Here is a 72,089-nt window from a genome sequence, read left to right on the forward strand (position 1 = left end):
TTTGTGTTTTCTTCCTTGCTTCCTTTTCAGTTTTCAATTCTTGAACTGTTTCCATTACCTGTTTGATCGTTCTTTCTTGGTTTCCCAGGGTATTATGTACGTATACTCATTTCTTCAAATTTTTGGTTATACTTCTCATCCATTTCTCTTTGATTTAATTGTAGTGGGGCGATCTGCTCTCGGTGTTGTGCGCACTCCCTGCAGCCTGCGTCTGCTGCCACGATGGTTCCCGATGGTCCCCACTGGCCTCAGAGGGCGTCCTCTGGCCACCCCTGTCTTCTGGGTTCTGGCCGCCCCCCGCCGTTCATACTGACTTCTGACATAGACATTCAATCCCAGGTTTTAGAAAATGTCTCTAGAGTTTCCCCTGAATCTTTGCGTAGGGGTATATGAGATTTTAGTTGTTGTTCTATGTTTTGAGTTAGTTTGAAGGGGGAAGTTAGAGGTATGACTCTAGTGTTGGGAAGCATGTTTAACCTGGCCTTAGGGCCAAACACTTGATTCTGGGAAGCTCAAATTTGTGGCCTGTGAACATGGAGCTCTTAACTAGGTCTTCACTCTGTTAGTTTGACACAAGTCCACAGTGATACTCTGGCTAGAACTGGGCTCCCACACTGGTTTCTGAGTTATTACTTTTGTATAGCTGCTCTTTAATTAGAATATGAGAATCTATTCCACTGACACAGACCGCATGGGTAGGTAGTACAAACCAATCCCTGGTTTGTTTCTTACTGACAATTCACAGCATATTCAGAGTCATTGGATGCTCATGTTGTTTGTGAATGAGCATGGCTGGAAAACTGATGTCCGTTTAGACTTATTGCTTCTTGGGAGCCCATCTTCAGCAAAGTCCCTTCTCTTCTCCTGTTGGATCACTTCTGTGTGTGGCTGATGTAAAAGCTGTTCCTGTTAACTAGATTGCGGTGATGCTGAGGGGCTTGAGGCACTGCATTATCCCATCTCAAGAGTGTCTTTCTTGCTTGTATGGATTGCAGTTTCTTCACTTAGAATAAGTTCATTGACAGCAGGGGTTTCATTCACTTTCCAGGTAGGATGCTTGGCAGGGCAGTTGTGGCACAAACACTAAGCTGCACATAAGCTCATCTCTCTGATATGACTTTGTGAAAGATCAGTATATCTCACTGTGATGCTCCGGGTCCCATGGAGGACACTCTTAACGGCAATTATAAGTTTGTCTGGCAATTCACCTTTTCTAGGGAAAGCAGTAGGAATTCTGTTAATTACTAGTATAAATGGAGAGACTTCTCCATTTGCATCCCCTTCAAGATTAAGGATTTGAAATAATCTGGGGAACTGACTGAGAGCAGCCATTAGCTTCTGATATGGCCTTGAAGTGTGTGTTAAAAAATTCAGAACTGGGAAGATGACAGTTGGCGAAGTATTGCTGCTTAAGCATGAGGACCTGGATTTAGTTCCTGACATGCACATAAAAACTGGATGCAATGGTCCATGCCTTTAATCCCAGCTGAGGAGATGAAAGCAGGAGAACCCACAGAGTTTGTTGGCTAGCCAGTCTCTGGCTGAACAGGTGAGCTACAGATTCAGTGAAAGGTATTATTTCAGAAACTAAAGTGAAGAGTGACCCAAGAAGACACTAGATTTTGTTCTCTTTTTTCATTTGCATACACATCTGTACACAACTGAGCAAAACAAAACAAAATAAAACAACTCAAGTCAATCACTCTTGCTTTAGACCTTTACAAGATGTTCTTTTTCTCTTTGTTTTTATTCTCTTTAAAAAAAATAAAAACAAATTAAAACAGATGAGTATTCCTACCTTTACAACTATATCTCTACAGATAAAATCCTAAAAGCAGATAATCTAATACCCCTTTAAATCTCAAATTTTGAAGAATGGAAACTGGCTTATGAAAATGAAGCCCATAATCTAAACCAACAGACTAGACAACCTGTTCTAAATATTGGGAGCAGCAAAGTCTGAGAGAAAGGAGTTGAGTTAGGATAGGAACAAACCATGTTCCAGTGAAGAGTTGCTATGGCAACCTCAATAGCTTTCCACAGTCAAGAGTTCGTTTGTTTGTTTGTTCGTTCGTTCCTCCCTTCCTTTCTTCTGTCTTTCCTTCTTTCTTTGCTTTCTTCTTTTTCCTTTTCTTTTAAAAATTTCAAAGAGATTAACCACATAATTTAGATAGTGTTATATAAGAGAGAGATTTTACCCCTTTTGTTGAAAATAACTTTTTCTCATATAATACGTTCCCCTCTATTCCCCTGGGACCTGGATTTAGTTCCTGACATGCACATAAAAACTGGATGCAATGGTCCATGCCTTTAATCCCAGCTGAGGAGATGAAAGCAGGAGAACCCACAGAGCTTGTTGGCTAGCCAGTCTCTGGCTGAACAGGTGAGCTACAGATTCAGTGAAAGGTATTATTTCAGAAACTAAAGTGAAGAGTGACCCTCCTCATTTCCCCTCCCATCTTGATTCTTACCCTTTCTGTTCTCGTCAGAAAACAAAAGTTTCCAATGGATAATAATAAAATGGAATAATGTATAATAAGATAAAGCCCAAGCTAACAATGGAATAGGACAAAACAAGCAAACATAAGTAAAAGAGCCTGAGAAAAGGCATAAGAAACAGATATAGATTCAGAGACCCACTTATTCATATACCTGGGAATCCCATAAAAACACTAAACTGGATATGCACAAGATCTGTAGGGTATAAAGAAAGAAAAATAGATAAATAAAATGAAATAAAATTAAAAAAAACCTATGAAACAAAGATAGGGAGGAGGAGCCTTGACATGACATCATGAGACTAAGGACCTCCAATTGAGCTCATTTTCTATTGTCCATCTACTGTTGGGCATGCTGCCTCCCATCAAGAGTAATTTGTTTCCCTAGTGAGACTCCCTTGGAGAAAACGAAATTTTTATTTTCAAATGGTTATCAGTTAGAGATTGCTTCTGGGTTAGGGATAGGAACACGTGTTCCCTGCTCCTTTCAGCTTTATGACCCCATCTGCTGTAGACCTGTGAGGACCTTGTATATCTGTCTCTGTGAATTCATAGTCACAGGCTTGTTGATTTAGGTATTCTTGTTTTCTTGGTGTTCCCCATCCCTTCTAGCTCTTATACTCTTCCTGCTTCCTCTTCTGGTTAGGAGGGGCATTCCCTGAGCTCCAGGCAAGGATTTTAATGGAGATATTCTGTTCATGGGTGAGTGTTCCAAGCTCTCTCACTCTCCACGTAATATCGGACTGTGGGACCTCTGTATTTGTTCCCATCTTCTCTGATGATGGCTGAGCAAGCTATTGAACTCTGACTATAGCATAATGTCATTAGACATCATTTTATTGTTTTTTTATTTGAAGAATAGTATTTGATTTTACCCTAGGTTCCTCGACTATCTAGTCTCAAGATCTTTGTCACCTAAGCAGTGCTGAGACATATAGCCTTATGGACTGAGCAATTTCTGGATTCTTGGACTTTCCATTCATGGCCAGTCATTGTTGGATTAGTTGGACCACTTCATATAAGTAAGTCTAGTAAATTCTATCTGTCTGTCTGTCTGTCTGTCTGTCTGTCTACTATCTTTCTATCATCATTCTATAAGTTCTATTACTCTGTGACAAACAGCTATAGCCTTGGCAATGGCCTGGGTTATTTAGGGGTTCCCATAGGATTCCTTTGGCCAACAGCTCAATTAGATGTAACCCAATCTCTGTACCAGAGCATTTATTTAGTGACAAGAGATGTCTAGTTGGGGCTCTGTTCTGTGGGATAATGTTCTTTTTTATTTTAAAATACACTCTTATTTTTATGATTTGATATTAGAGTAATTAAAAATAACATTTGTTTTGTGACCATATACATAGTTTTTAACTTTAGATTCTATTTTACTTCTTTTTTTTTATTGATTTTATTGAGCCATACAGTTTTCTCTATTCCCCTCCTTTCCTCTCCCCTCCCCTTCAACCCTCTCCTATGATCCCTATGCTCCAAATTTATTCAGGAGATCTTGTCTTTTTTTACTTCCCATGTAGATTAGATCCATACATGTCTCTCTTAGGGTCCACATTGTTGTTCAGATTCTCTGGGACTGTTTGTTGTAGACTGGTTTTCTTTGCTTTATGTCTAAACACCACTTATGAGTGAGTACAGATGATATTTGTCTTTCTGGGTCTGTGTTACCTCACTCAATGTCATGTTTTCTAGATCCATCCATTTGTCTGCAAATTTCAAGATGTCATTATTTTTTCTGCTGTGTAGTACTCCATTGTGTAAATGTACCATATTTTCCTTATCCATTCTTCGGTCGAGTGATATTTAGGTTGTTTCTAGATTCTAGCTATGACAAACAATGCTGCTATAAACATAGTTAAGCACATGTCCTTGTGATTTGATTGAGCATCCTTTGGGTATATGCCCAAAAGTAGTATTGCTGGGTCTTGAGGAAATTTGTTTCCTAATTTTCTGAGAAATCTCCATACTGATATCCAAAGAGTCTTTACCAATTTACCCCACATCCTCTCCAGCATAAGTTGTAATCAGTTGTTTTGATTTGGATTTCTCTGATGGCCAAGGATATTGAGCATTTTCTTAAGTGTTTTTCAGCCAGAAGATGTTCCTGTACACTGTAAAGATTTGTCACTCATATTGGTACCTGATATTTCCTTCAGTTTCTTTCTTCAGTGTCTTAAAGTTTTTATCATACAAGTCTCTTACTTGCTTAGTTAGAGTTACCTAAAGGTACCTTATATTATTTAAGACTATTATGAAAGGTTTTGCTTCCATGAATTTTTTCTTACTCTGTTTCTTTTAATTTTCATATAGAAGAGATATTGAATTCATTTTTGATTAATTAATTAAAATTAATTAATTCTTTTATTTTTATGAATTCATTTTGATTACTGTTACTTTGTAGAAAGTATTTATCAGCTGTAGGTGTTTCCAGGTGGAATTTTAAGGGACACTTTAGTATATTATTATATCAGATGCAAATAAAAATACTTTGGCTTCTTGCCAGATGGTGGTGGTGCACAATTTTAATCCCAGCACTCCAGAGGCAGAAGCAGTTGAATCTCCATGAGTTTGAGGCCAGCCTAGTCTATAAGAGCTAATTCTAGGACAGGTTCCAAAGCTTCACAGAGAAACCCTGTATCCAAACAAAACAAAACAAACAAACCAACAAAACCCACAAAAATACTTTGGCTTCCCCTTTCTTATTTGTATCCCCTTGATCTTCTTTAGTATTCTTATTGCTGTAACTAAGATTTTAAGTACTATATTGAATAAGTATGGAGGGAGTGGACAACCTTGTCTTGTTCCTAAGTTTAGAGGAATTGCTTTGAGTTTCTCTCCATTTAAGTTGATGTTGGCTATGGACTTGCTGTAAAATGCCTTTATTATGTTGCAATATGCCCCTTGTAGCCCTAGCCTCTCCAGGATTTTATCAAGTATGGCTGCTGGATTTTGTCACCAGCCTTTTCTGTATCTAAGAAGATGACCATGTTATTTTGTCTTGCAGTTTGTTTATATGGTAGATTGCATTAATTGATTTATGTATGTTGAACCATCCTTGCATCTCTCGGATAAAGCAACAAGTGATGGGAAGAAGTTTGGAGGGGAAGATCTATTTGATCCACTGAAGATGAAGATATGGAAGGAAGTGAGGCTACAGCTGGTAATCTGCTACAGATTTGGGAATGTGACTGTGGGAATGAATTTGGAGGAGAAAAAGGAAGCGATAAAGATCTACACTTAGCCTATCTGTTTCCCTGGCCATCGTCCAAGAATTATTTCTTCATCATTCATGACAACTTGTAGGACCTGAGGCTCTATAGAGCATCCCAAGCCGTAATTTAAGAATCCCATCTCTTTCTTTTTAATGCTTCTTTTTGATGTCTTGGGTTCCACAGAGGCAGGAAAGTGAGAGGTAGAAGGCAGTACAGGAACTTTCCTTGTATTTTTTTTCCCCAGTAGGGACAGATGTTAACATCGACTTAGATTAGTGTTCTCAACCTGTGGATTGTGACCCCTTTGGGTTCACATATCAGAGATCCTGGATATCAGATTTTACATTACAATTCATAACAGTAGCAAAATTACAATTAAGAGAGCTGAAAACAACAGACTTAGGTAGAGTTCATTGGCAGAATCAGCAACATGGCCCTACCTAACTGCAAAGAGGGTGGAAAGATGAGTTTCCTTCATAGAGTGAGAATGTGTCATGATATTTGGGACCAGTAATAATGTCCATAGAGTACAATCTGAATGGAAATGGACTTGCTATGAGGGAACACTATTTCAGCATTTTCCTATTGTTTTTTTCCTTCTCAGACCATGTTTGGCATCATTGGCTATCCACTCTACATCTCTTCCTACATGTCTGCCATTGGGCTCATTTTGAGAGTTTAAGTAGTTGTGTGTGTGTGTGTGTGTGTGTGTGTGTGTGTGTGTTGCGGGGGAGGGAGAAAAGTTGGTTCCATTCTTTTTCCTCTCCCAGTAAAGTCATTTCTTAGTTCTAAGACTCCTTAAAGTACTTATTTTGACAAGATCATGTGATACAAAAGCACAATTTTGAAAAGTCACCACAGATCCCTCTGGCTCATTTAGGAGCCATCTGGAAGAGGCCTTAGGGCCAAGGAATACATGCTGTTTCTCTAGCCTCTGGGAGCCATCCCTAGGGAGCAAATATACATACGTATTTAGGCTATAAATCATTTTGCTCACTGATGCTAAATTAACTTTTAAACCTTCTAAACTCCTGGCTGGATCCTGGGTTTCAGTATGCAGAGCCTTGAATTTGCTATTGATTACATGTAAATTGCTTTTGTTGTGCAATTTAAGGCACACATCAGTACAAGCACAGCACTGTCTCCAAAGGCTGGCCTATGACTACTTGAAGTGTGGGTGAAGATCAAATTTCCAAGTCCCATTTCAGACCCTCTTTGATCTTGGCTTAATAAATTGTATTGTGAGGATGCTGAACTCAGTATTTTTTGAAGGAAATACTACATTAACAAACAAAATCAGGGCAACTTGGTAGAATCAGATACCCCTTGTCCCTAAAATGATCCCTAAGAACTGCTGAAGAAGTCTAGAACCTTCTGAGAGCTGGTCTGAAATCTTTTAGGGGAGTGAGACTTAAATTTTTTCTTTTTTTGAAAAAAAATTGGTCTGTGGTCCTAAGTGAAGAGGGTTGTGGGGTGTGTCTTTCCTTTCTGCTGGTTCTTTGTGTCTACCTGTTATCCACTCTTTGTCGCTCTGTCATTTTCTGTGACCATGTTTCTATTTTACTCTGTGTCGCTGTCCCTTGCCTTCTCCCTTTTTTTCCTAGAACTGATGCATATTTCTTCTACCAGGTGAATCAGTGAAGATTTGAGAAGAGTATTAGAATCCCATTTGAAGATGCAAAAGTTGCTTTGATTGAAGATTTCTCTTCTATTTTATTTTTTACACTTTAATGGGATATTCTGGTTCATTTTGTGATTTTTGAAGTTAGATTCATTAACTTACAGGGTTTAATATTTCCTAACATCTCCCACCCAAGTTCTGGAAGGCACATGAGGGACTTATTTAAGAAAGTGGATGATATGTGGCATACATTGTGCATACAGGTTTCTGTTTTATTTTGACTATATTTAACTATGCAAACACCACTTGACTCATGATTATTTTGCTTTGGAAATATGAGGTATTTATTATGTTAGAATGATATGAGATCAGATATGACAGAACTCCTTCAGGAATAAGAAACCTTAATTAGGTTCAAAATTATCCTGGTTTATCCCAGGACTAGATCCTACAACATCTTAATTTATTACATTTAACTGTTTTATTTTTTAAAAGTTATTATGTTTAGCTTCAACCATAGTGAGAGCTACTGTGTGTCTCCCATGTTTCTTCATAATAGTTTTATTCCTAAATACAATACTGCATTGTTCCTAACAACAAGGACATTCAGAAAGTACAACCACATAATGCTCTAACACAAAACAGCAATAAAATTGAACCTAGTAAACCTTAAGATAAAACTAACATCAAATCCATCTTGGATTAAGATTTGACTGTCTTTTTCTAATGATACCAATATAAATTTTAAAAATTATTATTCATGTTTACTATGTGTATAAAATAATGAGTCTCATTGTGACCCCCAGTGTGAATTTCATGATTTTGAAGTTGAATATAGATGTAACCTGTATATAGTGTTATGTGAGATTGATGTATTCATTCAATATTGCTAAATAACAATGTTTATAGATATTGGAAAATAACTTACAGAGGGACAAATAAAGCATTGCTTAACTTGTAGCTAATAATACAATTCAGGGTACCTTTGGAAGAAGGCACAAAATTTAAAAATGATAGAGAAAACCACAGGGCAAGTGAACTGGGCACCATTATTAGAGATTGGAGAATCAGGAGGCTGTTTTAATAGTGTTTGAAATACGTGGAGCTGTCCGGTGGTCCATGGGTCTACAGCTCTGGAGTGTGATTAGGGCTCTGCCATACCCTCAGATTTGTCTTAGAGAGGAGAAAGAGGAAATCTTGAAGGGAATACTTTTTAAAGAGAAATGTGGGTGAGAATGATTTTTCTGCATGTATGAGAGAATACACCATGTGTGTGCAAGTGCTCTTGGAGGCCAGAGTGGGCATTAGATTTTCTGGAACTGGAGTTATTAATTATTGTGAACTGCTATATGAGTGCTGGGAACCAAACCCAATTCCTCTGCAAGAGCAGCAAGTGCTCATACCTGTTGACCTAACTCTCCAACCCTGGGAGAACATTTTTTTTAAAGAAGTGAATGAAAGAAATTGAGGACAGAAAACTATAAACAAAACAAACCAGAGAAATCTAACATGTCCTCTCAGAGTTATTTTTCTTATGGGTAGAGCTGGAGATCACTGAGTTAAGTTAAATAAGCCAGGCTCAGAAGGACAAATATTACCTCTGTCATATGGTCTTCCTCCCCTCCATAAGGAAAGGGCCCATAGCATGATGCATTTTAGTGGTGAGTAGCATTCCTCCCTCTCTGGGTGGCCTTATATGCTTCCACTGTCCGTAAATGTTCCATGTTGACTTTTAAGATCTTAAATTGCAGAGGAAAGAGAAAATCAAAAGGAAGCTTGAAAAAACAAAATGAGAGCAGAAGTGATGAAAATTGACGGAGAGAGACTGCTTGGTTTCTTCATTGTTTTTATACTTCCCAGTCTATAGCTTCAGAAGGGGAACTGTTTTGGAGAAGGGAAAGATTAAGGAAAAGGGGAATGCAAGGGAAAACACAGAATTTCACCCCATTTCTCTCATTTGTTGAGCCTGGATTTAGTGTGTGTGTGTGTGTGTGTGTGTGTGTGTGTGTGTGTGTGTGTGACATGAAATAAAAAGAGGATGGAGAAAAGAGGGAATAGTGAGAGTGAATTGGTAGGAATGTGAACAAAATACAAGAATACGTATGTATGAAAGTGCCATACAAATGTTGTTAAAAGTCAACAAGAAACTTAAGAAAGCTGCTTTTCTCTTCCGTTTTATCAAGGTATTTATTAACTAGAGGACTGAGTCATTGCAATTCATATTTTGCTATACATGAAAACTATAAAGTTGCCTTCTGCTTTGCACTAAAGAATATAAAGAAAACAGTCTACATACAAGTTTAAATAGAAGGCTAATAATTCACAGTGGACTTTTTAGTTGACATCATGATACAAATGACTGCTATTTGGGATAGTTTCTTTGCCAAAATAACAGGCAACATTCTATGGATTTGCCTCTTACTAGTTTATGGATTGAACTGCTGGCATGTTTGTGTTTTGAGACCTATTCTAGCACGATTAGATTCACCGCATGAAAAACACAAAGACCAGTTCAACCCAGGAAATAATCAATTTTTCATGCTCATTATCATTTAGATGAGTCTCTTATAAGGTAAGGGCTGCAGCATGACACATTTAATGCTGAGGAGCACCCCTTCCTCTCGGGGTGGCCTTATATGCTTCCTTTAGCAGTCTCCTGTGCTGCGTGTAAAGCTGGTAAGATATCAAATTGCAGAGTAAGTAGAAAATCAAAAGGGAGAGCTGGAGAAATGATGAAACTTGACTGGTAACTGTCCAGTTTTTCATTGTTTTTGTAGTTCTAACTGTATGGTTTCTGGTTGTCCTAGAGAAAAATAAAAAGCTTTCAGAGCTTGGTTATTTTATTAAAACTTTTATATCTCAACACCATTTAGAAGCCTTTTAATTCCTCCTACTGAATCCAGAAAACCATTAATATTTCTGGAAAGTGCAAATGAAAACAGACAGAGCTCTAGCGGTTGCAGCAGCCAGGGCCCAAGGCTCAGGACAGGACCTTACCTGGGTATCTTCAAAGACTTCCTTATTGGAGGGTAGAGAGTCCTGTTCTTATGACCTAATTAATCAAACTGTAATTTTTGTGAGTTGACTATAGCTAAGCTTAACAAGGTTATAGGACTATTCTGAGTAACTTCCCTTATTCTGACAGTTGAGAGAGGTGCCAATGGATTCATTCATTCTTTAAGGAATAGATCCTCAAAGCTCTGTAGTGGTGCTGTATTCTGATTAAAAATAGCTCTGACCTTTGGCTCTTGCTATGAGGCCTACAGGCTTAAATTCACATTGTCTCTCTTACTGTGAACTCATACTGTCCCTCTCCCTGGGGATTAGTCAGCAGAATGTGTGCATGTAGTTTGTATCATATGCCCTGATGTCAGCTGGATATGCCCAAGCGATGAAAGATGAAACAGTAGAAATGACTAGATCTCTGAGATCTGAACCTGGGGACGGAAAAATGCCATCACCTTTCTCCCCAATATAAGGTCAGATTATTTTTAGTATAGCAAGTGTTTTTTTCACCACTGAAGCCGCTGGCAACGATAAGATGATTTCCAAGGTGTACACAACAGAGGAGGAACTCAGCTGATGTGCCTAGCTTCCATCTTATCGCTGCTCATTAGAAAGACAATGCAAACCAGCTGTCCCCTGGTGTTCGCAGAAGAAAGATCCAATTAACTAGCCATCCTCCACCTGGTTCCAGACTTAGCCAGCTCCTTACAAGCCTGTAAGAACAGCCAGCATGCATGAATTTTTGTCATTTAATGCAAGCTATGGGGTGAGGAGCGATAGACTGACCAACATTCTCTGAAATACCTTGGAGAGTGACAAGTCAAGTGTCTTCTGAGCTTGGCTATCTGGAAAGGCAGCAATTTCATTGGATACTGACTTAAAACTGTCCTTTATTGTGGCATATTGTGAATTTGTGAAGCCAGAAATACAATGAATTTCTATGAATGTAGGTACAGGGCCATTGTGAGACGCAGTGCATTCAGCTGGACTTTCTTTTTTGGTAAGAGTGAGATTTAAGATGTGAAGCACTTGACTGTCTTGTAACTAACTGTACACCTGTACTGGAACATTCAGATGTAACAGGAACTCATTATTCAGGCTTTCCTTTGTGAATTTGTCAAAAATACCATGATTAACTCAGAAATAAAAGGCAATGTCTAGAGCCCTTCAGTTGTCAGTATTCCATCTTTTAAACATCAAGCACATAATTGGCTCCTGACCATTTAGGCCCAGGAATAAAGTGTCTAGTGATGTGGATCCTGGAAATGCTTCAGACCTTTGATTTCCTGGTGCAACACCCCGTTCTCAATAGAGCCATCAATAAAGCAATCATTTCTCAGGAGCTCAGACTGAAAAATCTGCTGCATTACACTTTCCAATCTCTTCAAAATCACATTTTTAAAAAATTCCATTTTGCTGCAAGATGACCAATCTCATCTGATTTATAAGCAGTGGCCTCGGAGGAAATATGGAAGACTTGGAGTTGAAGCCAGGGAACAAACATGCCAGCCGGAAGCAGACACTTCCTGCATTTTGAGCTTGCAGCTTCCAGAGCCAGCTTTACAACGTGTCAGTTTGCAATTTGTTAAATTATGTAGCAGAGACCCATTCATTTGTCAGAGAGGGTGATGTGTATTCCATCCTAGGCATCTGTGTGGGGCTTATGTAGCAGAGACCCATTCATTTGTCAGAGAGGGTGATGTGTATTCCATCCTAGGCATCTGGGTGGGGCTTATGTACACCTATACTTTCGGTCTGCTCAAGGAAACCTAGAAAGATTTTTCCTTATAATTTCTTATTGTGAGACATTTTTTAGAAATGAATTTTAAGTGTCAAGTGTCAGTAAAGAAATCACTTCCCTGGTAAGGATTTAACTGTCATCTTTATAATAATGCCATAATACATTCAGAAAAGAAAATTTAGATTTCTCTGGTGAAAAGGTTGTTACAGCTTCTGTGTATCAGAGAAAGGCTTTCAATGTAATATGCCCAGTGAAATTTCTTTAGCTCACTTGAGGGTCATGCATCTTAATCTACTTAAGTTTTCTATTAGTTATATCCTACTCATGGTCAGAAACCAAACACCTTATTGAAATTGGATTTCTAGGGCTTTAAAAATGAAATTATTGCTCTCCAAATTACAATCACAATATTGATGTTTAAAAATTATTTCAGGAGAAGTTATCTGTCATTGTGAATTGATTAGCACTCGATTAGTTTAAATCTGGTAAATAACTTTTTTAAATTCTCAAATGCCCCCCCAATCCTTATCATTTAACCCTTCTGATTGTGAAGATATGCCTGTCATGTGACTCAGTGACTTCAACCAAAGAATGGATAAAGAAAATGTGGTATGTTTACACAATGGAGTGTTATTCAGTTGTAAAAAGCAACAACATCATGAAATTTACAGGGAAATAGATGGAACTAGAAAAAATTCTGAGTGAGGTAACCCAGACTCAGAAAGACAAACATGGTATCTACTCACCCATAAGTGGACACTAGATGCAAAGCGGAGGATAGTTAGACTACAATCTACAGCTTCAGAGAAGCTAAGTAACAAGGAGGACCCTAAGAGGGATGCATGGATTGTCTTGGGAAGGGGAAATCAATGGGTAAACTGTGGCAGGAGGGTGCTAGAGGGGAGGGGATGGGAGAGGAGAACATGAAGGAAAGGGATGGTTGGAGTGGAAGAGCAATAAAAGGAATAGCTTTTTTTTTTGTTTGTTTTTGTTTTTGTTTTTTCAATACAGAGAAAGAGATATCTTGATAGAGGGAGCCATTATGGGGTTAGGGAGAAACCTGGTGCTAAGAAAATTCCCAGGAATCCACAAAGAAGACCTGAGTTAAGACTCCTAGCAATAGTGGAGAGGGTGTCTGAACTGGTCTTGCCTTTAATCATATTGGCAACTACCCTCACTGTCATCATAGAGCCTTCATCCAGTTAGTGATGGAAGCAGATTCAGAGATCCACAGCCAACAGGCCGAGCTCTGGGGAGGAAGGATTATATGGAGCAAGGGGAAGAGGGGGCAAGATCCTGAGGAGGAAATCTACAGAGACAGTTGAACCAAGCTCGTGAGTACTCAGGAACTCTAGGCTGCATGGTCCCAAACTAGGCCCGCTACAGGTAGGACACAGTTTTATAGCTTGGTCTGTTTGAGGGGCCCCTGGCAGTGGACCAGGATCTATCCTGGTGCATGAGGTGGCTTTTTGGGGTCCATTCTTTATGGTGGGATGCCTTGCTCAGCCTTGATGCAGGGAGGAGGGGCTTGTTCCTGCCTCAACTTAATGTGCCAGGCTTTGTTGAATCCCCTTGGGAGACCTTACTTTTTTGGAAGAGTGGATGGGGGTAGATTGCCGGAGATGTTGGGGGAGGAGGAATGGGAGGAAGTGTGTGAATGGGAACTGTGGTTGTTTTGAAAACTGAATAAAAAATTTTAAAAAAGTGAAAAATGATACGTTGTTGCACACACACACACACACACACACACACACACACACACGATACATTTAAAGCAGACAGGATCAAAAAAGTATTCATCCTGGTATAGTTAAAACACTAAAATACAGAACAACGGAAACACATTGAAATCTACAAGGGAGAAACACCAAGTCACATATAAAGGCAAATACACAAGAATAATATAGATTTTTCAACAGAAACTCCAAAATGTAGAGAAATTAAACAGTGTGTCAAACTCTGAAAGACAACATCTGCCAAGACAAATGTTTATATCCAGTAATGTTATCTGTTATAATCAAAGAATTTATTTCCATGATGAACAAATACAAACTAAAGGAATTCATTATCATTAAACCAGTCTTACAAAAGATATTTGAAGGACTCCCATACAACCATAGAAAAAGATAAACAGCTCACCAGGTCACAGGAAAGAATAAAGTGCAGTAGAATAGTTTGAAAGTATATGAGGATTAAGATACTATCATTTGAAACAGTGATGACAAAATGACAGAAATTAATATACATCTTGAAACAAGAAATCTGAATCTTAATGGTTTTAATTCTCTAATCAAGAGACACAGACTAGCAGGGCTAAAAAGCAGGACCCATTTATTTGTCTGCAATAAATGCACCTCACTGACACAGACGAATACTGTCTTAGGGTAAAGCATCAAGTAAAGCATTCTAAGCCAATAGAAAAAGAAAACAAGGACATATAGCAATTTTTAATACCAGATATTAAAGCATAACAAAGTACAGGTCAAACCAAAATTATTGTGAAGAGATAAAGAAGGTAATTTTACTGATTAAGCAAATAATCTATGAAGAATATATAATAACTCTAAACATATACACACTGAACACTGGCACACCCAATTTCATAAAACAAATACTATTGGATGAGAATACACAGACTCATTATAGCACAATAGTAGTGGGCAACTTCAATACTCCATAGAAGACAGTTCATCCAGACACAAAATTAATGAAGCAACATAGGTGTTTAAAAATATTGTAGTTCAAATGAATTTGAAATGCATCTACAGCATATTCCACTCAAACACTGCAGAATATACATTCTTATCAGAAAACAATGGAATTTTCTTGAAATTAGTCCATACCCTACGACATAAAGCAAATATTACCAAATGAATGAAAATTAGAGAAACTTCATATATTCTATGAGACAACAGTGGATTAAAACTAGAAGTCAAAGCCGGGCGGTGGTGGCGCACACCTTTAATCCCAGCACTCGAGAGGCAGAGGTAGCCAGATCTCTGTGAGTTCGAGGCCAGCCTGGTCTACAACAGCTAGTTCCAGGACAGGCTCCAAAGCTACATAGAAACCCTGTCTCGAAAAAAACAAAACAAAACTAGAAGTCAAGGGAGACTATAGAAACCATACAAACTCATGTAGATTGAAAAATAAAAACTTTTGAATGATGAATGTGTCCTCAAAGAAACCAGGAGGCAAAGTGAAAAAAAATCTTAGAATTGAATGAAAATGAAAATATAACATACTAGAACCTATGGGATACAATGAAAATGCTACTAAGAGTACAATTTATAGTTATAAACATATTATCTATTGGAGAGATAAACAAAAGACTAATGACACAACTTAGAAAAAGAACATATCAAATCCCAAGTAAGTAGACTATAAATTATAGATATCTGTTCAGAAATTAATGAAATAGAAATGAAAAGAGCAGCACAAAGAATCAATGAAACATAGAATCACTCACTTCTTTTAAAAAAAGATTTTATTTATATGAATGCTCTGTATGCATGCACACCTGAATGCCAGTAGAGGGCATCAGAGTTCATTATAGATAGTTGAGAGCCACCACATAGTTGCTGGGAATTGAACTCAGAACTTGTGGAAGAACAGCCAGGGCCCTTTCTTCAGCTCCCTGAATTGACCTTCTTTGAAATAAAAAGGTAGGTATTGGCAAACCCTTAGGCAAGCTACCAAAAGAAAGAAAAGTCCCAAATTAATATAATTAGAGAGAAAAAAGGGAGCCATTACAACAGAGATCAGTGAAATCCAGAGTATCATGAGGGCATACTTGAAAACTTTATTTCAATAAACTGCAATATCTAAAAGAAATGGGTTAGTTCCAAGACACATGTTGTTGTAATTTAGGAAAAGTGGCACTTGAGACAAAGATGCCACGCTATAGAACTCAGGTAAAAGAGTTTTTTGTTTTTGTTTTTTTTTTTTTAATTGGGAAAAAGTGAATGGGAAAAGTGGGGAGGGGAGAGGGGAAAGACTGGCCTCCATCGACAGAAGAGAAGAAAGGAGAGGGAGAGAGATAGAGGCTGGGGAGTGGAGGGGGGAGGTGGGCAAGGCCCTTAAAAGGGAACTTAAGGTAGTGAATGTGCATAGGAGGTGCTTTTAGTGGTTACAGCTGAAGACATATACCCAAGGTCAGGCCAGTGCAGATGCCTGAATACTAACTAATATGACTTGCCAAGATTAAACGAAGAGTATTAAAAGGCTTAATCATATATATAAATAATGAAACTGAACTAGTAGCAAAAATCTGCCAAATAAAAATAGCCCAGATCTAGATAGATATACTGCTAACTTTTACCAGACATTAAAAGAAAAACTAATACCAGCATTCCTCCAATGATTCTATGTACTAAAAAAAGAAGGAACACTACCAAACCTCACCTATGATGCCCATATTATCCTTAAGGGGTACAATAACAAGAACAACAAATATAAGAAAAAGTAAATTATAGGTCAATCTCTCTGACTAATACAGATATAAAACTTCCCAATAAAGCAACTTGCAAACTGAATCCAACAATACATTAAAAAGATCCTTTAACAGGATAAAGTTGGCTTTATTTCAGTAATGCAAGGAACATTCAAAATATGCATATCAAAGAGTCACATAAGTGCATTCAAAGAGAGAGATCACATGATCATCTCAGTAGATGCAGAAAAAGGCTGTTGGAAAACTTCAATATCCCTTTATGTTAAATGCCATGAACAAGCTAGGAATAAAAACCATAGATAACATTATGCTAAGTGAGGACAATTTCAAAGAATTTCCACCAAAATCAGGAGGAGATCAGGATTTCCATATTCTCTATTCTTATTCAATATAGTGTTTCAGTACTAGCTAGGGTAATAAGAGAAGAAAAAGAATTGCAAAATATACAAATAGGGAGAGAGAAAGTCAGATTTTTCCCTATTTGCAATGACATAGTTATGTAGGATGCTATAAAGACTTTACTAGAAAACAGACATTTTCAGCAAAGTAGCAAGATACAAAATGAATATGAGAAGGAAGAAATCAGAAAAAATTCAATTCCTAGTAGACTGAAAAAATTTTATACAAGAATAAACCTAATCAAGGAGGTATAAAGCAATAAAATTTGAAGACAATATTAGAAGATGGGAAGAACTATGTGCTTATACTTATGAATTAGCAAATTTAATACAACAATGGAAATATTACCAAAATCGATCTACAAATTCAATTCAGTCTCCACCAAATTTCCAAAGATATTCTTTATGGAGTTATAAACAACAACAAAAATATTTACATGTAGTGCCTTCAGGACAGCCTGGAAAGCTACAGAGAAACCTGTCTCGAAAAACAAAATAAAACAACAACAACAATTAAAAAAATGAAAAACAACAAAACAAAACATAGGTGGGTAAAAAGATACCCTCTTCAACTAATGGTTGGGAAATGGAACACCCATATATAGAAAAGTAAAACTAGATCCCTGTCTCTCACCATGTATAAAAATCAATTAAAACTGATTAAGGATCTTAATGGGCAAGACTTAGGAAGCAGAAAATATAAGAAATGAGTAATGGTGGTGCAGAACTTGGAGGAGTGGCCAACCAAAGACTTGAGATCCATGCCAGGAGAGGGAGCCCAAGCTGGAGGCTGCCTGGATGGCCAGGAATCACAGGTTGGATAGCCCAGAGACCTAGGAGGGTAGAATCTAACATGACTGGGGAAAAAAGTCAATGAAATGATTCCTAATGAATCTCTGCTATATTCATAGACAGGTATCTAGTAAAACTGACCCTAAATTTTGTCAGTCAACCCTTTGAAAAGCATGTCTTTATCTTGTTTTCTTCATGTTCTCTCTAGTCACTTTCATGTCCATTTTGACCTTCTTTGTAAAAATTGTCTTAAAGCTTAGGAAATCTGAAATTTTTCTTTCTTTGTGATAGTTCCCATACTCTTACAGTTGCTTTTGCTATCATGTTGTTTGGATATATTTTGTTCTCCATGACTTTGAGATTTTTGCCTGATCCTCATCTGCTCAGCCCTATGTATACATGGGTCTCACATCTGTTGCATTCAACCAACTGCAGGCAGAAATTATTATTATTATTTAATTTTTTTTTTTTTTTTTTTTTTTTTTTTTAGTTTTTCGAGACAGGTTTCTCTGTGGTTTTGGAGCCTGTCCTGGAACTAGCTCTTGTAGACCAGGCTGGTCTCGAACTCACAAAGATCCGCCTGCCTCTGCCTCCCAAGTGCTGGGATTAAAGGCGTGCGCCACCACCGCCCGGCTTAATTTTTCTTTTTACATCCAACCAAAGTTCCCCCTCTTAGCTCCTGTCAGTTTTCCCCCCACACCTTCCCTCTGCATTCCCCTCTGTTGCTTTTCAGATATAGGTGAACCTCTCATGGATATTAGTCAGCCATGGTTTATCAGGTTGCAGTGAGATTAAGCACCTCCCCTTATATTCAGGCTGAGTAAGCAATCCACTAGTAGGAACAAATTTCTAAAGCAAACAAGAGAGTTAGACATTGTCTCTGCTGTCACTGTTAGGAACCTTACAAGACCAAGTTACACAGTTATAACATGTATGCAGAGGGCCTAGGCTGGTACCATGCAGGCTTCCTGGTTGTTGGTTCAGTCTCTGTGAACTTCTATGATCCCAGGTTAATTGGTTCTGTGGGTTTCCTTGTGGTGCCCTTTATTTCACTGGCTCCTATAATCCTTCCTCCCTCTCTTCCACAAGATTTGTCGAACTCCACCTAATGTTTGGCTGTGGGTCTCTGCCTCTGTTTCCATCAGTTGCTGGGTGAAGCCTCTCTGATAACCACTGGACTAGTTAACAGTCTATGAGTATTGCAGCAGAATATCACTAGGAATCATTTCATTGCCTTTTTTTTTGGTCTCTGCGGTATCCCGCCTCTGTATCCTGGTCTTCACGGGTGAGTATATAGATATTTAGACAGAGTTTCCAAAAATAATTGAGACCCAGAGATGTGTGAGGGTCCCCGAGGATGGAGGAAGTGGATTAAGTCCTTAGAAGAGCTCTAAGTTGATTTGATGCCTGGTGTGGGTTTTGTTGTTGACCCTGGAAAACTGCCTGCTGATCCCACCACACTCCTAGGACTGCATTTTGTTCTCTTCTCTGTGTACCATATTTACTGTCATGTAAGTAGATTTTTGATCCTTTGTGTTTGATGATATCTTTCCATTATTCCATTTGTACCATGTCAGTTACAGAAATACACACATGGAGATTGTAGAAGTTTCTTTTCTATTGATGTGGTAAAATACCATGACCAAAAGTAACTTAGAGGAGAAGAGGTTTGTTTTGATTTACAGTTCTAGAGGAATAGAGACCTTTGTGGTGGGAAGGACATGACAACAGGCAGAAAAAGCTTGATAGCAGGAGCAGGAAGCTGGCTGATCACATTGCATCTATACCCAAGAAGCAGAGTTAGAACATCAAGTGATGGCAGGCTATAAAACTCCAAAGCCCTCTCCCAGGGCCATACTTCTTTCATCAAGATACTACCTACTAAAGGTTCTGTAACCTCCTTACACAGCACCAACATCTGAGGACAAACACAGGAACCTATGGGGGACATTTCACATTCAAATCACAACAGATATGGGTCACCTAAAGCATATGGGGTAAATGCATGAGAGTAGGTGTATGAATGGGTAAAATGTCTTTAGAAACTTGCATCATCTACCATTTGCTGAAGATATAGCTTCTCATGGTTTAATTTTTCTGTGCATAGCTGTATACTCAGAACTATATCCTTAAGTTGTCCAAAAGTCATGACTATGTTGTAGCAGCATTTATCAGCAAAACCTCAAGCCAGATGCTAACAGCAGTAGATTTGATTGATAAGCTCTGTTGTGTTAACTCACTGAAATAGCAGTGCAAATACCCCTAAGTAAAAACTGTAAGAATGATAACTGTCACTTGCTTAAAATACAAGAATAAACAAAAGTAAGTGCCAAAAGTAAAGGATGATGGCCTTCTTAGGGACAGGTCACTTGGAGAAGGTATAAGTCACTTGGAGAAGGTGGGGTTTCCTAGGCATGTAGATATTGTTTCATTTCTCCAGCTGAATAATAGTTAATTTATGAAAATCCAATGCATTTTACACTGTGCAAATGGGGTTATATTTCAATTTATAGCTTGAAAAGTTTCTATTATCTTTTTTTTTCTTGAACCAGGCCTGTACTTTCTTTTGGGGGGGGATTTATTTTTTATTTTTTATTAAAAATTTCTGCCTCCTCCCTACCTCCACCTCCCATTTCCCTCCCTCTCCTCCAAACCCTCCCCCTCCCTCTCCAGCCCAAGGAGCAGTCAAGATTCCCTGCCCTGTGGAAAGCCCAAGGTCCTCCCCACTCCATCCAAGTTTAGGAAGGTGAGCATCCAAACAGTCTAGGCTCCCACAAAGCCAGTACATGCAGTAGGATCAAAACCCAGTGCCATTGTTCTTGGCTTCTCAGCAGCCCTCATTGTCAGCCATGTTCAGAGTCCGGTTTTATCCCCTGTTTTTTTAGACCCAGTCCTGCTTGCCTTGGTGAGTTCCCAATAGATCAGCCCCATTGTCTCAGTGGGTGGGTGCACCCCTTGCGGTCCTGACTTCCTTGCTCATGTTCTCCCTCCTTCTGCTCCTCATTTGGACCTTGGGAGCTCAGTCCAGTGCTCCAATGTGGATCTCTGTCTCTATCTCCTTCCATGCCAGATGAAGGTTCTATGATGATATGCAAGATATTCATCAGTATGACTATAAGATAGGGCCATTTCAGGCTCCATCTCCTCAACTGCCCAAGGAACTAGCTAAGGACATCTCCCTCGACACCTGGGAACCCCTCTAGGGTCAAGTATCTTGCCAACTCTAAAATTGGCTCCCTTAATTAAGATATATACTTCCCTGCTCCCATATTTACCCTTCCTTTATCCCAACCATCCCATTCCCCCAAGTTCTTCCCATCCTCCCCTTCTCACTCTTCACTCCCCATCTACCCTTTCCCCCATCCCACCCCATCCCTAGTTCCCAGTTTTTGCCTGGCAATCTTGTCTACTTAGAATATCTAGGAGGATAACTATATGTTTTTCTTTGGGTTCACCTTCTTATTTAGCTTCTCTAGGATCACAAATTATAGGCTTAATATCCTTTATTTATGGCTAGAAACTAATTATGAGTGAGTACATCCCATGTTCATCTTTTTGAGTCTGGCTTACCTCATTCAGGATAGTGTTTTCTATTTCCATCCATTTGCATGCAAAATTCAAGATGTCATTGTTTTTAAGCGCTGAGTAGTACTCTAATATGTATATATTCCACACTTTCTTCATCCAATCTTCTGTTGATGGGCATCTAGGTTGTTTCCAGGTTCTGGCTATTACAAACAATGCTGCTATGAACATAGTTGAGCATAAACTTTTGTAGTATGATAGGGCATCTCTTGGGTATATTCCCAAAAGGGATATTGCTGGGTCCAGGGGTAGGTTGATCCCGAATTTCCTGAGGACCCGCCACACTGCTTTCCAAAGTGGTTGCCCAAGTTTGCATTCCCACCAAAAATGGATGAGTGTACCTCTTACTCCACATCCTCTCCAGCAAAGGCTATCATTGGTGTTTTTGATTTTAGCCATTCTGACAGGTGTAAGATGGTATCTCAAAGTTGTCTTGATTTGCATTTCCCTGATCACTAAGGAAGTTGAGCATGATCTTAAGTGTCTTTTGGCCATTTGAACTTCTTCTGTTGAGAATTCTCTGTTCAGTTCAGTGCCCCATTTTTTAATTGAGTTGATTAGCATTTTAAAGTCTAGTTTCTTGAGTTCTTTACATATTTTGGAGATCAGACCTTTGTCTGTTGCGGGGTTGGTGAAGATCGACTCCCAGTCAGTGGGTTGCCTTTTTTTCTTAGTGACAGTGTCCTTTGCTTTACAGAAACATCTCAGTTTCAGGAGGTCCCATTTATTCAATGTTGCCCTTAATGTCTGTGCTGCTGGGGTTATATGTAGAAAGCAGTCTCCTGTGCCCATGTGTTGTAGAGTACTTCCCACTTTTTCTTCTATCAGGTTCAGTGTGTTCAGACTGATATTGAGGTCTTTAATCCATTTGGACTTGAGTTTTGTGCATGGTGATAGATATGGATCTATTTTCATTCTACTACAGATTGACATCCAGTTCTACCAGCACCATTTGTTGAAGATGCTCTGTTTCTTCCATTGTATACTTTTAGCTCCTTTATCAAAAATCAAGTGTTCATAGATTTGTGGGTTAAAATCCGGGTCTTCTATTCGATCCCATTGGTTGACTTCTCTGTTTTTATGCCAATGCCAAGCTGTTTTCAATATTGTAGCTCTGTAACAGAGTTTGAAGTCAGGGATGGTAATGCCTCCAGACAATCCTTTATTGTATAAGATTGTTTTGGCTATCCTGTTTTTTTTTCCATATAAAGTTGATTATTGTCCTCTCAAGGTCTGTGAAGAATTTTGATAGAATTTTGACGGGGATTTCATTGAATCTATAGATTGCTTTTGGTAGAACTGCCATTTTTACTATGTTGGTACTCCCAATCCAGGAGCATGGGAGATCATTCCATTTTCTGGTGTCTTCTTCAATTTCTTTCTATGATTTCCCTCTCTGCTTCCTTATCCTTAGTGTATAGGAGGGCAAGTGACTTTTTGGAGTTGACCTTGTATCCTGCCACATTACTAAAGGTGTTTATCAGCTGTAGGAGTTCTTTGGTAGAGTTTTTGGGGTCGCTTATGTATACTATCATATCATCTGCAAATAAAAAAAGTTTAACTTCTTCGTTTCCAATTCGAATCCCCTTATGTTGTCTTATTGCTATTCCTAGAACTTCAAGGACTATATTGAAGTAGTATGGAGAGAGTAGACAGCCTTGTCGTGTTCCTGATTTTAGTGGGATGGCTTTGAGTTTCTCTCCATTTAATTTAATGTTAGCTGTCAGCTTGCTGTAAATAGCTTTTATTATATTTAGGTATGACCCCAATCTCTCCAAGACCTTTATCATAAAAAGGTGTTGAATTTTGATGAATGATTTTTTAGCATCTAATGGAACGATCATATGGTTTTTTCTTTCAGTTTATTTATATGATGGATTACATTGATAGATTTTCATATGTTAAACCAGCCCTGCATCTCTGGGATGAAGTCTACTTGATCATAATGTATAATTTTTCTAATGTGTTCTTGGATTCGGTTTGCCAGTATTTTATTGAGAATTTTTGCGTCAATGTTCATGAGTGAGATTGGCCTGTAATTCTCTTTCTTGGTTGAGTCTTTGTGTGGTTTTGGTATCAGGGTAACTGTAGCTTCATAAAAGGAATTTGGCAATGACTCTTCTATTTCTATATTGTGAAATACATTAAGGAGTATAGGTATTAGCCCTTCTTGGAAGTTCTGGTAGAATTCTGCATTGAAGCCATCTGGTCCTGGGCTTTTTTTGGAAGGGAAGTTTTTGATAACAGCTTCTAATTCTTCGCAACTAACAGGTCTATTTAGATTGTTAACCTGTTCTTGGTTTAACTTTGGTATATGGTACTTATCTTAAAAAAAATGTCCATTTCTTTTACATTTTCTAGTTTTGTTGCATACATGCGTTTGTAGTAAAATTTAATGATTCTCTGAATTTCCTCTGTGTCTGTGATTATGTCCCTCTTTTCATTTATGATCTTATTTATTTGTGTGTTCTCTCTCTGTCATTTGACTAGTTTGGACAGAGGTTTGTCGATCTTGTTGGTTTTCTCCAAGAACCAACTTTTTGTTTCATTGATTCTTTGGACTGTTTTCTGTGTTTCTATTTTGTTGATTTCAGCCCTCAGTTTGATTATTTCCAGTCTTCTATTCCTCCTGGGTGAGTCTTCCTCTTCTTTTTCTAGAGCTTTCAGGTATGCTGTTAAGTCTCTAATGTGTGCTTTCTCTGTTTTCTTTAAGTGGGCACTTAGTGCTATGAACTTTCCTCTTAGGACTGCTTTCACAGTGTCCCATAAGTTCGAGTATGTTGTTTCTTTATTTTCATTGAATTCAAGGAAGACTTTAATTTCTTTCTTGATTTCTTCCTTGACCCAGGTGTGGTTCAGTAGTTGACTGTTCAGTTTCCATGAGTTTGTCAGCTTTCTGGAGGTAGGATTGTTGTTGAATTCTAACTTTAATCCGTGGTGATCTGATAAGACACAGGTGGACACTGAAATTTTTGTATCTGTGGAGGTTTCCTTTGTTACCGAGTATGTGGTCAATTTTTCAGATGGTTCCATGAGCTGCAGAGAAGAAGGTATATTCTTTCCTATTTGGGTGGAATGTTCTATAGATGTCTGTTAAGTCCATTTGCTTCATTACTTCCATTAATTCTCTTACTTCTCTATTAGGTTTCTGTCTGATTGACCTGTCCATTGGTGATAGAGGTACGTTGAAGTCTCCTACTATTAGTGTGTGCAGTTTGATGACTGCCTTGTGTTCTAGTAATATTTCTTTTACATAAGTGGGTGCTTTTATATTTGGGGCATAGATATTCAGGATTGGGACTTCATCCTGATGAATTGTTCCTGTTATGAGTATAAAATGTCCATCTCAATCTCTTCTGATTGATTTTAGTTTGAAGTCAGTTTTGTTAGAAATAAGTATGGCCACACCCGCTTGTTTCTTAGGTCCATTTGCTTGAAAAACCTTTTCCCAACCCTTTACTTTGAGTACATGTTTGTCTTTGTGGTTGAGATGTGTTTCTTGTAAACAGCAGAATGTTGGATCCTGTTTTCGTATCCAATCTCTTAGCCAGTACCTTTTTATACGTGAGTTGAGTCCGTTGATATTAAGTGATATTTATGACCAGTGGTTCTTGACTCCGGTTATTGTTATTGTTTTTGGTAGTAGAGTTTGTGTGTTTCCTTTCTTTGAGTTGTGCTGGTGAAGGATCGCTAGATGTCTGAGTTATTGTGGGCAGTGTTGGCAATGTTGGATTCCTTGGGTTGTGATTTTCCTTCTATTATTTTCTGTAAGGCTGGATTTGTGGCTATGTATTGTTTAAATTTGTTCTTATCCTGGAATATTTTGTTTTCTCCATTAATAGTGAATGATAGCTTGGCTGGGTATTGTAGTCTGGGCTTGCATCCATGGTCTCTTAGCTTCTGAAGTACCTCTATCCAGGACCTTCTGGCTTTCATGGTTTCCCTAAAGAAGTCCAGTGTAAGTCTGATAGGTTTATCTTTATAGGTTACTTGACCTTTTTCTTTTGCAGCTCTTAATATTATTTCTTTAATCTGTATGTTTTGTGTTTTGATTATTATATGGTGAGAGGATGTTTTTTTTTTTGATCCAGTCTATTTGGTGTTCTGTATGCTTCTTGAATATTCATAGGAATATCTTTCTTTATGTTGGAAAAGTTTTCTTCCATAATTTTGTTAAATATATTTTCTGGGCCTTTGAGCTGTGACTCTTCTCCTTCTTCTATCCCTATTATTCTTAGGTTTGGTCTTTTTATTGTGTCCCATAATTCCTGAATGTTTTGTAAATGAGAATTTGTTGGATTTGCTGTTTTTGATTAGTGTGTTTATTTTCTCCATGGTGTCTTCAGAATCTGAGATTCTTTCTTCTATCTCTTGTTTTCTATTGGTTATGCTTGTTTCTGTAGTCTCTGCTCATTGACCTAGATTTTCCATATCCAGCCGGCCCTCAGTTTGTGTTTTCTTCCTTGCTTCCTTTTCAGTTTTCAGTTCTTGAACTGTTTCCATTACCTGTTTTATCGTTTTTTTCTTGGTTGCCCAGGGTATCATTTAAGTATTTACTTATTTCTTCAAACTTTTTGTTATACTTCTCATCCAATTCTAGAAGGGCATTTTTTACATGCAATTTAAGGGACTCTATTGCTTTCTTAAAGTCAAATTTTTCCACTTCTTCTGGATTAGGGTGTTAAAGTCCTTCTGTTGTAACATCATCGTGTTCTGTTGTTTTCACATTGTTTTTCAGATTGATGGAGGAATTCTTGCCTTGGTGCCTTCCCATCTCTTCCTACAAATGCTATCCAATGGGTCTTCTGAAACAGGATCAGGTTCCCTTGCTGGCCAGGGACCTCGCTGACAAAAGGCCTACCTTTCTGCAAGCAGGCTACCAAAGCAAAGGAACTCCTGCCCGTCCTTTGCCCCCAGCACCCATTCCACCACCCAAACAGGCTGAGCTGGCTGATCCCGCGGCCCCGCAGAAGGGAGAAAGAAGGGAAGTTTCCTGGGTGCATGATGGGATGGGCTAGGGAGAGAGAGGTCCTAGCAGAGGGGGGCAGCCCCAGTAGAGCCCAGTAGAGGGGAGCAGCCCCTGCAGAATGATCGGGGAGCCAAGGGGGTCGGGGAATGTACCTGTTCCATTCCCTGGCTCATGCCGCGGGTCAAGAACACACTCACCACTCAGATGGGTCTTCCGGAACACGACCAGGTTCCCCAATAGCCAGGAACCTCGCTGACCCTATTATCTTTTTTTTAATGAAACTCATTACTCCTAAAAGCAGCTTGTGTTATGGGGAGCAAATATGGTAATTGCCACCTAGGGAAGGAGTTGTCTTGTTACTCATTGCAAATTGGCACTTGGTTTGAAAGTAATCATCAAGGTAGCAGGAGGTATGTTTGAGCTTACATTTCATGGACGATGACACTTGTCCCAGTAATTACAGACCCTGGAGATGAGCACTCAGAAGCTGCTTCCCCATTTCACATGGACCAGGGAATTTTACCTATGAAATATGCTACTTTGATTACACAATTTGCTTTTAAATATTATTGGTTAGAAACAGACTTAGTATCCCTGAAGAAGACTGCTGACCATTCCTTGAAAATGTTATAAAGTAAACCAATGCAGAACAAGTAAATTTTTAATAGAAGCATTACATTTTGTGTGTGTATATGTGTCTGTGTTCATGCACATATGTTGGTGCAAATCTCTATGTATATGTAGGCTTAGGAATGGTTCACCTTAGGTTTTGAACCCACTCTCTCATTGGATGGAGATCATCATGGTGTTGGCTCCAGCACTAGCATGTGAGTCCCAGGGATTCACCTGTCTCAGTTTTTCCAGCACCTGGATCATAAATGATGTAGTTCCTGAGGATAGAACTTAAATCCTCATGTTTGCATAGTAAACACTGAGCCATTTCCCTAGTCTTGGGAGTTCTGTTTTAACTCTAATTTTTTGCATTTTCCTAATTTTCAGATTTGGGATATTTAGAAGGTCTATATAAAATTAACAAACAACAGATTTTGAAGATCACTTTCTGTAAAGTAGACCCCTAAGTCAACTGTTTAAGGTTTGAAACCTAACACTTTCCAAATAACTAGAATGACTTTCTTCTCAGCTCTGAGACTGTATACTAGGGCGTTATAAGTGTTAGACAAGTCCTCTTCAACTTAGCTACCTTTACACTGCAGTGACTTTTTAAAAAACTGCACAGTTCACTGGTCACTGATTTATACCAGGTTTTCTTTTAAATCTTGTTCAGATTGCTATGAGGGCCTTTGCAGCACCTTGGGTTGACATCTGCTGTGACTATAAACTCAAGCAGTAGTTTTGCACATGTTCTTTATATACATATTAGATCTTACATCTTCTTGGCTCCCATCACAAAGCATTTCTTTTGGAGCCCATAGATATGGATCCATTCCACCTTGACCAAAGGTCAAAGTTTAGGCCTATTCTTTCTCCTTCAAGGCTAGGACAGGAAGTTTGAGTCAGGAAATGGCTGCCTGTAGCATGCTTGGCCTAAGATATAGTAACTGCATGTCCTGCCTAAACAACAGACTATATAGTTACTTGATGTTTTGGGTATTAAAGAGGTAATTACTTTGTTTTTTACTTGTTTGTATCAAGCTAAAGAAGTCTTGCCTTTTTCCCCCCTTTTGGTTTGGGGTATATAAAGCATATGGAAAATAAACACAGGTAAATTCAGTATTCACTGGGTTGCCCTCCCAACTCTATTCTGTGTCTTGGTTTCTTTTGTGTCTGTGTCCTGTCTGCCTACCATTTCTAATCTATACATCCCCTACCCTGGAATGTGTGAAACTGTTAATGCTAGACTCCACAGTCACCTCAGCCTGGGGCCCTGACAGGTGGTTCCTCAACATGGGCCCCTGACACCTTCATCATGACAGAGCCTTTGTTCCTTTACCATAATTGACAAAGCCACATAATGAGCTGATGCTCTTGTCAGGTAGATAATAAATACCCTGTGGAGGTACTCTTCTTGATAAGCTTGTCATCCTTGACACGGTAACCTTGATTAATCTTATACATTTGGTTTTTGATGGTCTCTTATGGTAGCTTTTCCGCCTATCTTGAGCCACAGGGAATATCTTGAGGCACACAGACACAGTACCAGGCTAAACTACAAGAAACTTTGAGTGTACTTTTGTGGACAACATTTTTTGAATGCCAGTCACTGGTGATCCCTCTGTAGCTTTTGCTTTTGTTTACTTGGTTTTCAAAGGTTATTTCATCCTCCTTAGCCAGCTGGTTCTTTGGGACCTGCTGCTTCAGCCTTCCCCCAGTCTAGTCTGATTTCTCAGACATGTTGATCCCATTTTCCTGACTTTCCTTCAAGTGGGCCTTATGGTGACGAGGAACCAGGCACTTTAGTGTGTGGGCAAGAGTGTGGATGACCCAACAGCTTTTCTTCATGCTTCTAAAGGCTCTTTCTACTTGTCTCCTGCTCAGGTCATCCTGCCACTTCTTGCAGTGTTTAGAGAATTTCTTGAATATGTGCCAGTTCTTGGAGAAGTGCCTTCAGTACTCATTAGTGATGTGCTCAGCAAAAATGGACTTAAAATTTGTGAAGCCCCATGGGGTCTCATAGCTCACAATTCCCACAGCTATTATAGGTTGTGTCCCCACAATGGTGGCAGCATCTACATTTTCTTCTTGTTGAATCCTGGTATATCAACATCCCTTGCATGATCTGGGTCATGACAGTTTTACAGATTAAGAAGACTGTGACATGGTGTTGTAGATTATTTGTTTAACTATGCAAAGATGTGCTGCATTTGTTTAACTATGCAAAGATGTGTTGCATTTGTTCATTTTGTGGAATATTTGTTTAACTGTGTAAAGTTGTGTTGCATTTGTTTAATCATGGAAATATGTGTGTTGCTGTTACTGAGCTGGGCGGTGATGGCACATGCCTTTCATCACAGAACTCAGGAGGCAGAGGCAGGTGGATCTCTGTGAGTTCAAGACCAGCCCAGTATACAAGAGCTAGTTCTGGGACAGGTTGCAAAGGTGCACAAAGAAACCCTATCTCTAAAAACCAAAAAATAAATAAATAAAAAAAAAATAAAAAAAAATAAGGAAGTCCCTAACAAAAAACTTCCTGAAGAACAGAAGGATGTGAACAATGGGAGGAATAGAGAGAGTACTGGGATGGAAAAGCACTAATTGTCTAGTCAAACAAAATTCATATATCCTTCAGTTTCCTCCTCACATCTCTACAGAAGATGTAAGGGGACTCTCCAATAGAGGCACCTGTGTTAAATATACAGTTGTATACCAGAGCAAGTCTCATAAGAGCCTCAAGTCCTTGACGACAATTCTTCACACAGACTGTAGTGTGCTGGCTCCATACACTGTCTAGGGAAGAGAAGACAGCTAACCTGCATAAGACCTACCTCAGGAGGGTTTGTGATTTTCCTGATTGGTTCTAAAGATCTCATGTGTAATGTTTTGGACAGAGACTGGGCCTCTCCAAGGTGGTCTTTGAATATATTCCTTGTTCACGTCCTTCTGTTCTTCAGTAAGATTTTTGTTAGGGACTTCCTTTGGCAGAGAAATGACCTATGTGTCTATACTTAATACCTGATCCTAGACTGGTTCTATTACACTATAGAAAATGGAGGAGAAGGGAGTTGACATTTTCTGTCTTAGTTTCTTGCTCACATTATTGCAGTATGTGACTAATGGCTTACCTGTAATGTTTGTTTGGACTTACTGTCTTAATCAGCTGCCCTGACATCCAACAACTAAGTCCTCTCCAGCACAGGTTAGTGCCTAGCAACTACACCAGTCGTCTTGGAATTTTAAAGATATTTTCATGCACACAGTCTGAGCTCATGCTCTGCCAACTGAAGAGCATGAGGCTGAACACAGCGTTATTGGTAGAGAGTGACCACATTCATCTCGTTCCTGTGATGCACATATCCAATTTCCCTCCAGAGGATTTTTTTTCTTTGAAAAATATCTTCAGAAGCTTTTTGTATGCAGGCAAAGAATTAAGATTTTCATTATATTCTCCACGGATTTCCTTGGATTTCCTCCAAGGTATGAGAATGTTTTAATTTTTTTTTTTGCCCTGCATATTGATTTAGAGTTTGCTTATATGGGAAAACATCTTAGTTTTCTAACTAAATGTTAGGTGAAAGAAATCTGAGAACAAAAAGTCCTATATTAGTAACAATTCTATTGCTCTGATAAAATGTCATCAAGAAAAGTGGCCGGAGAGAGGGTTTATTTTAGGTTCTAGAGGAATGGAGTCTCTGACAATAGAGAAGGGCATGGCAGCAAGAGCAGGAAACTGGCTCAACACATTTTCATCCAAAGGAAGGGAGGAGAGAGGATGGGGAGGAAGAGGAGAGAAAGATGGGATGGGGGAATGAGAGCAAGGTATTCCCAGTGGCATGTTTCCTCCAGCAATGCTTGACCTCTTAATGGCTCCATAACCTTCCAAACAACACCATCAGCTGGGAACTAAGTGTTCAAATACATGAGCCTGTGAGGAAACATTTTCATTCAAACCACAACAAGCCACCAATATCAAGGAGGGATATAGTGATTTGTTCCTTTTCTAGTTTTTTTTTTTGTATTTATAGAGGACTTGATGATCTTAGCTTTTAAGAGACATATATCTACTACAGTTTGAGTTTGAAATGTCTACCAAATTCCTTTATATCCTGTGCTTGTTGCTCATCCATGGAACTATTGGGAGGTTGACCCTAGGGGTATATAACATGTGAAGCTAGTCCATTCCTCTTTTCCTCTGCACCTGGTCACAACAGGAATATTATTCCTATGGTGCATGCCTCTGTCATGAGGTATTTGTCATTGCAACCTAGAGCAGTAAGGCTATGGGGTCATTCATTAGAGCTTCTAAAACTGTGAGCCAGGGTGTTGTAGAATATTATTTTAACTGGGCAAAGATATTTTATATTTGTTTATGTTGCAGAATTTCACTTTAATTGTGTAAAGGTATGTTGCTTTTGTTTATGCTGCATTTTTTAATGCTGTAAGGATGTGTGTTTAATTATGTAAAGATGTGTTGTGTTGTGTTGTATTTATTCCACTTTCCCTGCTTAAGGCACCTGATTGGCCTACTAAAATGGTGAATTGTTGAAGGAGCTGCGGGCCGCTTCCTGCCACCCAGCTCCCGGCCACCTGTCTAGCTTATGCCCCAAAATAACAACACACAAACTGTATTCATATAAACACTGCTTGGCCCATTTCTATTAATGTGTGTAGCACCACGAGATGTGCTTACCAGGAAGATTCTAGCCTACATCCATCCTGGGTCGGAGCTTCATCATGTCTGCCTCAGAGAGCAGAGCTATGGTGCCTGAGCTTACTTCCTCTTCCTCCCAGCATTCTGTTCTGTTTACTCCACCCACCTATGTTCTAACCTATGAGGCCAAGCAGTTTCTTTATTAATTAACCAATGACCTTCCTCCATCATTTCCTCTTTTTCTCTTTAAACAAAAAAGGGAAGGCTTTTACTTTAACATAGTAAAAGTACATATAACAAAACAGTTATCGAGCAAGAATTACAGTTACAATATTTACATCTATTTTCTCTTTATCATAACTAAGGAAAACTATAAATATAACTAACTATCTATTCTTCAACTCCATCAAAGACTCGAGAAGGATAGAATATTACACAAACAAACAAAAAATAAGCAACTTTCAAAACTCTAGAAATGACAGAGACATTTCTCTGCCTGGACAGTCACCCAAAGTTCCTCTGTACCATTGGGGCATCCATCTTCAGCCTTCAGGCCCATGGTATCCAGCAGACATTTCCATGAAGCAGGAAAATTCAAAGGCAGTTCAGTCACTATCTGCTGTGTCCTGCAGAATGTCTCACAGACTCTTTCATGAATCAGGAACCCCAAAAGACCATCTCACCTTTAGGCAAGTTCAGCAGTCCTCTTTCTGCGGATTCTTTGTGTTCAGTTTATGCATCAGTCCAGGCAAGAGCAGTTTCTTGCCCAAATAGCTATCAAACTCCATAAGGTGCCTCTTCGATGCCCATCTTCTTCTTGAAGTAGATTGGTGCTGCCAGGAGCAGACGTGTCTTATTGTCATGAAAAACCCTGTTATTAAAACATTTAAAATGCCATATTCTATAATCTTTGAAAGATATGAAGAATGACTATCTAAAATATATCTATGTACATCTAGAAAATCTAACTAACATGACTACAAACTTGACTATTAGTAATGATTATCCATTAGCAACCTATATACATTACATTTTTACATGAACTACACAATCACAATACCTTAGTCAAGGTCAGAAATACATATACATATAATAAAATTGACCTTAAATTAATATCAGTAAATGAAGATTCATATCAATGCAAATTATTTACATCTATATCATCTCCCCCTTTAAATGTAAAAGAACATTTATAAACAATATATGGGAACATGGGTGCAATTATTTCTCTCTAAACTGCTGCCTGCTGAATGGGGGCACTGTTAATCAGGTCTTTCATGGTATAACCTGTGTGCTAGGTTCCTCTCAGTCGGCAGTTGAGCAAAGTAATTTTTTTTTTTTTGATTTTCGACACAGGGTTTCTCTGTAGCTTTTTGGTTCCTGTCCTGGAACTAGCTCTTCTAGACCAGGCTGGCCTCAAACTCCCAGAGATCTGCCTGCCTCTGCCTCCCGGGTGCTGGGATTAAAGGCGTGCACCACCACCGCCTGGTCATAAAGTAATTTTTTGAAGGTGTTCACAGCAACCCTTCAGGAGGACGTGGCCCATCATAACATCTTGGGATAGAAGCAATCCACAGGGTTTCATCCTCTGTGAAAACAAAAGAAGAAACTCCTTTCCAAAGCGTCATGTCCTTAGATCCAAATTTCAAAGTCAAGGCATTTTCAAAATATCTATGTTGGATTAGTTCAGCAGCATTTATAAACAAATATCTTTTAGCAGCGGTTGCTCTTTCCTCAGCATTCAAACAATTTAAAGAGAGCATAATAGCATAAAGTGTCAAAATTCTCTGTGTATTTTCCATCTTTGTGCTGCTTTGTTTTAACCTCTATTTCTTTTATTTTTACTTTTACTTTTTTGAGACACTTTCTCTGTATATCTTTGTCTTGGAATAACTCTGTAGATCAGGCTGTCCTTGAACTTTCAGAGATCCTTTTGTCTCTGCCTCCCCAGTGCTGGGATTAAAGGTATGTGCTATCAGACCTTGAACTCACAGAGATCTGTCTGTCTCTGCCTCCCAGGCACTGGGATTAAAGGTGTGTCCTGCCACACCTTGAAGTCTCAGAGGTCAATCTACCTCTGCTTCCCAAGTTTTGGGATTAAAGGTGTGTACTACCACACCCAACTACTCTCTTTCTTTTTTTTAACTTTAAGAACTTTGACTTTTAGCCTGCATATATTTTTAAGACACTGTAAATCATTTAAAGGTTTTTTTTTTTACTTTGAATCTTTCTTTTACTGTATATGTCTCTTTTTTGACCACATGAGTCTTTAATTTACCAAGCAATATCGGTAGGACTAAAGCCTTGGCTTTGGCAGGTGGATCCAGCCCATTCCTTAGCTTTCCAGCCTCTGGCAGAGATACTGCTGGAGCCATTTTTATTGCCACAACTCTGTGGCATTTTAAAGTCCCTGCCAACAAGCAAGCTGCAGCATTCTGCTCACAGAACATAATCATTCAGATTGCCTGCCTGAAAGAGTCAGAGTTTGCCCTTGGCAGGATGGCCCAGAAAGCTGGCATTTTAAAACAGCACAACTTTTTTCCTGCTATGGCTGAAAACAAGCATTCAGTCAGCTTTTATCAACAGCATTTAAGTATTTTGTGGCAGGGCCTCTTAATGAGCTACAGGGTTTTGTAGCTAAAGCTGAGTCAGGAAGTCTCTCTTAGATGAGAGCGCTTGCTTGCCTCTAGCAAGCAGAGCAGACCCAAGAAATTGCTGCTACCAAGAAAACATGCTTTACTCTATTCTTTCCTAAGCTTTCTCAGGCTTTATGTAGAAGCAGTTGTCCACATTGGGCACCATTTTGTTGAAAGAGCTTCATCACGTCTGCCTCAGAGAGCAGAGCTATGGTGTCTGAGCTCATTTTCTCTTCCCCTCAGCATTCTGTTCTGTTTACTCTACCTATGCTCTAACCTATCAGGCCAAGCAGTTTCTTTATTAATTAACCAATGACCTTCCTCCATCAGTGAATGACCAATACCTAGGCAAGAGAGGGATAGGTAGGGCTGCCAGGCAGGGGGAATAAGTAGGAGAAATCTAGGCTAGAGAAAAGATAGAGGAATGAGATAAAAAGGAGAAAAAGAGAGTGAGGGACTTGCCTGTGGAAAGAAGCTAGGCAGCTGCTAGCAAGTCAGACATGAGAAGCAATGAAAGTAAAATATACAAAAAGAAAGAAAACTAATAAGCCCTGAGGCAAAAGATAGATATAGAGAAATAGGTTAATTTAAGTTAAAAGAGCTAGCCAGAAATATTCCCAAACTAGGCTGAACATTCCAAACTAATATTAAGCTTCTGTGTCATGATTTGGGAGCTGGTTGGTGGCCCAGAAGAAAAAGCCTGGTACACCAGGGGCACAAAAATATGGATCAGTATTTAAGGGCTCCAACTGCTCTTCCAGAGAATCTGGGTTTGGTTCCCAGCACACACATGGTGGTTCATAACCATGTGTATGTAACTCTAGTCTCAGAAGATCTGATGCCTCTAGGCAGACATGTATGTTCATACACATGCAGGCAAAACAGTCATACACATAAAATAAAATAAAGAAAAAAATCATGAGTCAAAATTAACTATGTTTAGGCATGAAAACAAATGCTTATTTACATTGATGAAAGAAATCTCACCAAGTTACAAAATTAAACAGACACAAACATCAGACAATTCAGGTAGCTCTATTAGTAGATTCATTGGCATACCTCTATAATTCTTTTGCTTTTATATTCAGTTGCATAGTCTTTGGGCATCTCATAGGATAGTGATTTTCTAGCATCTTCTGTCTAAAAATAAAAACCAACTGAGTCTCTCCTCTTTGGCAGAAATGCAAGCCTCTTTGAAAACTTTTTGTTATTATAGGATGGTTATCTACTATAATAACAGTTTCTTGAAAGCTGACTAATACAATCCCTAAGTAAGTTCTTAGTAACATGATCTTTTTGACTCCTTTATTTCATTTACTCTTTGTTTTGTTGTCAACACAGAATCTCAGAATGGTGTCTCAGTGAAAAGGAGTCTAGTTTGCTCATTGTTTAATATTTTGCATCGTATGATTTTCAGGTATCAATGGAACAGGGAATTCCTCTTTGCTGCTTACCTCTGAAGCTTGTTGACTGTCTTTAGATCACTTTTGTGTTGATCTGAAGTGTTTCTGACCCTTCCTGTTTATGCAGTTTTGCTAGGAAGGAGCTGGGGAAGCATTAAGGTGACAGATTGGGAAAAACAGCAACACAGGGACTCACTCAATGAACTGCTAAATAAATGAAGAGCCGCAGAGGAGAATGCAGACTTAGGTAGGACTTGCAATGTGGCCAGATCCATATCACTTCTTTCCTGTTCTTTCTCTGCTTCTCCTGCATTTAGATTCTCATTCGGGTCACCTTTAACTTTTGGAGTTGTCTTTATAGAGTTTTTGTTTTCAAAATATTTCTAAAACTTCCTTGTAAGTTCCTCTACCTGTTTTCTGGCCTGGGCCAGCAACTGAGGAAAAGAGAGGATTTTGGGACAGACAAGACCTGAAACAGTCACTGATTATACATATGGTTTGTGTTCTCTTTGCTCCACATACTACTGATGTGAGATTTGAACTTCTATCTGCACAAACCTCTGTATGCTGAGAATACCATTGGTTAACAAAGAAAATGTTTTATCATATAGCAAGGCAGAACTTAGCTAAGTGGGAGTAGGGTGAGGATGGGGGGTGGAGGGATGGGGGTGGGGGACTTGGGGGGTAAGGGGGTGAGGGTGAGGGATGACTAAACTGAATGCTGGGAAAAAGAAGGCAGAGTCAGTGAGTCATGCAGTGCCTCCAGAGACAGACACCAGAACTTTACCCGGTAAGTCACAGCCTTGTGGTGATACACAGATTTATGCAAGTGGGTTAATTTAGGATATGAGTTAGCTAGAAATATGCTCAACCTATTGGCCAAACAGTATTGCAAGTAGAATGGTTTCTGTGTGATTGTTTTGGGGCTGAGCAGCCAGGAACAAACAAGTGGCCTCCTACTAAATACTACAAGCAGCTACTTAAAAGTGTACTGACAGAATTCAGCATACATATATGTATGACTGTTTTTCTTTAAATTACCTGAAGTGTTCTTTAAAATTGAGATAGTAAATGTAGTAAATGACAGCCTGTTTTTGAAGACAGGATCACATGTGTTCTAGTTGGCTCTACATTTTAAGCTCTGGAATTACTGATGTGAACTACCACTTTTGCTTCCAGACACAATTTTAATTTTAATGTTATCATTTATCTATCTATTCATCCATCCATCCATCCATCTATTTACCTACCTACCTACCTACCTACCTACCTACCTACCAGCTTTCATCTATCTGTGTATCTATGAGAGAACCAAGTCTTCTAAGCAAAATAGCTACCATCTTCATCAAATCAGGTATAGTTGTTGGCAAGAATTTGTCATAGACCTGTATGGAGTATTGATATTCTCTCAGAGATGCAGGGAGCATGGAAGGTCTTTGGACCTGAGACTCCACCCACTCCTTCCAGCAATTTGTATGCAATTCTAACCTAATGTACAGAGATCCAATTGAAAGTTAATTGAAGGTCGTTCCATCTACTTATGTGACTATGGGACAATCATTATTTATATTGAGTGTAGACTTTCCAGTGAGGTTGCTTTAGGGTCACCCAAGCATTTGTTAGTACCCCATGACCCATGCCCTGTAAGTCTGATCAATTCTTTCATTCTCCATGGTGAAATTATACTTTTGTTTGTCATTGAGACTTTATAAGTCGGGGGATAGATATTATTTACACTTCCCTGGAGAAAAATTCTAAAAATGTTTTCTATATATATAAAAGACCCTACAGACCCCCTCCTCAAAACCCGCAGCTAGCATGCTCCTGGGGGAACATCCTGTTTGCTTAAAAAAAAAAAATTCTCCGGATCAGCAGCCAGCCTGCTCTCGTAAGAACATCCCATGTGCTTGAGAGAGCAAGATGTCTATGAGATAGGAAGACTGCAAGGCAGGATATCGATAAGATAGGACATCAACAAAGCAGGTTGACTGCAAAACAGGATCCATGCTGAGAGAGGAAACCATTCATGCCCCCCCCCCCGCCTCATTCCGATAACCACGCTTTTGCTTCTGTAAACTTGCTTTTCACTCTTCCCTATAAAAAGACCGCCCTCCAGTTGGCAGGTGCGCAAGTCTTCCAAGAGATCTTGCCGCCCGCAGGTACCTGTGTCTACTCAATAAACCTCTTGCTAATTGCATCCTGTGGTTTAGTCTCGGAGTGTCCTGGTTCTGGGGTCTTCATCATCAGAGGAAAGGTCCTCTCTGAGGGTCTTTCAATATACACTTCCCTATCTGCCTCCTATCTTTCAACCATCAATTTTCCTTGTACAAAGAAATAGGATAAGAAATAAATCAAGGTATAGAACTTTTCCAACATGGTGCGAGACTTTTTCATGCTTTTTCCCAATAAAAAATGCAAGATGTCTATGACTTGAGTTTCTGTCTGCACAAATCAGTTCCCTAGAGTATGCTTTCTTTTGCTACCTTCATTTATTATGTCTGAGATACATTAAAGTTGTCCCCCAGTATACTCTTCCTCCTTCAATACTTAAATACAAATTAAAAGACTGGAACACTACAAGAATAATGTAATATTGACACCTACTTACCACCTAAATTACATTTTACTATCTTTTGGCACATCATCTATCCATCCATCCATCCATCAATCCAGTTTTTATAGATTCTAAACAAGTTGTACATGTTCATACCCTTCTTCCTAGTTTTCTTCAACACACATGTCTTTCTTTAATATAGTTTTGGTTTTTGAAAAGAAAAGCAAGCAAACAAACAAAATAAAAATGTATATTATAAAATCAAAACCCAAAGCAAAACAACAAAAATAAAAAATAAAAACCCAAAGAAACATTGGCGATTAAATTATGATTTTTGGTCCTAACATTTTACAGTTTGGGCTTCAAAATTTTGTCCAAAGTAGAAGATGAAGCAGGAAACAGTCTTTTTTTTTTTTTTTTTTTGTGTGTGTGTGTGTGTTTGTGTGTCTGTGGAAGGCAGGGGAGGAGGGATGTTGTAGATCTCAGAGGGAGGCAATGTGAGAGATTTAGAATCCCTCCCTGAAGAAGATGACATTTAACCACGTGGGGACTGAGAAATGAGGTCTGAGTTGTAGGGCCTGATTTTTGGAGGAAGCAGCAAGGAAACTGTTGCTTTCATCACACCCTCAAGCATGCCCTGACTACTTGCCTTTTATTTGTAGCTGAAGCTTGCAATTGTCTAGTCAAAACAATGGGGATAGGCATGTAGAATAAGAATGGAATTGTTTTTCTCGGGTTTTTATTTTAAAGGTGTGTAGGCAAGGTTGGGAAATTCAGTCTCAAGGGAGAATGTGTTCCTGAGATGAAGGAAGGGAGTGAAAAGGACCCTGGGGCCCAGCTAGTTTCAATTTATCTCAATGCCTTTTGGGAAACTTTTAAAAACCCTTCTGTGAGAGTCTGATCTGCCTAGCTCAGGCGGGTTGGGATGCTGGCATTTGTTAAAATTCTCCAGATAATTGTAACCTGTGGCGGACACAAGATTCTTGAGTCTATTTATTGTACTGTAATCTATGTTTCCAGACAGTTTTGACTTAAAATGTGATACTTGATGCACAGATCTCTGCCCAACTGTGTATTATTAAGCAGAGGAGGGGTGGAGATAGGTATGCACAAGTCTCAAATTACCACCTAAAGAGGAAACTCTTGATAGGTATTCTGGACTCAGAGGAATTCTTTCTATAAATGGATTGCTTTTCTAATGTTAATAAATAACTGATTTGAAATTTATTTGTTTTTTATCTTTCTCTCTTCTCTTCCTCCTTCTTGTTTTTCAAGACATGTTTCTCTGTTTAACAGCCCTGGCTGTCCTGGAACTTGTTCTGTAGACCAGGTTGTCCTAGAACTCACAGAGATCAACCTGCCTCTGCTTCCCTAGTGCTGGGTTTAAAGGTGTGTGCCACCAATGCCCCACCGAAAATTTCTTTATCATGTGAATTGACATGTTCTTACATAGACTTTTTGGGCGCAGCGTATACCAAAGCCTGTATCAGAGGAAAGAGCCTGTGTGCTTGCATTTAGGTGACCTACTGTCTGTGGTAGAGCTATAGGACGTAGAAATGCTGTGTAGAAGTGTTGATAGATGTTGACTGCTTCTTTTGAGAGCTTTTAGTGCAATAAAACTGCAGTCAACTACATGGATAATTTGAGAGTCCTTTGAAATAAATTCTATTTTGGACAGTAAGGTGACAGTTAACAAATATAGTTTTTTTTTTAAAACATTTGCATTAAATTTCCAGATTGGTTGTAAGTCTGTGCTATGAACCAGGTTAACTTGAGTCATACTTACATAAAATATTTGAGTTTTGCACAGCTAATGGAAAGCAGTTGTCTCTCTAGTCAACCCTTTACAACTTACGAAGGTGAGAGAGGAAGAATGGCATATGAGGAGTGGCAACAAAGAAGGGTGAGGATAAAGAGTTTCATTACTGTCTGAGAATTATCCTGTGTGTTCCCTGAAAGTCAAACTAAGGAGACAATACCAGAGAGTACCACTTAGAGTGAAACTAACTTTGATTCTTTGCAATAATTGCTGCTAACATTTTTTTATGTTTGATACATGTCAGTGCTGAATAGTTTAGTCTCTTTTCTTAAGTTCTCACTCTAAATATAGGAGATGGGTAGTTTTTGAAGACTGAGGCTTTGAGTGACATCTGATTCACATTGTTAGAGCCGAGATTGTTTTGGGTCACTTCATTCTGTTTGAGAGTCTCACCATTATCTTCCAGTCAAACCCTCTACCACATTCTGTTGAATACCTGAAGATATAAGACTCTTAGTTCTCTACCTGGGGCTGGACAAACAGGTGGAGCTCCTGGTACTGGCCTGACAAGAACTGTCTGAATTGCAAGGTCAAAGCTGGTTGGGAATTGTATACTGGCACATGAAATTGGTAAGTCATGTGAGGAAGTCAAGGACTTTGGAGAAAGGAGACTTCCGGTGCCTCCTAGTCGTATATCTTCGAATAACTTAGTGACTTTAGAGGGTCCACTTTGCTCTTCTAAGGACTAGAGATAAAAATAGCCTTCTTTCTGCCATGGCTGACTGGTATACATAGGAGGCCCACCCTTTTCTGAGGAGAAAGGAGAGGTGGATGGGGGTGGTGCATGAGAGGGAAGTTGGGAGGAGGGACTGTGATGAAAGGAGGGAGGGGAAATGTGGTTGGCTGGGAAATGATTAATTAATTAATTAAAATTAAACAAAGAAAATGCCTCCATAAGATAGGGTCATAGGCAAGCCTATAAGGCATTTTTCTTAATTAGTGATTGATGGGAGAGGGCCCAGCCATTTTGGGTGGTCTCATTCCTGGACAGGTGGTCCTGGGTTCTATAAGAAGGCAGACTTGGTCTATGAGCAAGCAATGGGAAGCAAGTCAGTAAGCAGCACCCTTTCATGACTTCCACATCAGCTCCTGCCTCCAGGTTCTTGCCATGCTTGAGTTCCTGTCCTGGCTTCCCTTGATGATGAACTGTGAGGCAGAAGTTTCTCCTTCTTCCTCAAAAATCCACTTTTTATCATTACTGTAGATATTAGAGATGATGCTCATACATTTCGTACATTGCCATCATTATCACCCAACCATCCATTTAATTTGACATGATCCTCAGAAGGTGTTCAGGGTGAGAATCACAGACCTTGTTCTAATGATTTGGTGCATTAATGAGGAAGAAAGAATTTGACTTTCAGTTGGGTTTTGACCAAGCTAAGCCATATGTGAAATTGCACAAGTTTTCATATACATAGATAAATGTAAGTGTTTGTACTGGGTTGGGAATACCAATAAAACAATCAGGCTCCTTAAAATGAAAGTATACTTCCAGGCTGCACCCTGTACAGAAAGCTGTTGCGGGGGGGGGGGGGGGGGGGGGGAGCATGGGATAAACCAGGTCCATACCCCCAGAGTTTCATACCCTGTATTCTAGCCCTTTCTTCGTAGTCTCTCTGCTATCAGGAGTTTTTAACCTCTGTCTCTTACCCATTGACTTTGGGTCTAGTGCTGTTAATATATCTTAGAGTGTCTCTGGATCTCTTGATGTCTCTCCAGGTTTCTTTGTCTTTCTTGCCCAGTTTCTATCTTTTTTTTTTCTGACAGTGTTTTTTTCTGTTATAAAAGCTCTAACTGTCCTGGAACTAGCTCTTGTAGACCAGGCTGGCCTCAAACTCACAGAGATCCGCCTGCCTCTGCCTCCCAAATGCTGGGATTAAAGGTGTGCCCTACCAACACCTGGACCAATTTCTATCTTTTGGGGCTCAGTGTATCTGTGTTTCTGTCTCATTTCTTTGGGGAAGGGGGCATTTCTAGTCCATCCTGGCTGTGTTGCTGGCTTCTACGAATAAACTTTATGTATAAAAATTAAGTATCCTTGTTTAGTACAGGGGAGAATATACTTTGTTATTGTTTGCAACTAGAAGTATTACTATCCCATAAAGAATCCTTTCCTCTATAGAGTTCATGCTTTAAAATCATGATTTGAGTTTGAAAGCTTGTTCACAAAAACCCATTATTTTGACCTAGTTAAGAAAAACAAAGATCTCTTGTGTTCCTTGGTTTAGGTTTTAGACATTTGACAACTTACAACTTTTGTATGCTCAGAAAGACAAATGTTAAGTGTTTTCACTTATGTGAGAAGTACAAAGTACAGAAAAGCATAGATTTCTGGTTCTGAAAGTCTGCAAAGAGTGTAGGTAGGAGGAAAGGGAACATAGTGATGGTTTCAGGGGTGCAGTTTGACCAGAGGGATAACTATAAATGTTCTATTGCATAGAATAACCATTGTTGACTATTAGTATTTCAAAACTTACTAGTCAAGAGGATTTTTATTGTTCCCAAAATTAAGACCTGATAAATATTTTTGAGATGGCAAGCAAGTTACTGTAATCAGATAAGTAGGCACTGAATACATGTATGAAAATGTCATACTGTATTTCTTAAATATGTGCAATTTCTATGTGCTCATTAAAAATAAAATATATTAAAAAGAAATAAGACAAACTCTTCTGTGCATAAACAGGGGCTAGCCTTTTAATAGTTGCAAATGAAGAGTCGCCCAATTATCCAGGGAAAAGAGGTTACTTAAAGGATAATTTCTATATTTTATATCACTGTATTTTAGAATTTTAATGTGAAGTTTTAAATAATGTGGTTATAATAAGTTAAATTTTCTTTCATATTCTATGCCTACAAAATTATGAAATTGCTGCTTATCCTTTGGCCCAGGGTGATAAATTTCCTTTCAAGAAATTCTTTTTCTGTTGAGTATTTACAATTTTAGAGGAAAAATAATATTTAAGAATCTTTTAAGCTGGGCGGTGGTGGCGCACGCCTTTAATCCCAGCACTCAGGAGGCAGAGGCAGGTGGATCGCTGGGAGTTCGAGGCCAGCCTGGTCTACAAGAGATAGTTCCGGGACAGGCACCAAAGCTACAGAGAAACCCTGTCTCAAAAAAAAAAAAAAAAAGAATCTTTTAAGTAAAAGAATGTACTTTTCTGGCTTTTCAAAAAGAGATTAAAAACTCAAGTTGCCTGATTTAGAAGATATTAGTTAAAGCTTTCTTGACCTAAATAATAATAATAATAATAATAATAATAATAATATTTCCTTGTAAAATAGAGAGAAATAGAGGGAACTTAGGGTAGAGAAGAGGAACCACAAAGCCAAATGAGCAAAGACAAAGATAAAAAAGAGAATCCCCCCCCCAAAAAAAAAAGAAAGAAAGAGATGAGGTACAAAGAAGGAAAAGAGAGAAGTCTGTGGTGGGAACATTGTGGGGTGTGTGTGTGTGTGTGTGTGTGTGTGTAAGTGTCTGTGAGTGTGCTTGTATGTGAGACCTGATAACAACTGAGTTTCATCATAAAGAACATTCTGGGTTGGGTAGCAACTGTGCTCACAGCTGAGACAACCAATGTTAATTGTAGGCAGAGACTGCTCATCTGTTTCCAGGCTGCCTGGATGCGAATAATCACACAGAAATTATATTCATTAGAGTACTGTTTGGTCAAGAGCTTGTGCATATTTCTAGCTAACTTTTACATCTTACATTAACCCATTTCTATTAATCTGTGAGTCACTATGAGGCTGTGGCCTACCAGTAAGGTTCTGGCTGGCTGCTGATGACTTTCTTGTCAGGTACATGACGTCTTTCTGACACCGCCTACTTTCTCTCTATATCTTTGTTCCATATTTCCCACCTTTCTTTACTAAGCCATTGGCCAAAACAGTTTCTTTAATAACCAATGGTAGTAAAACATATTTACAGCATACAGAGGGGAATCCCATATCAGTTAATGACTCTAGACCTGTAATGTAGGGCCTTTCCATCCACGTTAGCACTGATAAATTCATAAGACACTAAAAAGACAAACAATAAACCAAACCAAACCAAAACAAAACTGCTTCCTGATTTGCAATGTGACCAGCTCCCCACACTGCTGGTGTGTGTCTTTACACTCAGCATGGGTTGTATGACAAAATGAAACTGCTCTTAAGCGGATTCTTGTCAGGGGTTGGTCCAGCAACAAGAAAGCTAATGAATATGTCTCATCACTTCTTCTCTCCTGTGTTTTCTTGGTCTCGTTGCCTCAATTGTCCAAAGGATGCAGAGAGGCCTACTCTTCTGCCCAGCTCTGCTGGCCTGGTTGGGGGTTGGAAATGTTGTGATTTGGGTGCAAAAGACCCCCATAGGCCTTTTATATTTGTGTGCTTAGTCACCAGTTGAAAACTTGTTTGGAGGTATAGCCTTGTTGGGGAGGTGAGTCCTTGCCAGAGGAGATGTGTCACTGGGAATAGATTTGGGGTTTTAAAAGCCTATACTAGGTTCAGTGTCTGTCTCCTGCATTCTCTTCCTGTTGTGGACTAATTCACTGAAATTGTAAACAAGCCCCAAATAAAATGCTTTCTTTTTTTTGTTATTTATTTATTCATTTATTTATTCATTTAGTAAAGATTTCTGTCTCTTCCCCGCCACCACCTCCCAAATCCCTCCCCCTCCCCCAACCAACTCCTCCTCTCTCATCAGCCCAAAGAGCAGACCAGGTTCCCTGCCCTGTGGGGAGTCCAAGGACCTCCCACCTCTTTCCAGGTCCAAATCAGGAGCAGAAGGAGAGAGAGCACAAGCAAGGAACTCAGGACCGCTAGAGGTGCACCCACACACTGAGACAATGGGGATGTTCTATCGGGAACTCACCAAGGCCACCTGACTGGGTCTGAAAAATCCTGGGATAAAACCGGACTCGCTGAACATAGCGGACAATGAGGAATACTGAGAAGTCAAGAACAATGGCACTGGGTTTTGATCCTACTGCACGTACTGGCTTTGTGGGAGCCTAGGCTGTTTGGATGCTCACCTTACTAAAATGCTTTCTTTTATAAGAGTTGTTATGGTCATGGTGTCTCTTCACAGCAGTAGAAGAGCAGCTAAGATAAGGGGGCTGCAAGACCAGAGGATGGAACAAAATTGTAAGGATGTGCACATTTTTGTCAGCCAGCTTTCTCTAAGAGGCTCATTTGTACGTCTTTATCAGAGATCTGATACTTTTCTTCTACACTTAAATTAAGCATTGATATTTAAATAATTGTTTACCAATATGTGGACAACAATTAGGATCTTTAAAATTTTCCTAGAGTACCTATGTAGAAGAGGAGGTAAAAGGATTGCAAAAGCCAGAGGTAATGAATGATGTCAAGAAACAGTGTCTTCCAGACACAAGAGGCCAGATGTACATAGGAAATCACAGAAACTATGGCAGCATGCACAGGGCCTTCACAGGGTCAAGCCAGATGGGGTCTGTATTAGTCAGGGTTCTCTAGAGCAGTGATTCTCAACCTTCATAATGTTGTGACCCTTTAATACAGTTCCTAATGCTATGGTGACACCCAACCATGCCATTATTTTATTACTACTTTATTACTGTAATTTTGCTACTTTTATGAATTGTGATGGAAATATCTAATATGTGACCCCTTTAGGCTGTTATGCAGAGATTGAGAACCATTGTTCTAGAAAAAAACAAAACTTATAAAATGATTCACTCACATACAAACAGCACACACACACACACACACACACACACACACACACACAGGTTTATTAGACAGGATGAATGGATTTCAGGCTGAGGTCCAGCTATTCCAGCAATAGCTATCTACCAATGAAAGGTCCAAATTCAATAGTTCTGAACTCCATAATATATGCAAGGATCCCAAAGAAGTAGGCTCTAATTCCAGGAAAGGAAAGGTCTTGCCAGTGAGCATGAAGATAAGTAGGCAAAGAGTGAAAGCCCCCTTCTTCCATGTCCTTTATAAAGGACACCACCAGGTTTGGTCCAGATTATAGGTGGATCTTTTCACCACAAAAGATCTGAGTTAAAAGTGGGTCTTCCCACTGCAAATGAACTAATTAAGAAAAATCCTTCATGAATCTATGAAGATACTTGAATTTTAGTTGATTTTGGATGTATTCAAGTTAACTACCAAGAGTCGCCATCACAGGAATCTCAGTGCTGGGAAGGAGAAGTGGACAAAACCTCCCATTCCTAACCATGAAGCTATCTGCAATTGATATTCACTGGCAAAGAGAAAATCAGTCTTCTCCAACAGAATTTCTCTGGATATATTAACCACACTACAAGGCAGTCCCCATATCCAGGGTAGCTGGCTAACAAAAAACAAATTCAGTGACATTTTTGTAGCCTTTCAGTTTCATTTGCTTTGGTTTGATTTTTTAAAAATTTTTTTGTTCTTTTGCTTGTTATGATTTTTATTTTTGTGGGGTTTTTTTGTCTCTTACTTTTCTGATTTTGCTTTTTTTTGGGGGGGGGGTAGTGGCATGTGCCTTTAATCCCAGCCCTCAAGAGGCAGAGACAGGCATAACTCTGTGAGTTAGAGGCCAGCCTGGTCTACAAGAGCCAGTTCCAGGACAAGTTCCAAAGCTACAGAGAAACCCTATCTCAAAAACTAAGAGAGAGAGAGAGAGAGAGAGAGAGAGAGAGAGAGAGAGAGAGAGACACAAAACTATGAAAACTATAAAGTTGAATGGGTTAGGGTAGACTTCTGGGAGGAGTTTGGTGAAGGGAAATATGATCAAAATACATTGCATAAAAAATTAATAAAGATTTAAAATTTCCTGTTAGGTTTCTTTTTTTATTGTGCCCCCCCCCCCCCAGGAATGTCAGGGACCATTTTTCTAAAGATGATAGCAGGGACCATTGTCCTAAGGATGTTTGCAGAGAGCCCCATATCCCAACTATCTGAACTGTTTGTTAACAGAACCCCCAAAAGCATGTTTCCGCTTACACCAGGTGTGCTAACTGGTGACCTTTGCTACCCCCTACCCCCCACCCTAAGCCAAGTTCCTCACTCAAGGGCTATATAAGCTGTAACCATTACCCTAATAAGCGGAGACCTTGACAATTGAATTCTGCTTGGTCTCCTTTGCTCTCGCCCATGATTCATACAGGTAGAACCTCTTCAGACCCTGCATAACTGGACCTGATGGACGGGTCACAGGAATGAATTTGCTTCTTTATGTTAAGGTAGCATTTATATGTCTTTCTTCTCTGGCTTATAAGGTCCTTCTCTTACATAGGTTCTTAATAAGTGATATCACACCCAGATTTCTTCTTTTTAACTACTAGACCTGATGTAAGGAGAATGACAGGAGCTAGAAAGGGCGACGTGTCATTTGGTGTTTCTAGGAAGAGGGATTTGGTTTTGAAGATTGGGATATATGGTTAACAAGAATAGAATGTGAAGATGGGAAACTGGTGGGTGGAGGGACTGAGGATACATATCCATTAGTATTACACTCTCATCGATTGCAGGAATCTCTGGGCTTGATTTCTAAAACCACAAGAACTAGGTACGATGCTGCACACATGTAATTCCAATGCTTGGGAGGTAGGGGCTGAAGGATCAGAAGTTTGAGGTCATTCTCAGCTACACAGCCCTTTTGAGGCCAGCCAGGATACAGAATATCCTGTCATAAAACTAAAATAATATAAAAGCAAAAACAATGAACAAGGAAAAGAAAACATGGAGTCACGAAAGTATATATGTTATATAGGAAAAGTCATGCTCAAAGGACTAAAAATGTATTTTGAAAATTTGCTTACAACTTTAAATCTTTCAATCCTTATACTACTATTAAATACTTACTTGTGAAAATAATATTTCAAAGGTGAGTCAGGTAGAACAAGGATTCCTCAATTCTATTTTTAGTTTTTGACTTACATAAGAGTGAAAAATGTAATTGTGCTTAAGGACATTAATTGTTTCAGTTTAAAAATAAATGTGAGTGATGATATCACTTTGTGAATCAATGCCTTGTAGTAGAAATAAGGATTTGTGGGTATGGCACAAAGTAATTTTTACTGAGGAGAATTACGACCAATAAAAGATATTTGATTTTAGCTATGTCTTAATTCTTCATGTGCCAAATAAAAGTTCCTGGATAAGAAATTAATTTCAACTCCTGGTGATTTCCCCAAAGTATCAATCATTACACAGGGATTCTCTTATAGCCTAGCCACCCATCATCCTCATATTTCTATCTTCCCCTCTAATACTTCACTGCTAGTGAGATGAATGGCATAAGCAGACATACTTCCCTCACAGATTACAGACAGACCAATAAAAATGCTTGGGACCAACTTGTTACAACAGTAGAAGAGGAGCAGCAGGCTGTGTTCCCACCCAACTCCCACATGGCTAGATTTATACCTGAAATAACAACACACAAATTGTATTCTTTTATTTTATTTTATTTTATTTTATTTTATTTTTATTTTTTGCTTTTTCGAGACAGGGTTTCTCTGTGGCTTTGGAGCCTACCCTGGAACTAGCTCTGTAGACCAGGCTGGTCTCGAACTCACAGAGATCCGCCTGCCTCTGCCTCCCGAGTGCTGGGATTAAAGGCGTGCGCCACCATCGCCCGGCAAATTGTATTCTTTTAAATACTGCTTGGCCCATTAGCTTCAGCCTCTTACTGGCTAACTCTCATATCTTGATTAACCCATTTCTATTAATCTGTGTAGCACCACGAGGTGGTGTCTTACCGGGAAGGATCTTAACCTGTGTCCATCTTGGAGAGAAGAGCTATATCGTCTGCCTGACTCTGCTTCTTTCTCCCAGCATTCTGTTTGGTCTACTCCACCTATCTAAATTCTTCCCTATCAGCCCAAGCAGTTTTCTTTATTAATTAACCAATGAAAGCAACAGATAGACAGATGACCCTCCTCCATCATACAACCCTTTACTAGGTCTGGAGACATCTGAAAATGTCCTCCTCTGGCCTGATGTTTGATAATAATATTCTAAAGAAATACATGGAAAACCCAAACCATCAAGTTCATGCATCCCATGTCATGTGTTTGCAGCTTCCAGTCAAAGAAAGCGATGTTAAAAGTGTTAACAAACATTGGTTGATTGGCTTGATGTTCTGGTACTTTCAAATGAGCTTCTGTCACATGACACCTAGGGACATTTCCTATTCCTCAACCTCATAAGTGAACTGTTATTAAACTGTATTATATTTCATTTTATGTTGAAGGCCCAGCTTGTCAAATTTGGTCTTAAACACCATTGGGTCCAAATATGGGTTGAGTTTAGTGAGCAGGAAGGAAGTTCAGAGTGCAGACTGGGGAATGAATACAGGTAAGGAACAGTCAATGGAAGTCAGGAAATACAATTTTTGCAGGTAAAAGTCCCTTTTGGTGTACACAGCTGTTCTTCAAAGAGGTTTAAATTTGAAAAAAAGTTAAAAAGGAGACCTAAAGGCTGAGGACACTTATGGAAGCATATCACAACTAGCAAATGAAAAATTTCAATTTAGAATATAGCCTTTAAAACATTAGGCAGGGTTAAGGTCATATTCTAATACCCACTGTAAATGCACAAAGTACTTGGCAATATTTATCTTGTCTATTCATTCACTTACTGCTAAAATGCAAGAATTTCTAGTTCTTTGTTTCCAAAGAGACAATTTTGTTTAGTAGAATTTGCTCTTAACACAGTCTATAAAACCAATCTATTATTTTTACCAAGATTGGTAGCATCAAAGCACACTACACTCTCATCGATATTCTTTTTGTCTTAACATTAAATACAAAAAAAAAAAAAACCCAACCAAACAAACAAGAAAAAAAATATAGGGCTGGAGAAATAGTTCGGCTGGTATATACAGGTTCCTCTTTCCAACCAGCTTAAATCCTGGAACCCATATCATCGAAAAAAAGAACTGACTCCCTAAGTTGTCCTCTGACCTCCATATGAATATCACAAAATATATGCCCACACATATGAATGATATATATGCATGCCCTCAAAACAAATAAGTAAAAATGTCATAAAATTAAGACAAAAATCCTATGCATGCAATATTGTCTTTATATTTATAAATATATTTATATTTACACTAAACCAAGTCATGTGAAATGCTACTGCCTATAAGTCTCAAATGCATATCTATGCCTGGAATTTTATTCTTTGGGTTTCATACTTATTTAAAGAAAATATACCAACAAAGGATTCTTTTTAGAATGTCACTATTAAGTGACAGTATGGAAAGGAGGTTGTAGTTTTAAGTTAGGTTGAATTTTAAGTTTGTTAGCTTAAAAAACTATCACTTATTATTTCATAGGTATATGAATAGGACTTGAGACAAACGTCTATGCACAGAATCTTAGAAAGCCATGGTCAAGGCATTATCAAGTTGGTCTCTCTTCTGGAAGCTCTGAGGAAGTATTTGTCTTTAAGCTCATTCATGTTGTATGCTTCACTTTTTTGCAACTATAGATGTGAGATTCTCATTTCCTGACTACTCCTATTCTTGGAGGCAACCCACATTACTTTTGAAAGGGTCTCCTCCATTTTGAAAACCTCAAAAGTACATCAAGTTTTTCTTACACTTGGACTCTTTTCAACTCCCTCTTATGCTCGTCTCTGGAGGGAAATCTAGTTTGAAGGGTTCATGTGTTAAGATTGGACCCACTAGGCTTATGTTTCTTTAAGCTTAAGAAGTAACATAATCCCAGGAGTACTATGTTACTATAGTCTTGGGTTCAACTAATACTCAAGAAGATGTAGACCATACAATAATGATGTGTAAGGCCACTGGAGGCCACAGACCATGAAAGAATGAAGAGCAGTAGAGGCTGTAGGCTGACGTTTCTGTCCTTCCAGCAACTCCCAAAGAAACACACAAAGGTTTATATTAATTATAAATGCTCAGCCAATAGATCAGGCTTATTACTTACTAGCTCTTATAACTTAAATTAACCCATGTATTGCCAGAGGCTTTACCTGTCCTCCAGCTTGTCTTGCTCTCTCTGTGTCTCCGGGCAACTTCTACTGACTGTGCCCTTCTTTTTCAGAGAATTCTCTTAGTCTTATTTTCTTTTCCAATCTCGTCTGCCCTGCTATATAGAGGGCAGTAGGTTCTTTATTAACCAATAAGAGTAATACATATTTACAGTGTACAAAGATTGTTCCACAGCAGGAGGCCATGAACCATCCAAGAATGATATGCAGTAGAGGCTACAGACCATGCAAGGATGATGAACACTGGTGATCATATCTATGCTCCTCCTACTTCTAATCCTTTTACCCAAATAAATATTTTCCCTTAAAATCCTATGGCCTGTCCAGATCTTGCATAGTAAATAAGGAAACTTGAGAGGAGGGGAGTCCACCTCTCTTTTTCTCAGGCTTCCAGAAAAATGGCGACATTCAGACATTTGGTACAAACTAAAATCAGCCCACAATCATTCAAAACCAGAAATGTGTTCTTCTCAGAGAAACCAGCAAAGAAAAACTACCTCAGTACTACAAAAACATCGGTCTAGGCTTTAAGAGACTGAAGAAAGTCATCAAGGGCACCAGCATAGAAAAGAAATGCCGCTTCATTGGTAACATCTCCATCAAAGGTTGGATCCCTTTTGATGTCATGATCAAGATGAAGATGCAGAGGACCGTTGTCATCTGCTAGGACCATCTCTATCACATATGAAAGTACAATCTCTTTGAGAACTACCACAAGAACATGTATGTGTACCTGTCACCCTGTTTCGGGATGTACAGATCAGTGACATTTCACCATGGGAGAGTAAAGGCCTCTGAGCAAGACTTTGTGCTTCAATGTGTTCAAGGTCATCAAGGCTGTTGGCATTAAGGAGTAGCTTCAGAAATTCTGAGAGGAATCTGGCCCACTCCATAGAACAAATAAAGTTATTTTCCAGCTTAAAACAAACAAACAAACAAAATAAAACTAAAAATAAAACCTTAAGACATAACAGTTTATGCCTGTATTCTTTCAATAGATGTGTACTTTGAAGAGTTTACACTGAAAGAAAATGTAAACTGCCAGCGGTGGTGACACACATGTTTAATCCTAGCATCGGGAGGTAGAAACTGTTGGATCTTTGTGAGTTCAAGGGCAGCCTGGTCTATAGAATGAGTTCCATGGCAGGTTCCAAAGCTACACAGAAAAACCCTGTCTCAAAAGACCAAAAAAGAAACACAATTTAAATTTTAGTTTAACAAGAATGGCCTGTATTTATGGAATAGAAATGGCTGTTTGGTGTCTTAGTTACTGTTCTTTTTTTTTTGTTTGTTTTTTGTTTTTGTTTTTCGAGACAGGGTTTCTCTGTTGCGGGAGGTCCTCCCACTCCTCCAGCCTATAGCTGCTGAGATACCAGTCCATTGGGGCATGGTCTCTCTCCCTTTAAAAAAGCAGCCACTTCCCTCTCCTCTCTCTCTTCACTTCCTGCTCTGCCGGCGACTAGACTCCCTTCCTGGTTGCGTAGAGGGCTGTTGCCTGGGACAGTGATCTGTAAGTTTTTTCCCCTTTAAATAAATACCACCCTATTAATCATAATTCCAAACTGGTGTGGCATTGTTTGTGACTTACGCCTTCATTTTGGTGCCCAATGTTTGGTTTTAGAACCTCTCCTTTCCCTGCTCGGCTGCTGGCCGCGAGTTCAGCTTGGCAGGAGCCCTCCCTTCCTCAGCCACCGCCTGTGCCTTGCAGCAGTGGCCTTGGCCTCCCCATGTGGATTTAAACTCCACAGGCCCGCATAGTCTCTGCCCGCATGGTTTGCTCTTTTCTGAGTCACTTTTAAATCTCCCTTGCAAGCACAGCTCTTAAGTGGCGTGAACCAGAGCACGTGGTTGCTGAAAGCTGCAACCCCTCAGGGTGACTCTGTCACGTGGAGGCATAAGTGGCTTCCAGGTTGCTCTTCTCTACCCCTGGATTCTCGGTTTCTGGTTTCGTTTCTGGAATTGATTTAATTACATTTACTTTGTTGAGAAACTTGCATTTTCCAGTTTTTAACATCTACTAAGGCACTGAAACAGGACCCCGTTTTCATCGCGACTCGGCAACAGCGCCACCGGCTGGATAATAGGTAATATGGCAGTTTTCGTTTCTAACGCAAATTTTACTGCTTTGTTTTCACTAATACAATAGATTAGTAAATTTATATTTACTAATACAATGGATTACGTCATACAAGGTTTATATGATTATGGGGATACCTTGATTTGCTTGTTACTAGGTTTCAGTTTTCTTTTCCATATTCTATCATTAAGGAAGAATATGGCACTCCTAAGAATGATAGAATCTTTACGAACTAATAATGAACAACTAATTGACAGGATTAAAATTATTGAAAATCAGAGGTTATCTGAACAAGTGGATACTATGACAGACAAAATTGACTCCATATCCAAGGGTATTAGAAAGTTACCTGAAAGGGTTCAGGCTGTTGAATTTGACGTTCAGACTTTATCACAAAGTTTTGATAAGGTAACAGACAGAATGTACCTCCAAGATGGGAATCTACATGATATACAAGAAAAGTTTAAGGAGGACGTGTTATCTTTGAAGGAAAAAATTAAAGCTTTGGAATCACAGGTGCAGAATGGGGACCAAAAAATTGATGCCTCAGTGAAATCACTGGAAATATATACAGGTCAGGAGATTCAGGATTTAAGAGAGATAATGATAAAAAGATTTGAAAAGATTGGAGAAATTATTGCAGCTGGTGAACAGAGTAAGGAGGCACAAGGACAGGATACAATGCCTCTGCCAGCTATTAGAACTGGCTTACCCAGGGTTCTAGCAACATACCCTATACTTAATTCTGACAAAGCGTCAACTTCTAAAGGCTCAAAGGGACTCAGAGAAGCTAGATGGATGCCAATAGCAATGAATGATCTGAAAGAAATTAAGCAAGCTGTTGTTAATTTTGGCTTGCACAATGCATATGTAAAGGAAATGATAAGGACTTGGGCTTCTAATGCTAGAGCTATCCCCCATGATTTCCATCAGTTAGTGTCTGCAGTTTTAGATAATGGACCTTCCTTGATGTTTGGAATTTATTTCAGAGAAGAATCCAAACATATGGAGCAGCAAGGAAGAGCAAAAGGTGTTGAGGTTTCCCAAGATCAAATTCTTGGTGCAGGAGAATATGCTGATCCACAGGTCCAAGCTCTTTATGACGATGAAGTACTGTGTCTATGTCACCAAGCAGTTTTAAATGCTTGGAATAGGACACAAGATCCAGCAAAAAGGGTTGAATCATATACCAGAATTAGGCAGGGACAGAGAGAACCCTTTATTGACTTTTTGCAAAGATTAATTAAGGCTCTGGACATAGGGGTAACAGACCCAGAAGCTAGACGAATACTTCTTGAATCTCTAGCTTTTGAGAATGCGAACATAGAATGCAAAAAGATAATTGGGCCTTTAAAGTCTAGATCAGCACCTATGGATGAATGGATTCAGCATATGATGAATGTTGAGACGTTTAGCTATAATGATGAATCTTGGGTAGGAGAAGCGATTTCTGAAGCAATGAGGAGACATCAAACTGCCAGGTGTTTTAATTGTGGTAAATTAGGACATTTGCAAAGGGATTGCAGGCAAAGAATTTCTAGGAATAATATCTCTTCTGGGAATGACAAAAATAGGAGACCTCGCCTTCAGGTATATGTAGGAGATGCGGTAAAGGCCGGCATTGGTCCAACGAATGTAGGTCAACAACAGACAGACGGGGCAGTCTTATATCATCAGGAAACTCCTTGGGGGGCCTCTCGTAGGCCCCCAAGCCAACAGTGGCCCAATCATTCCCAGTCACAGTGGAGAACGTGCCTCACCAAGAAAATTAAAAGCTCCAATTTCTGCTGTAAAAAGTAATACTGGTCTAAATGATGAATTATGTGTGGAGGATGAGCCAAAAAACCCAGTAGGACAGAGTAAACGTATATTTTGGCAGACTTCTATTAATGATCAAAGACCAAAGAGTCTGTATAAATGGCACTTTTATTGAAGTTTTATTAGACACAGGTGCGGATGTAAGTATCATTACCCCAGAATCTTGGCATCCAAATTGGCCTCTTCAAGAGGTAGACGTTCAGTTCCTGGGAATTGGAACCCTATCTCGTGTAAAACAAAGCACAAGATGGGTTGAATGCATAGGGCCCGAAGGACAAATAGGAAGACGAAGGCCATATATAGCCAATATTGCCATAAATTTATGGGGCCGTGACCTGCTACAGCAATGAAATACCCAGATTAACATTCCTGTAGTTCCAGGAACTCATAATTCTGGGAAGGATATAATGAGGTATTATGGAAAAAGGTCACCAGCCATTCAGGCTGTACAAGAATATACAGCAAATACCTAACCTTTAGAGGTACCAACAGCCCTACCTTTAAAATGGCTAACTGAGAAGCCAATATGGATCAAACAGTGGCCTCTAGCTGAAGATAAACTACAGGCATTGGAACAGGTGGTGCAAGAGCAACTAGATGCTCACCATATTGAAGAATCAACCAGCCCTTGGAATTCTCCTGTGTTTGTTGTAAAAAAGAAATCTGGTAAATGGAGAATGGTGACAGATCTAAGAGCTGTCAACAAAGTAATTCAACCTATGGGCCCACTACAATCTGGAATTCCTTTGCCTTCTCTGTTACTAAAAGGATGGCCTCTTATAGTTATTGATTTGAAAGATGGTTTTTTCACTATACCGTTACAAGAAAAGGATAGAGAAAAATTTGCCTTCACAGTGCCTACTTATAATAATTCTCAGACTAATAGGAGATATCTCTGGACTATCCTCCCACAGGGTATGCTCAATATTCCTACATTGTGCAAATATTTTGTAAGTAAGCCATTGGAAATAATTCGTAAACAATTCCCCAAGTCCATCATTTATCATTACATGGATGACATCTTGTTATCTGATTCAAATAAAGATACTTTAGAAAGGATGTTTGAAGAAGTAAAGAAAGTCTTGCCTAGGTGGGGATTACAAATTGCCCCTAAAAAGATTCAAAGAGGAAATTCTACTAATTACCTAGGTTACAGAATAGGGTTAGAGAAAATTAAAACGCAAAAGGCACAAATTAGGAGAGACTGGTTAAAGACTCTTAATGACTTCCAAAGATTGTTAGGAGACATTTCCAGTCTACGACCAGCTGTTGGGATAACACCTGATCTAATAGTTCATTTAAACAAAACCTTAGATGGTGATAAAGATTTGAATAGTCCAAGAAAACTGACAGCTGAAACAGAAAAGGAACTGACAATGGTTGAGGAAAAATTACAGGAGGCACATGTGGATAGGGTGAACCCAAATCTTAGCTGTATCCTAGTCATATTGCCTTCCAGAATTTCTACTACAGGGATTCTAATGCAGAGGGAAGATATTATTTTAGAGTGGATATTTATACCTAATAAACCAAGTAAAAAATTAAAAACTTATGTGGAAAAAGTCTCTGAATTAATTATAAAAGGTAAGCTGAGACTTCGTCAACTAGCAGGTATAGACCCAGCAGAAATTATAGTGCCTTTTACTACTGAAGAAATAAAAAAGTTATGGGAAGACAATGAACCATGGCAAAGAGCTTGCGCTAATTTTTTGGGAGAAATTAATAGCAACTATCCCAAAAGTGGTAGACTTAACCTCATAAAAAGAACTTCTTGGATTCTTCCTAGAATTGTACATGATGCTCCAATAACTGGAGCCCGTACGTTCTATACTGATGCACATAAATCAGGGAAAGCAGGTTACAAGTCAGATGAATTGAGTAAGGTGGAACAAAGCCCTTATAATTCTGTCCAGAAGGCAGAATTATATGCCATTCTTATGGTGCTAAGGGAACCTCTTAATATAGTTACAGATTCACAATATGCAGAAAGAGTTATCTTGCATATTGAAACCGCTGAATTTATACCAGATGACACAGAGTTGACTTCATTGTTTATCCAGGTACAAGACATAATCAGGAACAGGCTTTTTCCGATGTACATAACACACATCCGGTCCCATACAGGTCTGCCTGGTCCTCTAGCCCAAGGCAATGCTGAGACTGATCAATTATTGATTGGAAGTGTGTTGCAGGCCTCAGAATTTCATAAGAAGCATCATGTCAATAGTAAAGGCCTAAAGAAAGAATTTTCCATTACTTGGCAACAAGCTAAGGACATTATAAAGAGATGTCCTACTTGTTCTTTCTATAATCAAACACCGTTGCCTGCAGGGATTAACCCAAAGGGTACTAAGAGAAATGAAATCTTGCAGATGGATGTGTTCCACTTTATGGAATTTGGTAAATTAAAATATGTACACCATACCATAGACACGTATTCAGGTTTTCAATGGGCTACTGCCCTGAGCTCAGAAAAGGCTGATTCAGTAATCACATATTTATTGGAAGTTATGGCCATCATGGGTATACCTGCACAAATAAAGACAGATAATGGTCCAGCATATGTATCTAAGAAAATGAAAGGCTTTTTTGATTATTATAATATAAAACACATTACAGGTATACCAAATAATCCTACAGGTCAGGCAGTTATAGAAAGATCAAATCGTACTATAAAGGATATGCTGAACAAACAGAAAGGGACTGAATACACCCAGAAATAGATTACATAATGCTTTATTAACCTTGAATTTTCTTAACGCTAATGAGAAAGGAATGACAGCAGCAGAAAGACATTGGATAATGGAAAAGTCTGCTGAACTCAATCAACCGATTTATTTCAAAGATGTGCTGACCTCTCAATGGAAGCTAGGAGATGTGCTACATTGGGGAAGGGGTTTTGCTCTTGCTTCCACAGGAGAAGAAAAATTGTGCATACCATCAAAATTAATAAAGTTTCGATTTGAAGAGGAGAAACCTCTTGGAAAGGAGAAATGACAACTCATCCACAATGATGATATTCATACAGGTGGTAAGAAAAACATATAGAATGGGGGCAGGGTTCTGTTCCTATCTCCACAGGAAAACACTCATCTTTGAAAAATTCAAGGGACCCTGGATGTTTGGATACTGACAGATGGAAAAATACCTGCCCAATAGGAAATATCAAGAAAACTGAATGGGTTGTGTAAGTAATATTAAACCATATTTCTAAATTTATAAAGCTGGCTTTGAAGTTGGACTCTGGCTCAGTCCCTCTCCAATTCCAAGCCTGTTAGTAAGAGAAAAACCCAGAGTTTCTGGAGTTTCTGTCTCATGTCAAGAGCCATGATATGGGACAGACAGAAATATGAGTTTAGAAAACATCTTTGCTTTTCTTCATATCTATCATACTTTTCATTGAATATGTCTATCATGCCTTTCAGTGAATATATACATATATGTCTATATGATTAATGTTTAAGTTTTTCACAATGAACAATGAGTTTTTCCTGAAGTGACATTTGAAGTTTCCAGGAAGAAGATGGGGCCCCATAACAACAACTCCACCTGGTTAATATGACGTCATGATACTGATAGCGCTACTACAAGACCTGTTTTGGATACCAGCTGCACAAGACAGTTCTAACTAGGTTAGTTGAGATAGTGCACATCTTATACAACATTTTGGCCAGACCTGCACAAAATACTCAGAGACTATTTGCAATTTTAAAAGACATTGATCTTGAAATTTAACCATCATTTTACTTTCACAGGATCCCCCAGAAAGAACGTCACCCCCATGACCGCTGGAAGTAATTCTAGAGGACGACGTCCCCTCTCCCAGTAAAGTTTGCCCTTGGGTTTAGGGACATCATTTAGGGGTTGATTATAATTAGTATACGATTGAGGGTTGGGGGAGGAATTTTATAAGCTCAGGGATCATTTTGAAAAAAAAAGAGTGATGATGGGATAATAGATTTGTAATTATGAGTTACTGTTTTTAGACAAATATATTGGTATCGATTCTTGTATATTGATACAAAGTTAAATTATATTGACTATTGTATGCATGCATGTTTCTACCTCTGTTTAAAACATTTTTTATGTATTGACATATATTGTATTGATATATATAGTGTATATATTTACCATATTGCAGTGTACATTTCTACCTCTGATTAAGATACTTATATAATATTTGTGTATTGATATATATTTACCTACTGCAATGTATATTTGTACATTGTTTATATTTGGAGGTCATTGTCCTCATTTGTTTCACAGTCGTTTATTGTCTTAGTCTTTAAGTTAGATAGATATTGAGATTATATAGATTAATAGTCATCTAAGTTTGTCATTCATAATTAGACTAATCAGGTTCTTTACATATATAGAGATTATACTCAGTATAGATAGATAATCTTCGACTTCTTCAAAGAGCTGTAGAAAACGGCCTTTAATCTAACTCAGAGTTTTGTGGTAGTGAGACACAATTGCTCCTGGCAACACCACTCTATTCCTGAGATAATGTTGAGCACCAAAGACACTCCACTTGGAGCCTTTCTTTTTGGCAGAACTGGCCTTTGGGCAAAGAAATGCCCATACCTCAACGACTGACAAAGATACAGAGCGTGCATCAATGGATAAAACAGGACTGTCATATCCTGCCAAGACAGGGTAAGATAGTTTTGAAAACTTGCTTGCCTTAGAAAATGGTGTGTCAGTTATGTTAGACCTTAGCCAAAGTTGGTTGCTTCAACACTGCTAATGTTACTTTGGGTGATTGCCCAGGTAGCTAGTTGTCTCTGTGATTTGTTGCATGCTTTGGAAGTTGTTTTACTGAACTTCCTAATTACCCAGGTAACATTATTTCCCTTCTCAGATCTTCGATGGGGTTGAAGACTATATAAATGTAGTTACTTTCTCTCATGACTTGGCCAAGTTATTTATTATACAAGACCAAGCTAGTTAGAATAGGATATTTGTACTTATTGTATATAATTTCACAGTAGGTTTAGAACTTTCTTATTTAAACAAAAGGGGGAGGTGTTGCGGGAGGTCCTCCCACTCCTCCAGCCTATCACCGCTGAGGTACCAGCCCATTGGGGCGTGGTCTCTCTCCCTTTAAATAAGCGGCCACTTCCCTCTCCTCTCTCTCTTCACTTCCTGCTCTGCCAGCGACTAGACTCCCTTCCTGGTTGCATAGAGGGCTGTTGCCTGGGACAGTGATCTGTAAGTTTTTTCCCCTTTAAATAAATACCACCTATTAATCATAATTCTAAACTGGTGTGGCATTGTTTGTGACTTAAGCCTTCATTTCTCTGTAGCTTTGGTGCCTGTCCTGGAACTAGCTCTTGTAGACCAGGCTGGCCTTGAACTCCCAGAGATCCGCCTGCCTCTGCCTCTCAAGTGCTGGGATTAAAGGCGTGTGCCACCACCACCCGGCTTAGTTACTGTTCTTTAACTGTGAAGAGACCATGACCAACCAAGGCAATTCTTATTTAAAAAAGCATTTAATTGGAGGCTCACATAGTTTTAGAAGTTGAGTCCATGATCTTCATGGTGGGAAGCAGGTAGCCATAGTGGTGGAGCTGTAGTTGGGAGCTTTGTGTCCTGATCCACAGACAGCAGGAAGAGATAGATAGATTAGATAGATTAGATAGATAGATAGATAGATAGAATAGGCTGGCATGAGCTTTTGAAACCTCCAAGCCCGTTCTTAGTGACACTTTCTTCAACAAGACTACACCTACTAATCCTTCCCAAACAGTTCACCAACTGGGGACTAAGCATTCAAATATATGAACCTATGGGGACCATTCTCATTCATACCACCTGGTACCTTTTTGGACAGATTTTTTTTCTAACTTTTTTTTTTCTCTACACAAGAATGCCTCATAGCTCTCTGCTGTAGTTAGACTTGCTACAATATCTTAATTTTTAGTATTTCCAAACTATTCCTATACTATTAACTCATATCATGGGCATGTTATTCATAGTTACATATAATAAATATTGTCTTTTTATTTAAATTTGCCCCCATAGCTTTATGTATGCATAATCCGTAAGTCAAAATTACATATATTTATTGCTAACATGGAGGGATCTAGAGGTCCTTACTTCTCCCTGAGGATGTTTAAGCAATTAATGATTGCTGGTGGAGGAAAAGATATTTACTTCAGCATTGAAGGCATTAGTAAGTTGCATGTGTTTCTGTAAAATACCTGCAAGCTTATGTTTCTGTAAAAAAAAACTTAATGAAATTCATTGATTTATGAAAAATAGACATGAAGGCAGAAGGAGGACTGTTTGGGCAGAGAATGGAAGTGAGTAAGCAATAAGAGAGGGTAATGAATATGATCAAAGTACATTATACACATGTACAAAAATGTCATAAAGAAAGCCATTGTTATGATCAATTTCTATATGACAATAAAATTATATATATATTCAAGGCACACAGCATAATTTGACATATCTATATATTGTATGATGATTACAATCAATAAGTACATTGATTACTAGAAATTTGGATATATATATATATATATATATATATATATATACTTTTTGAGTTGGAAAAGCATGTTGTCCATTAGATCTTTAGCACTGATCTGATTCAACTTATAACTGAAAACATTTTAAACTTTGACCAACATTTTTCTAATTTTGAGATCTAAGCAGTCACTGTTTGATTTTCTGCTTCTGAAAGTTTTGAGGTTTTTAGATTTCACATATAAGTGAGACATTGAGTTGTTTGACTATTTATTTCTTAATTAACTAGGTAATATCTTCTAGATTCAAACATGTTGTCCTAAATTGTGAAATTTTCTTCACTTTTGGATAAATAATATTTTGTTTTAAAAACATAATATTTTCTTCATAATGTATGTATTGATGGACACTTAGATTCTTCCCATATGACTAAAATGAGTAATGCTTCAATAAGCATGTGGTCTCTTTAAAATTGGACTTCATATCCTTGAAGAAAAATCTAGAAGTAGGATTGTTGGATCACATTGTAGTTTTAACGTAGATTTTTATTTTCAAGAAACTGTGTAGTGCTTTTCATAAACTAACAATTCCGCCAGCAATGTATCGTTTTATTTCTTTATACTCTAAACAACATGTGCTGTGTCTGTTTTTTTGTAGCCCCAATAATAGGTATGAGGTGACCTACTGCCTGGATTTAGTTTGCACCTTTCCATTTATCAGTGACATGAGACAATTTTTCCATATATCTATTGAACATTTTTATGTCTTCTTTGGAATAGTATCATGCGTCTCTCAATTTGTGTTATTTATATATTGCCATTGAGTTGTATTGATTTTCTTATGCACTTCAGATATAAACATTATATCACACACATATATATATATATATATATATATATATAATTTATAAGCATTTATCCTTCTTTAAGTTGCTTTTTCCATCATGTAGTTCTTGTTTTCTTGTTAAAGTTTAGTTGACCATATGGTTTATTTCTGGATTTTGTAGCTTGTCTCACTGGCCTATGTGGTCCTTTTAACCTTGATACTATGCCTTTCTGAGTATCATAGCTTTATTATATTGTTTGAAACCAGGAGATGTGATGCCTTCATTCTTGGAAATGAAGATCATTTTGTCTCTCTGGAGATGTACGTTGATTGTGGGTTTGCTGTGCAAAAGCCTTTTGTGAGATGTAGCCCTTCTCCCTGAGTATTTCCTTTGGTTGTCTTCTAATGTTATCTCATTCAGAAATTCATCGCCAAGATCAAGGCCAAGAAGACTTCTATCTATGTTTTCTTCTAGAAGGTTTTTTTTTTTTTAAAAAAAGATTTATTTAGTTATTATGTGTTAGTGTTCTGTCTGCATGCCTGAAGAGGGCACCAGATATCATTACAAAGTGTTGTGAGCCATTATGTGGTTGCTAGGAATTGAACTCAGGACCTCTGGAAGAGTAGCCAGTGATCTTAATCACTGAGCCATCTCTCCAGCTCCTCTTCTAGAAGTTTTATTGTTTCAGATCTTATATTCATGTTTTCAACTCATTTCAAAATGATTTTTGTATACTGTATAAGATGGGTCCAGTTTCATTCCTTGCACATAAACATGTAATTTCCAAATACTGTTTATTAAAAAAATCTCTTCCCTAAATATTCCACCAAAACTAATTATTAGAACTAATAAATTAATTCAGTAAAGTTGGAAAATATAAAATCAACACACTAAAACTAACTGCATTTCTATATACTAACAAAAAAGTAAGAAAAGTAAGAAAATTGGTTTGAAGAGAAAAATTAGCAGTTATGGAAAAATTCCATTTCAATAACATGAAATAATTTGTTGGGAATCATATTAGTTTTTTTTTTTCTTGTTGCTGTGATAGCATAACCCTGATATAAACAATTTAAGGAAGGCTTTGTTTTGGCTCACAGCTTAAGGCATTATGCATTAAGCATAAGGCATTAAGGATCCTGGTGGAGAGGTCAAAGTAGAGCAGCTTGAGGTAACCTGTCACATTTCACCACAGTAAGAAAGCAAGAGATGAATCTATTCAGCGAGCTTCCTCTTTTTTTTTTTTTTTTTTCAGTCCAAGGCTTAAGACCTCAGAATGGAACTATCCCTTTTATCCCTTTTAGGGTGGTTCTTTCACCTTAGTTAGCTCAGTCAAGATAATCTTTCATAGGCATGCCTAGAGATTTATTGTCCAGATGATTATAGATCTAGTCAAGTTAATAAACAGTATCAAGCCTCACAGGAATGACTTTAATTAGGAGATAAAAAGCTCTTTATGTTGAAAACTATAAGGCATTAGTGAAGAAAAAAAAGAGCTTTCTCATATTAATGGGTTGGAAGAATTCATTCTATTTAGATACCCAATGCTCCCTCCGCAATCTAATGTTTTGTGCAGTTCCTATCATAATTGCAATGACATTGCCCACAAAACATAAGGTGTGTTGCTTCTGTGCCTGGTTTCTTCAGGACTTTTATCATGAAGGCTTGCTGAACTTTTTCTCATTATCTACCTAGTTGATCACATTATTTCTGTCATTAAGTCTATTTTTGTGCAATTATGCTTTCAAATATTCCTCATAGTCTTGAGTATTTTTATTTTTAACTTCTTTTATTTTTTAAAAGAAAGAAAACTATCTTTTTTTTTCATTTTACATACCAATCCAGTTCCTACTCCTGCCCCTTCTCCCATTCCCTCTATCTACCCCCATCCTACCCCCATCCACTCCTCAGAGAGGGTAAGGCACGTTGCTTTGGGGAAGGTCTAAGGCCCTCTCTACTATATCTAGGCTGAGCAAGGTATCCATCCAAAGAGAATAGGTTCCCAAAAAGCCAGTACAAGCAGTAGGGATAAATCCTGGTGCCCCATAGTTTGCTCCATCCATACAACTGTCAACAACATTCAGAGGGTCTAGTTTGAACCCATGCTGCTTCCTTCCCTGTCCAGCTGGAGTTGGTGAGCTCCCATTAATTAGCTCAGGTAAACTGTTTCAGGAGGTGTCCCCATCATGGTCTTGACCTCTTTGCTCATATTCTCATTCCTCCCACCCTTCAACTGGACTTTGGGAGCTCAGCCCAGTGCTCCATGGCAAGTCTTTACCTCCAATTCCATCAGTTGCTGGATGAAGGTTCTATGGTGATATTTAAGATAGTCATCAGTCTGACTACAGGGCAACAAGGTCAGTGGAGGCACCCTCTCCTCTATTGCTTAAGGTCTTAGGTGGGGCCATTTTTTGTGGATTCCTGGGAATTTCTCTAGAGCCAGATTTCTTGCCAGCCCCATAAAGACTCCCTCAATTATATTATCTCCCCTCCTCTTCCCCTACTGCCCTCCCTTCTCCTCTCCACACCTCTATGCTCCCAGGCGATCTTATCTATTTTTATTTACCAGGTGGATCTATGTATGTTTTTCTTAGGGTTCACCTTGTTACTTAGCTTATCTAGGATCATGAACTATAGACTTAAGCTCTTGCTTTACAGCTAGTATCCATTTATGAGTGAGTACATAAAATGTTCATCTTTCTGGTTCTGTTACCTCACTCTGGATGTTTTTTTTTCTTTTGTTCTATCCATTTGCATGCAAATTTCAAGATGACATTGTTTTATTACCGCCAAGCAGTACTCTAATGTGTAAATGTGCCACATTTTCTTTATCCATTCTGCAGTTGAGGGCCATCTAGGTTCATAGCAGCATTATTTGTAATAGCCAGGCTCATGTATTTTAACCCTTGGTCTCATTCCACTATTTGGGAAGATTGTGGAACCGTTAGGAAGTGGAGCATTTTCGGGAGAAGTATGTCTTTGAGGGTAGGCTTTGAGGCTTTTAACGCTTTGCTCCACTTTCAGCTCTATCGCTGCTGAGATAAGCTGGCCTCATGTTTTTGAACCCATCTTTCTCAGACAGGACAGACTATTTCTCCCCTCAAACTCCAATCCAAAATGAGCTCTTTATTCCTAAGTTGGTTTTTCCAGGTTCATTTATCTTAGTAACAGAGAAGAAGCTAAAGCATGTTCTGTATTATAATTACTAATTTGTGTATATCAAACCATTCTTCATTCTTTAGTGAAATTAACTTAATCATAGTGTGCGATGTTTTTAGGTCTTGAATTTAGTTCAAAACCATTTTATTGAGAAGTTTTACAACATGGTCATTAGGAAAATAATTCTTCATCCAGATGACCATGTTGTAAAACTTCTGGTCTGTTGATACTTTTACCTTCCTCATGTATGTGTTCTTATATGGGTGTTCAGATGTACATGTACATGTGTGTATATGCATATGGAAACCAGAAGTCAATGTTAGGTATCTTCCTTAATTGCTTCTTTGTCTTATTTTTGAGATAAAATCTCTCATTAAACCTGGATTCACTGTCTCTTTCTCTCCAGCCCTGGGGTTACAGACATGCAATGTCATGCCTAGCTTTTCATGTGGCTGCTAAAACTCAGGCCTAATGATTGCACAGAAGAATTTTACTGACTGAGACATTTCACTAGCTCCTTATTTACCTCTTAAAGGGACAAACTCTTGGTTTTATTGATTCTGTGTATTCTTTCAGTTTTTATTTATTTTTTAGTTCATTTTTCCTCATTTTTATTCATTTTTTTGAGAATTGCATACAATGCATTTTAAATTGATTATTAGGTTGCTTCAATGTATACAAATTATAGTTTTGCTTCCAGATGAACACTCTTCATGCTGGATTTCTGGGAAGCATTTTGGACCCTGCATCACAGGTTAAACAGGACTGGAGCTAGATTACTCTTCAAAATTGGCTGGTCCACAGATGGATGTGGCTTTTGGTGTATTTATGGATGGATATGACTGCTTCAAGTTAATTTATGGGATTATTTCTGAGTCTGCTATAGGACTGATGTTAAAATTCACAATATAACTGCCATGAGACCTCTGAAGAGAGTACTACTTCTTTCAGACAAAACCTGAGAGGGAATCAAGCCACATCATTAGGCCCACAGATGTATTAACAGAAGTGCACATGAGCCCCCCTTTCTCTGCCAGATGGTTCTGGAGATAGCACCAAGTCTGACTGAGGACGCTACAGTTTGATTTATAGCAAGATAAGGTTGTTGCTGGGTCTGTTGTCTATACTGTGACCTTAGGGGTGGGCTTGACTTGTCAAAATAGCCCTTGGGCTCTATCAGGCTTTCAAGTCCTTTATGTGGGAACCAAAATTCTTTAAATCACATGCACGCTCTAGGTGTTTGCCAAATTCTTGTTGCGATTCTGCCATCTTGCTGATGTCCCTCTCAATCTTTTTAATTTATGCTCTCTTAATCTAGGGTAATATTAATTTTCCATAAAATGGAAGATACCAACTGTCTTACTAATTGTTCTATTGCTGTGAAAAGACACCATGATCATACCAACTCTTAAGAAAGCATTTAATTGGGGCTTGCTTACAGTTTCAGAGGTTTAGTCTATTATCATCACAGCAGGGAGCCTGGCAGCACACAGGCAGACAGCTTTAGACAATGCTGAAGAAATAGTTATGAGTTCTACATTTAGATCTACAGCCAGCAAGAGGAGAAAGCCACTGGGCCTGACTTGGGCTGTTTTGAAAACCACAAAACCCACCCACAGTGACACTCTTCCTCCAGTAAGGCCATACCTCTGAACCCTTCTCAAATAGTGCCAGTCCCTGGTAACCATGCATTGAAATCTATGAGCCTATGGAGGCCATTCTTATTCACAGCTCCATACTGACTATCTTCTAAAAGTTGGTTTTCTAGGAGTATTATTTCATTAATAGTGAATTTTTGACTGTGAGTGTTTATCAACCATAGATTTATACAGAGGAGAATTTTCTAAGAGTTGAACTTTATCCAGGGTTTTGTGTTTTGCTTTAGATCATTATGTCTAAAAGTTTAATCATTTTTGACCTGATCTCAAACAAGACATATCCTTTCAGTTACAACACTCTGTACTTTTACTACAAATAGAAAAGATATAAGATGTCTCCAGGAAAAAAAAATGCTATCAAGTTGCATTGCTATTTAAAACCTATTTATTTTGGCACTATGATTGTATCCTCAATAAAAAATTTGAGGCATATTTTATCTTATGATTATGGAGTTCCTACCACTTTTTTCTTAAATTTGAATTTTAAAGGGCATTTCTGATTTTGTGTGCGTGTGCATGAAAAAAGAAACTCATGGTCTTTTTTTTTTTAAACAAAAGAACTCTTATGTTCTGCATCTATTCTTAACAATGTGATAATAATATGCAACTTATTGTTTTGGAAAATCATTGCACAGTACTATTGCAAATTTGCTTCTTTAAACACGATGAGTTCTATAGTTGATTCAGAAAAATTTCTGTGGAATCACAATTTTAATTGGACTATCTAATTCCACTCCAGATCCCACCCACTCTGATCTTAAGCAAATTATGCCAGTCAAGTTAAGAGTTAAGTCAAGAGTTAAGTTAAGAGTCAAGTCAGTTAAGAGATTCCCTGGTCACTGTGGCCACACATTCAGTTATAGATTTTTAGTTGAAAAAGGGTGAATGCTGCCTGTCTTGTATATATATCCTTCAATTGTCGTAAGCTCTGCAGGGATTCTGATTTGTCCATGTGACTGTTATGAGTTAAGAGAGTTTTGCTTTGAGAATATCTTCAAGTATTTACAGATGATAATTCCTCCAGCTAACACTCAGTAAACAGCACCTGAGAACATAGACTGAATAAATTTGAAAGTCAGACCCAGAACTGATGGTTGGGTAGTCTAGGGAATATGATTTCCTGAAGGGATTTTAGAATATGAAGTAAAAGCTTAAAACATATTCACAGTATAATTATTGGAATTCTTTTCATCTAACAATTTCTGTAATTTATTATCATGAAGATTTGTTTAAACCTATAGGTTTACCAAACTTCTCAGCAACAGAGATTTTATAAAGTTTTTAAGTTTGTAGAACTATTTCGTTAGGATATAGTAAAAAATCCCTCCTACTTGGGAAGGCCAGTCTTTGCCTTTAGAGGCTAGTCTCATCCCCTATCCATGACATGCTGACACATTTACTTTAATACTTATTACTTTATTATTTATTACTTATGCTGACACATAAGTAAATTACCAAAATGAGTAAATAAAATATAAACCTCATTTTATAGTATTCACTGATTTCCATATGAATATATCTTTTGTTGTCCATTTTAAGGTCGCAAAATCTTAGCTTGCTTTATTTCAGAATTTTGGAACATTTGGTACTTAGTTGCTGTGAGCTAGTGCTACGGTTTGAATGATGTTATTCCTCCCAAGACTTGTATTGATGTTTAATAATGCAGGAATATTGGGAAGGGCTGGAGAATGGTGCTATTGGACCATGGGTAGGTGCGTGAGGTGCATGTAGACCTTCATCTTGGGTAGTGGGTGACTTTCTGTATTGCCATTTTTTAATGCTTTTTTTGTTGTTGTCGTTCCAACTTTTGGATGGGTTGCCCTCTTTCTTCCTTTATTCTTGGTGCTATCTTGGTAAAAAGGTGAATCTTTAATTTTTTTGAATATTAATATCAGGGAAAGTACAAATATTCAGTTTAATGATGAACTAATGTGGAGAATTATATTTATTGATTTTGAAAAATTAAACTGAATTTGCATTTTGGAGATTATCCTTATTTGGTTATTGCATTTTGCCTTTTAGTATATGTTGTTAGATTCAGTTTGCACAAATTAGAAGAATAATGCAATTGTCTTATATAATAAGTTAATAAGTATTCATTAGATTTTAATTCTCTGGAAGACTTTGGGTTGAATTTGTAATATTTTTTGTTAAATGCTACTTAGAACTAACCACTGGAGCCATTAACATTCACCACTGAATTTATTTGGCTTAAGTTTTCTCTTGGTGAGGATATTCTCATTCTCTCTCTCTCTCTCTCTCTCTCTCTCTCTCTCTCTCTCTCCCTTTCTCCCCAGCCTTTTTTCTCTCTTGGAACTTGTGTGAAGGTCACAGGACAACTTCAGATGTTGGCCATTAAGTGCTTCCACTTTTTTTGTTTTTTTTCCAGAGTCTCTCACTGACCTGATACTTTACCATGTAGGTCTGTCTAGCCAGCTCACAGACTTCCAGGACTCTTCTTGCCACTGTGCCTCATCTTTCCTTGGTAGGATCACAGGCATGCAGCACCATTTCTGGATTTTTAGGTGAATTTGGGGGATTCACACTCAGGTCCTCGTGCTTGCATGCAAGCATTGTACCCGCTGAGCTGTCTCCACCAGACCTGTGTGGAGATTTTTAATCAAAACTTAATTGCTTTAACAGATAGAGAACTAATCAGGTTAGTAATTTTTATTTCTTCATGAGTAATATTTAGCAATTTGTGTCTTCCAAGATATTTGTATATTTATCTAGTTTCTTAATATATAGGTGTGGAATTGTTCCTTAATGTTTTCATGCTTGTGCACTGTATGGTAACACATCTATCTCTTCTTCCTTATATTGGCATTTTGCTCTTCTCTCTGTTGTCTTACCAGACTGTACAGTGTTTTGTGGATTATATGGCTCTTTTCTAAAATCTACTATGTAATTGTATTTTATTTTTAATTTATGTGCATTGGTGTTTTTCCCGCATTTATGTATAAAGGTATCAGATCAACTTGAACTGGAATTACAGACAGTTGTGAGCTGCCATGTGTGTACTGGACATTGAACCTAGGTTCTCTGAAAGAGCAGTTAGTGCTCTTAGCTGGAAAGCCATCTCTACAGCTCCATAATTTTATTTTTCTATTATTCTTGTGTTCTGTTTATTTGATTTTCATTCTGAATACTCTTTTTTTTTTAAAAAAAAATTCTTCTTTTTTGAGATACCCAACTCGAGGCAATTGATTTGGTAATTTTATTTCCAATATAGGCATCTGGTGCCTATATTGACTAATTTTCATAGTATTATCTTTTCCCTTCTTTCTTTTAATTTCTAAATGCTAGGAGTGTTCATTTGTCAGTCTTCTGTGCTTGATCTCAGAAATTGGAGTCTGAGTCAGTGCACTCCACTGTATTTGACCATTTGACCGGTTGGCAATGCTGTCCACAATGGTAGGGTTCCCATGCAGGAGAAAAGCTGCTCACCTCATGAAAGCCAGAAAGTGAAAGTAGAGTGAGAAAAACATAGGTGAGAAATTTAGTGGTGTGAAGGAGGCAGGGGGTGAAGTAGATAGCGGGGAAGGGAAGGCATTATGTACTCTTTAAGGACATTCCTCTCAATGACTCACTTCTCATCAAGCTTGATATCTTAAAGCTTCACTGTTCCTTGGAGTACCGGCAGGTATGGACCAAACCTTTGTCACACAAGAGTCCAGAGAACAGTGCAAATCTAAACCATAACATTTCCAGTTACATTTGTTATTGATTTCTAATTTAATTCATATATATATACATATATATAAATATATATATATCTATAAAACTTCACATGAATTAAAACCTTTTACATTTATTAAGAATTATTATATGGATGATAACTTTTTTTTTTACTGTCAATGTCCTTTGCACAACTTACGAAAATATACACTTAAAAGTTCTTAGATGGGATGTTCTGTGGATGTCAACCAAATCAATTGGGTTAATAGTTGCTAATATTTCATAACAATGAATTTATTGGTTTTCTTTTCATTTGCTGTGAGCTAAGATAAAGGTGTTTTACTCATCTTCTTAGAGTTCTATCATGTTTTTTTTTTCTTATTGTGAAGTACCATTGTTAGGTATGTAACACCTTTAGGATTATTATGGTTCTTTTATGACCTAACATAGCTTTATCACTATGAAATGCTCCTTTTTCTCCAAGGTAATTTTCTTTAAATCTATGTATAAATGTCTTAGTCACTGTTCTATTGCTGAGACACCATGATTAAAGCAACTTATAAAAGATAGAATTCACTATCTTTTATATTCACTATTCACTAAGGCTTGCTTACAGTTTCAGAAGTTGAGTTATTATTGTCATGGCTGGGAGTGTGGCAGTAGACAGGCAGACATGGTGCTAGAGAAGGAGCAGATATCTTACATGTTGAAATAACAACTACGAGCAGACTGAGAGACACTAGAAATGATATAAGCTTTTGAAACCTCAAAGCCCACTCCCAGTGACACACCTCCTACAACATGGCCATACTTCCTAATTCTTCCTAAACAGCTCTACTAATTGCAGACCAGACATTCAAACATATGAGCCTATGAGGTCCATTCTCATTCAATCATGCTATATTATATGGTATAATAATTCCTGTAGCTGTCTTTTGACTAGGATCAGTATTCTTGGACTTAAATAATTTCAAATTTTATTTTATTTTCTTCATTAAATTATTAAATGCAACCCTTTGCCCCAATAACCATTTGATGGCTTCTGTAGAATGTTCAGTATACATCAGCAATTAATGATGACCTTCAAGTGATAGTATGCTCTTTTACATATGTGTGTAAAAGATTCTTTTAGGCTGGAGAGATGACTTAATGGGTCCATGTGCTTGTTATCAAGCCGGAGAACCTGAATTTAGTCCCTAAGACCCACATAGTAGAATGAAAGAACAGATTACTTTTGACTTCAGCATGGGTACTGTAGTACATATGCATACACACACACACACACACCATAAATAAATGTAATAAAAGTGAGAGTATTTCAGCAGTGTGATTCTATTTACGTCCTCTTGGCCTTTATGGTTTTGTTCCCATACAATAAACTTTTGTGTATTACAAACTCTATGACATATTATTTCCAACATTCTTTAAGAAGTCAATTATTAGCT

General features: G+C 38.3%; 1 pseudogene; it reads left to right on the top strand.

The window, feature by feature from the left end:
* Window positions 1-17,648: 17,648 nt before the first annotated feature.
* LOC121434690 lies at window positions 17,649-51,823 on the top strand (annotated as a pseudogene).
* The last annotated feature ends 20,266 nt before the right edge of the window (window positions 51,824-72,089 follow it).

The sequence above is a fragment of the Microtus oregoni genome, unplaced genomic scaffold (genome assembly GCF_018167655.1).
Source record: "Microtus oregoni isolate MIOR12 unplaced genomic scaffold, Mior012 000044F_ref0000062, whole genome shotgun sequence".
Lineage (NCBI taxonomy): Eukaryota > Metazoa > Chordata > Mammalia > Rodentia > Cricetidae > Microtus > Microtus oregoni.